General features: G+C 44.4%; 4 non-coding genes across 4 annotated transcripts; 1 reads left to right on the top strand and 3 right to left on the bottom strand.

The window, feature by feature from the left end:
* Positions 1 to 17924: 17924 nt before the first annotated feature.
* trnat-cgu (transfer RNA threonine (anticodon CGU)) lies at positions 17925 to 17997 on the bottom strand. Its single transcript has one exon. It is a non-coding gene; the product is annotated as a tRNA-Thr (tRNA).
* A 732-nt stretch (positions 17998 to 18729) lies between these two features.
* trnat-ugu (transfer RNA threonine (anticodon UGU)) lies at positions 18730 to 18802 on the bottom strand. Its single transcript has one exon. It is a non-coding gene; the product is annotated as a tRNA-Thr (tRNA).
* Positions 18803 to 23354: 4552 nt separating this feature from the next.
* On the top strand, positions 23355 to 23427 carry trnat-agu (transfer RNA threonine (anticodon AGU)). Its single transcript has one exon. It is a non-coding gene; the product is annotated as a tRNA-Thr (tRNA).
* A 4061-nt stretch (positions 23428 to 27488) lies between these two features.
* Positions 27489 to 27599, bottom strand: LOC133473084 (U5 spliceosomal RNA). The gene has a single exon (XR_009786961.1). It is a non-coding gene; the product is annotated as a U5 spliceosomal RNA (small nuclear RNA).
* Positions 27600 to 64629: the final 37030 nt, after the last annotated feature.

The following is a 64629-nucleotide window of genomic DNA, read 5'->3' as shown; positions in this document are numbered from 1 at the left end:
CAAATGCAGAAAACCTTGCTAAAACTGCAATGAGGCGCTGCCAGAGAAAATGTGTGTTGGATCTATCTCACCCAACACCTATAAAAAATAGACACACAGGAATGAAGACGCTGGATTCTTTTGCTCATGAGGAGGACGTATGGGAGATTGTTCAGATTACAACCTCCCATCACGCTCTAAACAATCTCTCCCGTCGCTCCTGTATTTATTTGAAATAGGGAGGTATGTAAGTTACAAGACATAACACACTAAGGGGAGGGTTTCAAGGTGAAGACATGAGACCAACACCCGGCCACGTCCTTGGTCAAGGCGCCCTTCTCTCTGATGATTCCTGCTGAGTCATCTTCTTGAAGGTGAGACATCTTCCTTTCTCTCACGGTCAGCAAGCAACCATCAAAATCGTCCATAATACTAATGCAAGCGAAGCAAATAAATGATAACTTCTACAATTTATTTAACATTTCCCTCCTGTTTATCATGTATTTGCACAAATTCTCATATCATTTTACATACACTTCATTTCGATTTTTAACTGTAGAATCATTTTTATGAAACAAATACATTTACATTTACAGAGTAAACTTGTCATACATGAATGTTGTAGTTTAAACATTGTAATCACCTGGATCAGGAAATAAATCAGGTAAAACAACATCATCATCATCATCGTCATTATCAACAACCAGTAAAGGATACATCTGCTCCATACGGTTATCCATGGGGGTAATTGCTGTGCTGATTAATCTACTGATTAAAGCCTGAATGCATGGGATACAACAACATCCACACAATGTCAGAATGGCTGCAATATTGGTGAAATTTGAGTTTTGTATTTACCAAAAACGTCCATCCAGCTGTCCCACAAGGAGTGTTGATTGAGGGTCCGTAGACCATCGATGGCTCCGGTCAAGCTGCCATCTGAAGCAGTATTGTTTGTTCTCCAAACATACCGCAAACACCTCCCTCTCTTGCGAGGAGAATGTCGACAGCTATGCGGTTTTGGAACGTCCTTGAGCTGCTCATGCACAGCTTCCAACCCACTCTGAGTCCAATTTCCTAATCTCTGTACATTGAAGTGGATATAGTTTATCCCATCAACATTTTTATTAATCGTAAACCACCAGCATATGAGGGACTCAATCCTCCTGCAACTTGGTCAGCTAATTTGTATTGATTAGGAACCACACGAGGAACACCTATGGCGTCGATGTATGTTGGATTATTTTGCCCCTGCCAGGATAAATCTCTTTTTTGTCTATGTTCTAGATTTGACAACGTTGGTGCTTTTTCCATTAAATGTTGAACAGGCATAGGGTATACAGTGGTCCTAATTTCTTGCCTTTACTAATCATGTTTATACAAGTAAAATTACTCGGTGCTACTAAAGTAGAAAACATTGGTTTGTGTTTGTCTGCTTTTGTTACAGGATATATAGGATCCCATGATTTACAGCTCTCAGTTGGTATCATTCAGGGTGGGACGTCCCATATACCACATAAACAAAACGAACACCATAGTAGCCAAAGTTGCTACGTAACAACCTATTGAATCTCATAACCAACGTGGGTGTGCCTTTCTGCTGAGTTCTCACTAAACGGGTTGGTGTCTTTTTTCTTCACTGACCAGCAAGCGTTTTCAGAATCTCCACATCTGCTCCCGCTCCGTTATCAGACTTTTGCTCACCTTCCCTATTTGAGTACTCAGCTGAAATGACTCTTTTACAGTGTGTTAAATGAACTCACGTGTTTCTTTCTGCTATTTTTTAGGGCTGTAAAGTGTCAATCTATCTGTGCCACCATCCCTCCGGTTGAGACATGTGACACACCATGGCTCAATATAGCAGCCCATTTGACTAGTTTTTTTTGGAAGTATTTGTTTCCCTTCTGTGCTAATGTAAATTTCATTTTGTAGTTTTGCACCTTGTTTTTCCCAAAAATTGCGTTCTTGTTGTGGAATACGCATATTGGCTATTGTTGGATCTATCTCACCCAACACCTATAAAAATGCAAAAAAGGAATGAAGACACTGGTTTCTTTTGCTCATGAGGAGGGCATATGGGAGATTGTTCAGATTACAGCCTCTCATCACGCTCTAAACAATCTCTCCCTTCGCTCCTGTATTTATTTGAAATAGGGAGCTTTCTGATTTACGAGACATAACATACTAAGCTTACAAGACACAACACACTAAGTGGAGGGTTTCAAGGTGAAGACATGAGACGAACACCTTCCATGTCCCCGGCCACGTCCCCGGCCACGTCCTTGGTCAAGGCGCCCTTCTATCGGATGATTCCTGCTGAGTCATCTTCTTGAAGGCGAGACATCTTCCTTTCTCAAAATCATCCATAATACGAATGCAAGCTTAGCAAATAAATGATAACTTCGACAATATATTTAACAGCTATCAGTATAGATTGTAACATCTTTATTTATCATTAGTTTGCATGCCTCGGTTAATGCTACTAATTCAGCAGCTTGTTCAGCCAATTCCTGACAATCATGTTGCGTGCCTTCATCAGGTAAGGGTATTAGTGTGGCTGGATTTAAGGTTGTGCATCGCTCAACAGTCAAATGTGGTTGTGACAGCAAGATGGCCATGCAAGATAAATGTCTTGCATGTGAAAAAAACGCCATATTCGTTTGCAATAGGAGAGCAGACACTGTATGTGGGACCTTAAGAGTTAATGAATGAAATAACACAATTGGGAACTGCTCTCCACTGCCATTGAGGCTGCCACAACTGCAGACACAATGCGGTAATGCACACGTCACGCTGTCCAATTTAGTCGAAAAATAAGCTATTGGTCTTAGCTTATCACCGTATTGTTGTGTAAGTACGGAGGTCATGTAATAGCTTTTACAATCTACCATTTGAATGAATGGTTTATCATAATTTGGAAGGGCCAGCGCAGTACTGGACACCAAATGTTGTTTAATGTCCCAGAAGGCCTTTTCTGCCTCTGTATTCCATTGAACAGGTGATGTCATTTTAAGGTTGTCTTCATACATTAATTTTGACAATGGTGCAACAATTTCTGCATAGTTTGGAATCCATGCTCTCCAATAATTTGTCAGACCTAAAAATTACATCATATGTTTATTCGTCTGTGGTTTAGGGGCTTTTAAGACTATAGCTTTTGTGTCTTCTCATTTAGTCTTTCCTCCTACACTTAATTATGGCCTAGATATTTGACTTGCCTTTTACACAATTGTAATTTATTTTTGCTAACTTTATGTCCCTCTTCTGCTAGATGATGCAGTAAGGCTAATGAATCTTTGATGCATGTCTCTCCATCTGGAGATGGCAGGAGAACATCATCTACATATAGTAAAATTGGCTCCCTCCTGGGGGAGTGAATTTAGACATGCTTGTTGTCATTACTTGTGAATAAATGGTTGGATTTTCACAGTAACCTTGTGGTAATCTAGTAAATGTATATTTTTTGCCCTCAAATTTGAATGCAAACCAAAATTGACTGTTCTTTTCTACTGGTACAGAAAAGAATGCATTACTTATGTCCACCACTGTGAACACAGTAGCGTCTGGTCTTAATGAATTTAACAATGTGTGTGGATCTGGTACGCATGCTGCTCTCTGTATGACTGCAGAATTTACTGCCTGTAAGTCTAAGTACCCTTCTCCAACCCACTGAAGGTGGGGCCTTTTATACAGGGAAAATGGGTTGATAAGGGCCCTGAGGATTGGCATCCTCATTCAAGCCGCTGTTTGCTTTAAAATAAGCGGTCATTCTAACCCTATACACTTCAAAAGGTTCTTCGTCTTTTTGTTTCATCCTACTAATTTCCGTGTAATTGGCCCTTTTGCGGAACCTGGCTGTGGTTCTTTCTATTAAAGCCCTAACTTGATGTTGTAATTCTCTGTCATTATGTGTAATTACAACACCATGGTGTTTTGGGTCCCAATCTCATCGGCAAAGGTGCCAATCAGGCCCCATTGCAGTCATCCAAATTTGTTGAGTTTCTGTTCCATTTAAATGATAGGACTGTCTAGGATTTTCCATTTCCTCAACAAACTGGACAATGTCTACTTTGTAGGGTGTGATACCGGCTACGGCCTTTTTCACATCGTCATTAGTCCAGGTCCTATAGACCAAAATAGTTTCTTTGTGGTCCTCTTGGAAGTTTGGATTTGCCACCTCAATCATTGGATATAAATCCATGTCTCCCTCGTCTGTGGTTATATTTGTTATTTTGGGAATGGGAGACAATGTTCCTCCCATAGTTTTAGACCAATTAATTTTTTACCCTCCTGATCGTAAAACTCGTTGAGGTTCTGACTCATGAGGTGGAGGAAGTTCATGAGGTGGCAAAAACGTGTACAAGTGTGCTGATGCCTTTGTTTCCTCATTCTTTTCACAATTCTTATGAACCATCTTTTTCTTGCTTTACTCTTACCACTGGTCCTGTCTCGTCATCTTCCTGTCTTTGAAACAACATATCTTTATCCCTACCTGTCTGCCTTTTCTGTTCACTTTCCTTCTTTCCTTCAAAGTCCTTCTTTTTCTTACTTCCTTTTTCTCTTTTGGACGCCATGTTTCGCCAGAAGAATAAGTCGTCATATCCCTCTTTTTCTATTTTTGATATATTATTTTTTTGTCGACATTTTATTTCGTCTCGAAGTTGAACCAATTTTTGCGAATTTAGCTGGCCAGCGAAACTGTATTTGGTTATCCACGTGTTTAAATGTTTTATATTGGAAGGGTTTTGGAGTTGAACATATTTCCAGTCTTTTCACGTTAAGCGTTGTTTTGGATCCGTTTTACTGTTATTTTTTTCCCATTTTGTGAATTTGGAAGTCAGTTTATTTGCAACTAGAGTGACCTAAATACTGACTTTATTCAAAATGACAGGGTGACAATGAATTTCTGGGTTTTGGTAATCCTCAAGCTTCTACCCACACGGGGTGGAGGATTCTTGCATCTGCTTCCAAACCCAGTTTTCACTTACACTCCTGTCTTATACATTCATACTTTTACACATTCACACGATACTAGTAACGTTTTTACAAACACACGGAAACACGGAATTTAAGTACGTACAGGACTCCGCCTTCCTCGCGGAATTTCTTGGACTCCGCCGTCCCTCTTTTACTTGCCAGTGACTCATATTACACAAGGTTTATTCTTCCGCAGACTTCTTTGTCGCGCAATTCACTCACTTTTTTATCCCATTTTTAAAATTTTGTTTTTAACTCACCAAAGTCGTCTTCAATACTGTGGATTGTCGTCAACCTTCAGATCCCAGTTGAGGAGAACGAAGACGAGTCCCGTAAAGTGTCTTACTTGTCGTGGCCACAGTCTCTTAACTGGAAGTCGGCTCCACAACTGGAATCCTCGGGTGTGTTGACATCCGTCTCGAAGGACCAATTTAATATTGGATCTATCTTACCCAACACCTATAAAAAATAGACACACAGGAATGAAGACGCTGGTTTCTTTTGCTCATGAGGAGGACGTATAGGAGATTGTTCAGATTACAGCCTCCCATCACCCTCTAAACAATCTCTCCCGTCGCTCCTGTATTTACTTGAAATAGGGAGGTATCTAAGTTACAAGACATAACATACTTAGCTAAAAGACACAACACACTAAGGGGAGGGTTTCAAGGTGAAGACATGAGACCAACACCCGACCACGTCCTTGGTCAAGGCGCCCTTCTCTGTGATGATTCCTGCTGAGTCATCTTCTTGAAGGCGAGACATCTTCCTTTCTCTCATGGTCAGCAAGCAACCATCAAAATCGTCCATAATACTAATGCAAGCTAAGCAAATAAATGATAACTTCTACAATTTATTTAACAATGTGTCAGAAAACCCCCCCCCAAAAAAACAGGCACTATCTGTCATGGCACCTCAGCTACTGTCGCAGGACCCAACGTGGACCACTTTGCTACTACAGCAGCAGACTAGAGGGGGAGTCAGAGGAGGTTTCAGCGGTCAGTCCCGTGGCCCGAACTCCATAAGATGCTTTGCATGTGGAAAAACTGGACACGTTGCACGTGTCTGTCGAGGCCCTGCTGAAGCACAGAATAACTACAGATGTTACGCCTGTGGACAAAAGGGACACACTGCCAACTGTTGTCCCAACCTGCTGCCCAGAGGACGTGGTGAAACAACAGGACGAGGCAGGGGAAATGTGTTCCTTTTTCTGCCCCTGTACCAGTGAACCTTGGTGATCAAGTATTTATGCATGAGGTCCTGATGCATCAGACTTGTCCTGTGAACCTACTTGGAAGAGACATTTTACAGAAATGTAATGTTGCCATTGTCTGTGCAGTATACGTACCTGACATTGTGTTTCCAGATGGAACCATGCTTCCGGCCAAAGGTACACATGTGCTGGCATGTGTCCAACAAAAAACTGTGACTCCTGTTGCTGACATCTATTGGGGACTGCTCGACACGTGTCAAATAAATAACAGCGTGCTGCAGGCATTTGCGGAGTGGAAGCCATGGGTTGTGTCCTTGTGGCCATTCCCGCCACCCCCTGACCCTCTACATTGTACCTTGTTCTATGATAGAGAACACGATTTGATTTATCAACAAGAATTTTTGAAAAACTATCAGACAGTCATGGTATTTTACCAACTGATAGAATGGTTGTGGGACGAAAAGGTGTTGCAGCAGTGGTTCACCTGACATCGAATTTATTGCCTTGGTTCAAAATGCCATTTTCTGCACCTCATATTGCTTTGGCACTTCCTAACTATAAACTACCATTTCATTTGGACATCTCTAACAAAATTCATCCTGCCGCTGCAGTTTTGTACCAACTATTATGGGGCGAAAGAAAGGTACTACTACACATGAATGTTTTGTTAGAACCAATAGTAGCACATGCACCTGAATGCGAGAGGTATGCAGCACGTGGTGCTTATACACCCGCTCTGCGTACACCACACACTTCACAACCGCTTTTCATCAACTCACGACTATTTACCTTTTCAAACTAGCGAAAAATGAAAATATTATCATTGTTAGAACAACCGCATATTCAGTTTACACCTGTCAATACTAACATGGCCGACGGTGTAACTGAAGGAATGCATTAGTGTGAGGAGAAGGCTAGAAAAGACAAAGCATGTCGTTCAGATTTATTGTCGGAACCGTTGAAGGGAGGGAGAAAGTTATTTACGGATGGTTGTTGTTATAGGAAAAACAATGGGGAACTAGTGGCTGGATGGGTTGTAATTGAACTAGTAGTGAACGAAAGGAGTCGTTGAACGTATGAATGCAACTTTAAAACAAAAATTGGCTAAATGCTGTGCACAGTCAAATACGTCGTGGTTGAGATCTCTCCCAATTGTGCTCATGTCCATCAGAGCGTCTGTAAATAGTACACACAAACTCAGCCCTTTCAAAATATACCATGGCTTTTTCTTTTCCTGGTCCAGTTTTGGCTCACCTTCTTCCTTGTCGCGCCTGTCTTACTTTGATCAATTAAGAGGTGTTCTGTCCAGCTTTGCTAGCATCTAGTCGGACGGTGATAATCCACCTGCATCTGTTTGGCTTCGAGTGATAAAGAGGAAGTGGTCTGAACCAAGGTGGACGGGATCGTTCACCGTGACTGCGAGGACTTCACACGCCTACCAACTTGAAGGAAAAGGGACTACCTGGTTCCACAGGTCACAATGTCGTGTTGCCAAACCACTTTGATTGTGTTATTAGTGTTGCATTTATTGCCTCAAGTTGCATTCGGCAAATGGGGAATTTAGTAGACCAACAATTCATGTAGTAGAAGAAAGGGTACCAAGCAAATGTGGAATACCATTCCAAATTACAATTAATCACAAGGAAGGAACAAACAATGCTTATGTTTTCGACTAATGCGAAGTGACTAACTGTGGAGGCTATAACAGCTCGTATAGAGGAACAGACATCTACTTATGTTTCGACCAGACGGTAGAGACCCGATGCGCGCAGAATTTGCCATATAGTCACACATGGTGTCAGACATGGGGACAAACCACCCATTTTAGCGGCAGGTGGACCCCACAAACAATGGTGGACAAAGGCATTAAGGGCCAGAAAAACCATAATGCAATAATGAATAGAATAAAATACCAAATAATGATTCAACAGGCAAAGAGCAGTAAACTTATCCAGTGATGCCATTGAAGGCTTAGCTGAACAATTGGCAAAGGCTTAGCTGAACAATTGGAAAATGGAAACACCTTGTAATTACATTTATAATTGCTACGTCCTTAACACACCCCGCCGCCTGTCCTCGCCTCTGCCTGCTGCACATCCCTTCCTCCATTGCCCGCCAACGCACCTAGGACCACCTCCATTACTTTCCCTAATAAGCTGTTCAATAATGAAATGACCGGAGTTCAGAGCACACAATCTAAAAACTTTGTTCTAGCTAATACATAACAAGTGATCAAAAGTGATGAATCAGATCATAATAATAATATATATATATCTATATCTTCCATCGCTATGCTATGGACACAAACTGGTGGAATTCTCTGTACAGTGAATTCCCGGATACCTTCCAGACCCACCTCCAATAGGTGAAACTGCAGTATTGAGAGACCATATAAACATTTATTTTCCACAGTTTTCCAGAGGTTTTAAACACATTCGAACTCATTTAAAAGCACTTAATCTTATTAAAAACCCTGTTGAAACACATTACGAATGTGTTTGAACACATAAATGAACAGTTGAAAAGTGCATATGCAACTGCGCTTTTCCTTTCCCACAGGCTAGGGCATTACATTAAGTAGTTCTACTGTAAAAACCCATAAAAATGATATAGCGGGGGGATCACAGTACATAAATTTTGCTTTTGATCCCACACGTAGACCCGTGCTCATCCATATCAGCACAGGACCAATGTGAAGATCCCGATCGAATCCCGGAACATCATTGGCCGCTGCTACGTGGGATTTGAAAATCGATCCTTACTCCAGCGAGGACGGAGGAGGCTGGTATTTCTGTGACAGCAGGCCTAGAAGTCACGAGATGTTCTGCTCCTGCCAGCAGGGCCTCTCCGCTACTTTTGACAAAGACTACCATTACTTCTTCTTTGGGGCTCCTGGAGCATACAACTGGAAAGGTGACCCTTATGAATACGTGATTGCTTGTTACATTTAATGCTGAGAGATCGATGTTAAGCATTAAATTTGACGGGACGTTACAGCAAACTCAGTCAAGGATAAAAGTTCAAAAAAATTCAGAATGTGGCGCGAGAATGCCTCGAGATGGGCATTTACGATGACGGGCCTTTCGAGGCAGGGGATGAAAATGAGAAGAACCTTGATCTCGTCCCCGCTCCTGCCAGCAGCTACCTCGGTGAAGCACTCACGCATCACTCTGTACTTAAGTCAAAATCCAGAAACTTAGAAGTACTCATTCAACTCCTGTACTTAAGTCAAAGTCAAAGAGTACAGACTATGAAAGTGTACTTCATTAAAAGGTCCAAATACATTTTGCCTGTCTTTGCACACAAAATAGTTGACCTCTTATTGGCTTACAGAGTGCTCATACTGAAAGGAAGCAAGTCGTCGAAAGTACAGATATCTTTTTGATCTGCTTCTTTTTTTTAAATGTAGGGAGTAAAAGTAAAATGTCGTCATGAACTAAATACTCAAGTAATATACAAATACCTGAAAAATCTACAAATTTCACTGCCATTGACTGCTTTAGATGTCTAATATCCATGTTAACTCAGAAGGCTGGCAGTGAATGACTTTTAAGTTCAGTCAACTCAAAGTCGTCAGAAAGATAAATAAATACCTGTTGTTTGAGAACTGCGAGGATATTGTGGTGGGAGCGCCTCAGTACATTAAGAAGGACAGCGAAATCTGAGGCTCTACGTATGTCGACGTCAACAAAGCCGGAAAATGGGACAAGGTCATCCCCACCAGGATAGACGGACAGAAGGACTCCATGTTTGGCCTGGCTGCGGAAAATCTGGGAGAGATCAACCAGGATGGTTACAATGGTGAGGCTTCTGATTCAAGAACTGGAAAAAATATGTTCCAGTGTTTGGAAAACCTGATGAATTCTACGGGCAATTTTTGAAGTCACATTTTGTGTATTTCTGTATATAGACGTTAACCACTGTTAATGAACAAATCTGATGTAAGAAAAAAAAAATTAAAAAAAAGTAGTGAACCTTATCTTGGATGATGAATAATAAGCACGGAATGTGCGGAGGAAATGTTCTGCTTGGGAGCTCAGTTGCTTAACTGAAATATTAAATGCAATTCACTTTTTGCTGTACAGTAAACCCATGACGCCCCTAAATGTGTATAGGAGTGCTTATAATAAGACTAAAAACCATCAATGTACGACAAACTAATGCAGCCCGATGGGGGGCATCAGCCAGAGCAAACTGTAGGCCGGTCCCAAGCCCGGATAAATGCAGAGGGTTGCGTCATGAAGGGCATCCGGCTTAAAACGCCAAACAAATATGGGCGTTCATCCAAAGAATTCCATACCGGATCGGTCGTGGCCCGGGTTAACAACGTCCGCCACCAGCTCCGTCAACCTGCAGGGCGCCGGTGGAAATTCAGCTACTGTAGGTCGAAGTCGAAGAAGAAGAGGTGGAAAGCGGGTTCTTCGGCAGAAAGAGAAGAGGAAAGCACAGAGCCTAGAACTGAATGTGGGGACTTTGAAGGTTGGGACTATGACAGGAAAATCTCGGGAGTTGGTTGACATGATGATGAGGAGAAAGGTTGATATATTGTGTGTCCAGGAGACCAGGTGGAAAGGCAGTAAGGCTAGAAGTTTATGGGCAGGGTTATTTAATTATTTTAACATGGTGTAGATAGGAAGAGAAATGGAGTCAGGGTTATTTTAAAAGAAGAGTTGGCTAAGAATGTCTTCGAGGTGAATAGCGTATCAGATCGAGTGATGAGGCTGAAACTTGAAATTGAGGGTGTTATGTATAATGTGATTAGTGGCTATGCCCCACAGGTAGGATGTGACATAGAGGTGAAAGAGAAATTCTGGAAGGAGGTAGATGAAGTAGTTATGAGCATCCCAGACAGAGAGAGAGACGCGATTGGTGCAGATTGTAATGGACATGTTTGTGAAGGAAATTGATGAAGAAGTGATGGGTAAGTACGGCATCCAGGTAAGGAACTTGGAGGGACAGATGGTGGTAGACTTTGCAAAAAGGATGCAAATGGCTGTAGTGAACACTTTTTTCCAGAAGAGGCAGGAACATAGGGTGACCTACAAGAGCGGAGGGAGAAGCTCGCAGGTGAAATACATCTTGTGCAGACAATGTAATCTGAAGGAGGTTAACGACTGTGAGGTAGTAGTCGGGGAGAGTGTGGCTCGACAGCATAGGATGGTGGTGTGTAAGGTGACTCTGGTGGTGGGAAGGAAGATTACAAAAGACAAAGGCAGAGCAGTGAACCATATGGTGGAAGCTGAGACAGGACGAGTGTTGTGCAGCTTTTTGGGAAGAGGTGAGACAGGCTCTCGGTAGACAGGAGGAGCTACCAGAAGACTGGACCACTGCAGCCAAGGTGATCAGAGAGGCAGGCAGGAGAGTAATTTGTGTATCTTCTGGCAGGAAAGGAGAGAAGGAGACTTGGTGGTGAAACCTCACAGTACAGAAAATCATACAAGGAAAAAGGTTAGCTAAGAAGTGGGACACTGAGAGGACCGAGGAGAGGCGAAAGGAATACATTGAGATGCGACATAGGGCAAAGGTAGAGGTAGCAAACGCCAAACAAGATGCAAATGATGACATGTGTGCCATGTTTGACACTAAAGAAGGAGAAAAGGATATCTACAGGTTGGCCAGACAGAGGAACAGAGATGAGAAGGATGTGCAGCAGGTTAGGGTGATTTAGGATAGAGATGTAAATGTGCTGAGTGCCAGTAGTGTGCTAGATAGATGGAAAGAATACTTCGAGGATTTGATGGATGAGGAAAATGAGAGAGAATGGAGAGTAGAAGAGGCAAGTGTGGTGGACCAGGAAGTGGCAATGATTAGTAAGGGGGAAGTTAGGAAGGCATTACAGAGGATGAAAAATGGAAAGGCAGTTGGTCCCAATTACATTCCTGTGGAAGTATGGAAGTCTTTGCCATGTCATAGTCGCCAGTTGTCATTGTGGTATGTCATTGTCCCTATCTGTTCCACGTCTTACTCACAGGTCATAGTTTGTTTCCGGTTTTAGATATTGAAGTGTTTCTTTGTTACTTTGGTTTGGTTGTTATCTGATGTGGGGCTTTGTGTAGTTTTGCTTTATCCAATATCCTTGTTTGCCCTTTTTGAAAGATGAAATAGTATTTTTTTGAGACTCCCGCACTCCTGCCTTGCCTCACTGCTTCCCTGCAATTGGGTCCACCATGTTCTTGCCTTGCGTTCTTCGCCTTAACCCAAACCACGAACGTGACAACAGGAGCCTATCCCAGCTGACTTCAGGCGAAAGGCGGACTACACCCTGAACTGGTCCCCAGTCAGTCGCAGGTTACATATAGACACGGACAACCATTCACACTCACATTCCTACCGTCACTGAGTGGGAACTGAACCCACGCTGCCCGCACCAAAGTCAGGCGAGTGTACCACTCCACCACCAGTGACTTAGTTGGGATGTTGTGTTAAACATCAATAAAAACAGAATACAATGATTTGCAAATGTTCGACCTATATTTAATTGAATACACTACAAAGACAAGATATTTAATTTTCAAACTGATAAACATGATTGTTTTTAGGAAATAATCATGAACTTAGAATTTTATGGCTGCAACACGTTCCAAAACAGCTGGGACAGGGTCATGTTTACCACTGATTTACATCACCTTTTCTTTTAACAACATTCAATAAACCGCACTCTTTTGCTAGGAAGCCACACTGTTGTAACACGTGTGGAATGTCTTGCTGAAATAAGCAGGGACGTCCATGAAAAAGACGTTGCTTGGATGGGAGCATATATTTCTCCAAAACCTGAATGTACCTTTCAGCATTAATGGTGCTTTCACAGATGTGTAAGTTACCCATGCCATTGGCACTAACACAGCCCCATACCATCAGAGATGCTGGCTTTCGAACTTTGCGTCCATAATAGTCCGGATGGTTCCTTTCCTCTGGCCCGGAGAACACGACGTCTACAATTTCCAAAAACAATTTTAAATGTGGACTCGTCGGAGCACAGAACACTTTTCCACTTTTCATCAATCCATCTTGGATGAGCTCGGGCCCAGAGAAGCCGGCGGCGTTTCTGGGTGTTGTTGAGAAATGGCTTTTGCTTTGCATAGTAGAATTTTAAGTTGCACTTACGGATGTCACGCCGAACTGTTGTACTGACATTGGTTTTCTGAAGTGTTCCTGAGCCCATGTGGTGATATCCTTCACACATTGATGTCGGTTTTTGATGCAATGCCGCCTGAGGGATTGAAGGTTACGGGCATTCAATGTTGATTTTTGGTCTTGCCGCTTCCATACAGTGATTTCTCCAGATTCTCTGAACCTTTTGATGATATTATGGACCGTAGATGACGAAATCCCTATATTCCTTGCAATTCTACGTTGAGGAACATTGTTCTTAAACTATTTTCTCAAGCACTTGTTCACAAAGAGGTGAACCTCGCCCCATCTTTGCTTGTGAATGACTGAACAATTCAGGGAAGCTCAATCATGGCACCCACCTGTTCCCAATTAGCCTGTTCACCTGTGGGATATTCCAAACAGGGTTTGATGAGCATTCCTCAACTTTCTCAGTCTTTTTTGCCACCTGTCCCAGCTTTTTTGGAATGTGTTGCATCCATAAAATTCTAAGTTAATGATTATTTGCTGCAAAACAATAAAGTTTATCACTTCGAACATTAAATATCTTGTGTTTGTAGTGTATGCAATGCAGCCCTATGGGGGGCACAAGTCAGTGCAAACTGTAGGCCGGTCCCAAGCCCGGATAAATGCAGAGGGTTGCGTCAGGAAGGGCATCCGGCTTAAAACCTTGCCAAACAAATATGAGCGTTCATCCAAAGAATTCCATACCGGATCGGTCGTGGCCCGGGTTAACAACGTCCGCCACCGGCGCCGTCAACCTGCAGGGCGCTGTTGGAAATCCAGCTACTGTGGGTCGAAGTCAAAGTCAAAGAAGAAGAAGAAGAAGAGGTGGAAAGCGGGTTCTTCGGCAGAAAGAGAAGAGGAAAACACAGAGCCTAGAACTTAATGTGGGGACTTTGAATGTTGGGACTATGACAGGAAAATCTCGGGAGTTGGTTGACATGATGATTAGGAGAAAGGTTGATATATTGTGTGTCCAGGAGACCAGGTGGAAAGGCAGTAAGGCTAGAAGTTTATGGGCAGGGTTTAAATTATTTTACCATGGTGTAGATAGGAAGAGAAATGGAGTCGGGGTTATTTTAAAAGAAGAGTTGGCTAAGAATGTCTTGGAGGTTAAAAGAGTATCAGATCGAGTGATGAGGCTGAAATTTGAAATTGAGGGTGTTATGTGTAATGTGATTAGTGGCTATGCCCCACAGGTAGGATGTGACCTAGAGGTGAAAGAGAAATTCTGGAAGGAGCTATGTTGACTGGTGCCAGCAGTGTGCTAGGTAGATGGAAAGAATACTTCGAGGAGTTGATGAATGAGGAAAATGATAGAGAAGGGAGAGTAGAAGAGGCAAGTGTGGTGGACCAGGAAGTGGCAATGATTAGTAAAGGGGAAGTTAGAAAGGCATTAAAGAGAATGAAAAATGGAAAGGCAGTTGGTCCTGATGACATTCCTGTGGAGGTATGGAAGCATCTAGGAGAGGTGGCTGTGGAGTTTTTGACCAGCTTGTTCAATAGAATTCTAGTGCGTGAGAAGATGCCTGAGGAATGGAGGAAAAGTGTACTGGTGCCCATTTTTAAGAACAAAGGTGATGTGCAGAGCTGTGGCAACTATAGAGGAATAAAGTTGATGAGCCACACAATGAAGTTATGGGAAAGAGTAGTGGAGGCTAGACTCAGGACAGAAGTGAGTATTTGCGAGCAACAGTATGGTTTCATGTCTAGAAAGAGTACCACAGATGCATTATTTGCCTTGAGGATGTTGATGGGAAAGTACAGAGAAGGTCAGAAGGAGCTACATTGTGTCTTTGTAGATCTAGAGAAAGCCTATGACAGAGTACCCAGAGAGGAACTGTGGTACTGCATGCGGAAGTCTGGAGTGGCAGAGAAGTATGTTAGAATAATACAGGACATGTACGAGGGCAGCAGAACAGCGGTGAGGTGTGCTGTCGGTGTGACAGAAGAATTTAAGGTGGACGTGGGACTGCATCAGGGATCAGCCCTGAGCCCCTTCCTTTTTGCAGTGGTGATGGATAGGCTGACAGATGAGGTTAGACTGGAATCCCCGTGGACCATGATGTTTGCAGATGACATTGTGATCTGCAGTGAAAGCAGGGAGCAGCTGGAGGAACAGTTAGAAAGATGGAGGCATGCACTGGAAAGAAGAGGAATGAAGATTAGCCGAAGTAAAACAGAATATATGTGCATGAATGAGAGGGATGGTGGGGGAAGAATGAGGCTACAGGGAGAAGAGATGGCAAGGGTAGAGGACTTTAAATACTTGGGGTCAACCGTCCAGAGCAATGGTGAGTGTGGTCAGGAAGTTAAGAAACGGGTCCAAGCAGGTTGGAACGGGTGGAGGAAGGTGTCAGGTGTGTTATGTGACAGAAGAGTCTCTGCTAGGATGAAGGGCAAAGTTTATAAAACAGTGGTGAGGCCAGCCATGATGTATGGATTAGAGACAGTGGCACTGAAGAGAAAACAGGAAGCAGAGCTGGAGGTGGCGGAAATGAAGATGTTGAGGTTCGCTCTCGGAGTGACCAGGTTGGATAAAATTAGAAATGAGCTCATCAGAGGGACAGCCAAGGTTCGATGTTTTGGAGACAAAGTTAGAGAGAGCAGACTTCAATGGTTTGGACACGTCCAGAGGAGAGAGAGTGAGTATATTGGTAGAAGGATGATGACGATGGAGCTGCCAGGCAAGAGAGCTAGAGGAAGACCAAAGAGAAGGTTGATGGATGTCGTGAGGGAAGACATGATGGCAGTTGGTGTTCGAGAGGAGGATGCAGGAGATAGGCTCTCATGGGAAAGGATGACGCGCTGTGGCGACCCCTAACGGGACAAGCCGAAAGGAAAAGAAGAAGAAGAAGAGAGGCTGTGATCTGAACAATCTCCCATACGCCCTCCTCATGAGAAAAAGAAACCAGCGTCTTCATTCCTTTTGTGTCTATTTTTTATAATGTTGGGTAAGATAAATCCAACAGGGGTGGAGTGGAATGTGCCACAAAGTTCCAATCCTTATAAGGCAAACAACAAATGTTACAACCTTCAGTAACAAACCAAGATAAATGACTTATACTTGCGAATATACATAATCTTTTCTGTTCCTCTCCCCAGGCTACGCCTGTCTAGATCTCACACCACCTTCTTTATTTATTTATTTTTTATTATCAGGCATTCTATCTTTATAAAAATATATCAGTTTCAAGGAATTTAAATGTCATAGCAAATAGAACAGGTGTGTTGCTAGCTTGTTAACCGAAGTGCTAATGGTATGTTAGCAAGGGATGAAAGCGTACCTGATAATTTTTGACACACTCAAAATCACCGCAGATAGCTGCATTCATACCTTGGCTCGCATTATGGATAAAAACTGAAACTATACTTCAGGGATCCATGAGAAGTGAACTCTCGACCCCTGGTTTACAAGACCAGATCTCTAACCACTGAGATTTGAGCCCATGATATTTAAGTTATTGGCGTTCTTTGTTTTTAAATGGGCACTGCTTAAATAGTTGTGTGTTTAAAGCTGCTTTTTTCTGTTTTGGGGAACAGACTTACTCTTGTTCACGCGTTGTTGAACTTTAGTTGGACCAGTGTTCATTTAGGGTCGAAAAAGGAGGCTCTTCCAAAGACAACTGCAGAACATCGCTTTTGTCTGTATTTTTGCTGCTTAGCAGACAACTTCCCATCAGGCCGCAGTGATAATTGAATTGATGACCCCTTTTTATAAGACCAGTGCTCGAAACGATGGGGTTTAATTGTTGTATCATGTTAGTATTTTGGTTAACGAGATAACAAAAGGGCAATGTAGGGCGATGTTAAAATTTTAGCTAAAAGCATTTTGTCCAGAAAATCCAGGGACAGTGCTTTGATTGGAGGAGACAAAACACATATCTGCTGGTTTTTGATGCATTCTTAGAATGACTGCATAATTTGCCAGCTTTTTTTTCTTGGTTAACACAACCGCTGTGCCACAATACCTGTAAGAGTGTACCCCTATCAGCCCTCCTTTCCACCAAATGGGACACCGTCTCGCCCTCGGGGTGGGCCGGGGACTGGCTGCATTGTGGGGTGTCTCGCTCTCCCGGGGATGGGGTGGCAGTTGGGGGTGGGGGGCCTGACGATGGGGTTGGCGTTGGGCCCCTGCGGCCTCCTTCGGGTGGCCGGTTTTCATGGTGCCTCGGTGAGGCCAGTGAACCATCCTGGGTTTGAAGGTCAACGTTGCACTTTTCTTTGCACTTTTGATTTACAAGACCAGTGTTCTTGCCAGCAATCTTGCCTTAGTATGTTAAGCAAAAAAAACACCACAGTATATAGGTTACCAAGTCAAGAATGGTTTGCGTAACCATACAATCTATATTTGGGTGGTAGGCCACAGTGAGGTTTGAACTCAGGACCTCTGGTTTACAAGACCAGTGATGTAGCCCCTGAGCTATGAGGCCTTCTGTTAGCAGTTTAGCTAAATGTTTTGATAATTTTGGTGTATGTTAAAATATGGCTTGACTTAAGTAGGACCAAGATGGCAATTTATTGTACAGAGATCGTGAGTACAGACTGAGGAGAAGAAGGTGGCTTTTCCAATGACACGTGCAGAGTATAGCCTTTGTCTATATTAGTCCTGGTTGACATAGCAGCTGTTTATCGTGCAAACAGGCCACAGTCAGATTTGAACTCACGATCGCTCGTTTACGAGACCAGTGCTCTAACCACTGAGCTATGAGGCCTTGCATGACTGAATAGTGTTAGTATTTTGGTACATGTGTTAACAAAAGCGGGGCAAGTGCTATGAAGGGTCATTTTACCATTTTAGCTTACAAGGTAAAACAGCATTTTTTTAAATGAAAATCCAAGGACATTTGATTGGAGGAGTTGGAAAATGGGTGGCACGGTGGACGATTGGTTAGAGCATCTGCCTCAGTTCTGAGGACCGAGGTTCAATCCCCGGCCCCACCTGTGTGGAGTTTGCATTTTCTCCCCGTGCCTGAGTGGGTTTTCTCAGGGCACTCCGGTTTCCTACCACATCCCAAAAACATGTATGGTAGGTTCATTGAAGACTCTAAATTCCCCGTAGGTGTTAATGTGGGTGCCAATGGTTGTTTGTTTATATGTGCCCTGCGATTCACTGGCAACCAGTTCAGGGTGTACCCGCCTTCTGCCCGATGATAGCTGGGATAGGGTCCAGCGCTCGCGACCCTTGTGAGGATAAGTGGTTCAGAAACGGAAAATTCTTTTGATGAATGCTCATATTTGTTTGGAAAAGCCGGATGCCCTTCCTGACACAACCCTCTGCATTTATCCAGGTTTGGGACCGCCCGATAGTTTGCACTGGCTGGTGCCCCCCATAGGGTTGTATTCGACTGAACATGATTGTAATTCTCACTAAATATCCATCAGAATACAAAGAAACCACAACTCAAGACTGGTTAGCACAAACATTAAATCTGTATCTGGGTGGTAGGCCTCAGTGAGAATTGAACTCACGACCCCTGGTTTACAAGACCAGTACTCTCACCCCTGAGCTATGAGGCCTTCTGTTAAAACTTCACCCCATGAACTAACACCTTATATTACAAAATGAATGCAGGAGCAAAGCTTGAAAATGTCTGTGATCAGCTTGTTAACCGTAGTGCTAATGGTATGTTAGCAAGGGATAAATGTGTACGTCAGGGCTTTTGACACGCTCAAAACGACTATACAGGATGCTGGTTTCCTACCTTTGCTAGCGTCATGTATAACAACTATGTAACTAGACTTGAGGTCTCAGTGACAATTGAACTCACGACCCCTGGTTTAGACCAGTGCTCGAGCCACTGAGCTATGAGGCCTTGCTTTCCAGGTTAGAGTTACCATTTTGGTTAACGACCTAACAACCACAGAGTGGGCAAAAGTGCATTGTCAGCTTGTGTAGAAAAACCATGGTTTCAAGGAATTTAATTGTCTTACTAACACACATTTACACGATATTGCACGAAATTCGATACCCAAAGTCCCGGATTAGCCGAATAAGTCTTGAAGTGAAATCACAATAGAATCAGAAAATAAAAATAAATAACGTAACGATAACACAACCATAACAACAATAAAACTAATGCTAAACCCCAGTTGTGAGTTTGCGCAAAGATGCAAATGCAGCAAAGCTATATGCAAACATTGCCAATAAAAGAAACAGGGGGCTGCCAAACCCCGCAATACTAAAGCACCGGAAATGGAGGGCGTTCCAAACCGTTAATAACTCTAAATTAATATGGGACTCAACACGTAAACCAAAAGGCATTCTTTGTGCACACTTAAATATACGAAGCATTTTAACGAAAAGTGATCAGGTCAATCACCTTCTCACTGACTCAAATATTGACTTCCTCTGCCTATCTGAGACATGGCTCCATGAATCTTCGCCCTCAGCAATACTATCTGTACCTGGTTATAAAATGTTTAGAAACGACAGACAGGGTTCTAAGGGAGGAGGTGTTATGATTTATGCCAAGGACACTTTTAATTGTAATGAAATACATGTTACAGATGAGAATGGATTAGAATTTCTTGGACTAACTGTTTCTTTGTCACAGCAAATGTCTTTTATTCTTGTAGTTATTTATAGGCCTCCCTCATCAAATGCCGCTTTCTATGAAAAGCTGGAAATGTTACTGAAACAACTCAATCTTGCAAAAGAGGTGATAATAATGGGTGACCTAAATGTTAATTGGGAAGTTAACAAAGTTAGGAAAAAATTGAAAAGGGTTATGGATGATATGGATATGACTCAGGTTATTAATGGCCCTACGAGAATTACAAACTCCACCCGAACTCAGATTGATCTAGCCTTTACTAATAGGCCAGAAAGGATCTTGAAGCCATACAATATGCTCACAGGATTGTCTGATCACAATCTTATAATGGTTTCAAGAAAATTAAATAAAAAGCGCTTCAAACCCTTGGCCACCACTGAATCCAATAGGATACCAAAACATGAACAACAAAATTTCCAAGATTCCATCCAAGAAGTAAACTGGGATGTATTACTCGCTGGTAAAAATTTAGATGAGGATTGTTCTAAATTTGCCAACAAAATACAAGAAATTATTATACAATTTACACGGATAATTAAACTAAAAGCTAGAAAGAATGGCCTGCCTTGGTTAAACACATTTATTCTGAAACTGATGAAAGAACGCGATCATTCCTTGAAGTTGTCGGTCAAATCAGGATACAATAGAGAGCACTTTATCTCACTGAGAAATAGGGTAGTGAAAGAAATAAGAAAATCTAAAGCTGACTTTTTCATTACTGCTCTGAATAGTGCGAAGGGAAATTCAAAAATAACCTGGAATTATTTTAAAAAACTATTGGGTGTTACACAAAATAACAAAACAAAACTAATGCAAATTCAATTAAATGGAAACATCCTGACGGAACCTCAAGTGATGGCTGATGCTTTTAACAACTACTTCATTGAATCTGTGTCAGAAATCTCTTCTAAGTTTGCAGTAAAACAAATGAAGGAATACCCTGCATTGTCTACAACGCAGTTCTTTACTATTACAAATATTACTGAGACCAAAGTTATCGATTTAATTCATTCACTCAAACCATCTAAGGCAAAGGATGTTTTTGGAATGGACACGAGCATGCTCAAAGATCTAGGTTCAACTCTTGCTCCTCCTATTGCCTCAATCATTAATCTTTCAATTTCATCTGGTCACTTTCCAAAGGCCTGGAAATCTGCTATTGTTACCCCTGTCTTTAAATCCGGTGACTCAACTTCTCTGAATAACTACCGACCTATAAGCATTCTTCCGGCCATTTCCAAAGTTGCAGAAAAATGGGTGTCAGAGCAGATTGTCCATTATTTAATCAGCAGCTCCCCCTCTCTCCACGCCATGCAGTTTGGTTTCAGATCCAAGCATTCCACTGAAATGGCTACATGCCTCTTCATTGAGAAAATAAAATCTTCTCTCGACAAGGGTGGAGTTGTAGGGGCGGTGTTCTTGGACCTCAGGAAAGCTTTTGATACAGTAAATCACTCTGTTCTTCTTACCAAGCTCTCAAAATTTTACTTCTCTCGCAAAGCTGTGAGCTGGATTGAATCATATCTGCATGACCGAACACAATCTGTATCAGTTAACAACTGCAGATCAGAGTCTCTTAGGCTAACCTCTGGAGTCCCTCAGGGATCAATATTGGGCCCCCTTTTATTTAGTCTTTATATCAACGATTTGCCCACTGTTTGCTCTGAAGCAGAGTGCGTAATGTATGCAGACGACACAGTTTTCTTTGTTCATGGTCGCTCCAAAGATACTGTTGCTGCTAAACTCACTAATACAATGTCCTGTGTCACAACTTGGTTGCAGGAGTGCTGTCTACAGCTAAACGTTTCTAAAACTGTAGGCATGTATTTCACTAAAACAAATAGAGTATTACCTGACCCCGACATACTTGTTAATGGAGAAAAAATGCAAATTGTCAGCCAATACAAATATCTTGGGTTAATAATAGATTCACAGCTTTCCTTTAAAGCCCATATTGACAAATTGTGTAAAAATATCAAATTAAACCTCGCAAATTTTCGTGCAATTCGGAATGAAATGTCAACTGAAGCTGCAAAAATTTACCTGCATTCGATGATTCTTAGTCACTTTAACTATTGCATAACCAGTTGGTCCCAGGCTGGTCAGAATGCAAAAAAACCATTGGAAGTTTTGTACAAACAAGTAATTAAAGTGATGGATAAAAAACCAAGGCACTATCATCACTGTGCAATTTTAAAAAAATACAGTCTTTTAAACTGGGACCGTCTTCACATATTTGCAGATTTAAATTTGATTTATAAAGTACTGCATGATTTGGCCCCAGCTCCTCTGGCTGAGTTCATCAGCCAAAGAAACAGCTCTGAGCGTGTCACTCGAGGCTCTGTCAGAGGTGACTGTCTCATTCCTCTGCGCAGGAGCACTTTCAGTAAGTCAGCCTGGTCAGTGAGGAGCGCTGGTGAGTGGAACTCAGTACCTGAGGAGGTTAAACTGCTTACAACATACAAGGCCTTCACAAAAAAACTGAAAATGTGGCTAGTTAACACCTATAGCTGCCAACACTAAAAGACAAGTATGTTATGTTGTCTTTTTGTTATGATCAAAAAAATTATGGTTTTATTCTCTCTTAATAGTATAGTTTGATTATGTATCCTGTATTATATTGTCTTGTAGATGTATTTTACTGCTTTTTTACATCATGGCCAGGGGACTACAGATGAAAACTAGCCTTCTGGCTAATTCTGGCTTTTTTAACCATGTGTACTTCATGTGTTTTATGAAATTGCATTGTCCCCTTTCAAAAATAAACTGAACTGAAAGGCTGAGGATGCAGCAGAAATACAAATCTATGAGGCTTGAATTGCACATTATATTTAAATGCTCATTTAGTTACTGGTTTACTATACCAGTGATCTAAGTACTTGTTGTCGAGGCTACCATTGGTATTTTGGTTAAAGCGCTAATTTCGTTGCCACCGCATAATATGTCCCAGATTAGCTCGTAGTGGCTAGTAGTAGGTGTGTGTTTAAAACGCCCTTTGCATTTGTCGCTTTTGAGGAATACAGTTACTCTTGTTCATGCATTGCTGAGCTTCAGTCGGACCAAAAAGGTAATTAATGGTACAGAGATTGTGAGTATCGACTGAGGAGAACAAGGTTGCGGTTCCAATGACAACTGCAGGGTGTAGTTATCGTGGTTCACTTAGTAAATAGCAGAGAATTGAACTTACGATCACTGGTTTACAAGACAAGTGCTCAAACCACTGAGGTATGAGGGCTGGGATCGTATGATAGCCAAAAGCAGGGTAAGAGCAATGGAGAGTTATGTTGGCGTGGCCTGTGTGGAGTTTGCATGTTCTCCCCGTGCCTGCATCGGTTTTCTCCCAGCACTCCGGTTTACTCCCACATCCCAAAAACATGCATGGTAGGTTAATTGACAACTCTAAATTGCCCATAGCATGTGTAAATATGTGTTGGTAGGACAATTAAATTCCTTAAAACCTTTCACAAGCTTACAATGCAGTTGCCCTGTGGTTGTTAGCTCGTTAAACAACGCAAGGCCTCATAGCTCAGTGGTTAGAGCACTGGTCTAGTAAACCAGGGGTTGTGAGTTCAATTCTAACTGAGTCCTGAAGTGTACAATACTTTAACCAAAATGCCAATGCCAGCCGCAGACAAAAGCGATGTTCTGCAGTTGTCTTTGGAAGATCCTCTTTCTTTGACCCAAAATGAACACTGGTCCAACTAAAGATCAACAACGCGTGAACAATAGTAAGTCTGTTCCCCAAAACAGAAAAATGCAGCTTTAAACACACAACTATTAAAGCAGTTCCCATTTAAAAACAAAGAACGGCAACAACTTAAATATCATTGGCTCAAATCTCACTGGTTAGAGATCTGGTCTTCACTTCTCATGGATCCCTGAAGTCTCGTTTCAGTTTTTATCCATAATGCGAGCCAAGGTATGAATGCAGCTATCTGCAGTGATTTTGAGTGTGTCAAAAATCATCAGGTACACTTTCATCCCTTGCTAACATACCATTAGCACTTCGGTTAACAAGCTAACAACACACCTGTTCCGGTCAGCATAAAATGCTAATTATCGGCCGATAACGATAACACCGATCAGATCGGCGTAAAGTCTACTTTTAAACAAAATAATTTGTTCTTTTCAATTTATATGAAAGTGGGTCACGACTTTGAAACATTAGCCACATGCAAGCTGAATGTACTCTTCTTCTTTTCCTTTCGGCTTGTCCCGTTAGGGGTCGCCACAGCGCGTCATCCTTTTCCATGAGAGCCTATCTCCTGCATCCTCCTCTCGAACACCAACTGCCATCATGTCTTCCCTCACGACATCCATCAACCTTCTCTTTGGTCTTCCTCTAGCTCTCTTGCCTGGCAGCTCCATCCTCATCATCCTTCTACCAATATACTCACTCTCTCTCCTCTGGACGTGTCCAAACCATTGAAGTCTGCTCTCTCTAACTTTGTCTCCAAAACATCGAACCTTGGCTGTCCCTCTGATTAGCTCATTTCTAATTTTATCCAACCTGGTCACTCCGAGAGCGAACCTCAACATCTTCATTTCCGCCACCTCCAGCTCTGCTTCCTGTTTTCTCTTCAGTGCCACTGTCTCTAATCCATACATCATGGCTGGCCTCACCACTGTTTTATAAACTTTGCCCTCCATCCTAGCAGAGACTCTTTTGTCACATAACACACCTGACACCTTCCTCCACCCGTTCCAACCTGCTTGGACCCGTTTCTTCACTTCCTGACCACACTCACCATTGCTCTGGACGGTTGACCCCAAGTATTTAAAGTCCTCTACCCTTGCCATCTCTTCTCCCTGTAGCCTAATTTTTCCCCCACCACCCCTCTCATTCATGCACATATATTCTGTTTTACTTCGGCTAATCTTCATTCCTCTGCTTTCCAGTGCATGCCTCCATCTTTCTAACTGTTCCTCCAGCTGCTCCCTGCTTTCACTGCAGATCACAATGTCATCTGCAAACATCATGGTCCACGGGGATTCCAGTCTAACCTCATCTGTCAGCCTATCCATCACCACTGCAAAAAGGAAGGGGCTCAGGGCTGATCCCTGATGCAGTCCCACGTCCACCTTAAATTCTTCTGTCACACCGACAGCACACCTCACCGCTGTTCTGCTGCCCTCGTACATGTCCTGTATTATTCTAACATACTTCTCTGCCACTCCAGACTTCCGCATGCAGTACCACAGTTCCTCTCTGGGTACTCTGTCATAGGCTTTCTCTAGATCTACAAAGACACAATGTAGCTCCTTCTGACCTTCTCTGTACTTTTCCATCAACATCCTCAAGGCAAATAATGCATCTGTGGTACTCTTTCTAGGCATGAAACCATACTGTTGCTCGCAAATACTCACTTCTGTCCTGAGTCTAGCCTCCACTACTCTTTCCCATAACTTCATTGTGTGGCTCATCAACTTTATTCCTCTATAGTTGCCACAGCTCTGCACATCACCTTTGTTCTTAAAAATGGGCACCAGTACACTTTTCCTCCATTCCTCAGGCATCTTCTCTCGCACTAGAATTCTATTGAACAAGCTGGTCAAAAACTCCACAGCCACCTCTCCTAGATGCTTCCATACCTCCACAGGAATGTCATCAGGACCAACTGCCTTTCCATTTTTCATTCTCTTTAATGCCTTTCTAACTTCCCCCTTACTAATCATTGCCACTTCCTGGTCCACCACACTTGCCTCTTCTACTCTCCCTTCTCTATCATTTTCCTCATTCATCAACTCCTCGAAGTATTCTTTCCATCTACCTAGCACACTGCTGGCACCAGTCAACATATTTCCATCTCTATCCTTAATCACCCTAACCTGGTGCACATCCTTCCCATCTCTATCCCTCTGTCTGGCCAGCCTGTATAGATCCTTTTCTCCTTCTTTAGTGTCCAACCTGCCATACATGTCATCATATGCCTCTTGTTTTGCCTTTGCCACCTCTACCTTTGCCCTGTGTCGCATCTCAATGTATTCCTTTCGCCTCTCCTCGGTCCTCTCAGTGTCCCGCTTCTTCTTAGCTAACCGTTTTCCTTGTATGATTTCCTGTACTGTGAGGTTCCACCACCAAGTCTCCTTCTCTCCTTTCCTGCCAGAAGATACACCAAGTACTCTCCTGCCTGCTTCTCTGATCACCTTGGCTGCAGTGGTCCAGTCTTCTGGAAGCTCTTCCCGTCCACCGAGAGCCTGTATCACCTCTTCCCGAAAAGCTGCACAACACTCGTCCTGTCTCAGCTTCCACCACATGGTTCTCTTCTCTGCCTTTGTCTTCCTAATTTTCCTCCCCACCATCAGAGTCATCTTACACACCACCATCCTATGCTGTCTAGCCACACTCTCCCCTACCACTACCTTACAGTTGGTAACCTCCTTCAGATTACATCGTCTGCACAAGATGTAATCCACCTGTGTGCTTCTACCTCCACTCTTGTAAGTCACCCTATGTTCGTGCCTCTTCTGGAAAAAAGTGTTCACTACAGCCATTTGCATCCTTGTTGCAAAGTCTACCACCATCTGTCCCTCCAAGTTCCTTTCCTGGATGCCGTACTTACCCATCACTTCTTCATCACCCCTATTACCTTCACCAACATGTCCATTACAATCTGCACCAATTACGACTCTCTCTCTGTCTGGGATGCTCAGAACTACATCATCTAGCTCCTTCCAGAATTTCTCTTTCACCTCTAGGTCACATCCTACCTGTGGGGCATAGCCACTAATCACATTACACATAACACCCTCAATTTCAAATTTTAGCCTCATCACTCGATCTGATACTCTTTTCACCTCCAAGACATTCTTAGCCAACTCTTCTTTTAAAATAACCCCGACTCCATTTATCTTCCCATCTACACCATGGTAAAATAATTTAAACCCTGCCCCTAAACTTCTAGCCTTACTGCCTTTCCACCTGGTCTCCTGGACACACAATATATCAACCTTTCTCCTAATCATCATGTCAACCAACTCCCGAGATTTTCCTGTCATAGTCCCAACATTCAAAGTCCCCACATTCAGTTCTAGGCTCTGTGTTTTCCTCTTCTCTTTCTGCCGAAGAACCCGCTTTCCACCTCTTCTTCTTCTTCTTTGACTTCGACTTCGACCCACAGTAGGCAAGCTGAATGTACTACTGAACTGAATTTACTGTTAGCCACGAGTGATTCGTTCGTTGAGCTAGTCATATCCCGCCACGAGTGACCCAGGCGGAATTTCACTGCGAACTTGTACGATGATTGATTCGTTGGCGCAAGGAACGACTTATTATGCAGTGGACGTACTCGTGAGTGATTGCAACCGTTCTTCCTTACGGGACAGCTTTCACGAGCATCCGTTTCGGCAAGCTAATGGCTAATGTTGGGCCAGTCAAGTACATGAAAACAAGCACACATATTTAAAATAAATGTAAATTCATAATACATGTATGCATACATACAGACAGACCGGTGTCTCTAATGCAATTATTAAAGCCTTTTAATTAATAACTACACAACTGCAATTAAGCTTACACAGCACTTCTCAAGCCACTCGAAGACACTTTACAGCAATGTATTAATGTGGAATGTATTAAATACAAAATAATGAGTGAAACAGGTTGATGTATATAGACAATAAATTACATTTTTCACAACAAGAGAAAGCCCCACTTTCACAGAGAACGAAACAAATTTAGATAGACTCTTGGTGTTCCTCCCCACAGAAATCTTTAGTAAAAGGCAAAAGATTTATAGGATTTGAAAAGAAACAAGAACGAACTGCTTTAGTCACAGCGAAGCAGACTATGTCATTGTCCGCCATGCCATTTTAACAGACGGTCTGAAATTCAAGCAATTGGACTTTTTTTTAAACACAAATAAAAAAATCCACCTACATTTGACATACTCCAATATTCTCATCCTGTCACACAAAAAGACATTGTAAACGTGTATAAATGCTCTGCTTTGTCGTTCTTTATCAAGATTGTGAACCGTTTTGACGCACTGCATTGTGGGAACGTGACACATTTCATGTCACCTGATTGATTGGTGTGTTCGGTTGAGTTTATGATTATTTAGACAATCTTGTGGGGGTGCACTGTTCTTGGAGATTGTTAAATATATTGTAGAAGTTATCATTTATTTGCTTAGCTTATTATGGACGATTTTGAGAAAGGGAGATGTCTCGCCTTCAAGAAGATGACTCAGCAGGAATCATCAGAGAGAAGGACGTGGCCGGGACGTGGCAGGTGTTGGTCCCATGTTTTCACCTTGAAATCCTATCCTTAGTGTGTTGTGTCTTGTAGCTTAGTACGTTATGTCTTGTAAACTTAGAAACCTCCCTATTTTCAAATAAATGCAGGAGCGATGGGAGAGATTGTTTAGAGCGTATTGAGAGGCTGTAATTTGAACAATCTCCCATACGCCCTCCTCATGAGAAAAAGAAACCAGCGTCTTCATTCCTTTTGTGTCTATTTTTTATAATGTTGGGTAAGATAAATCCAACATTAAATTAGTCCTTCGAGCCGGATGTCAACACACCCGAGGATTCCAGTTGTGGAGCCGACTTCCAGTTAAGAGACCGTGGCCACGGCAAGTAAGACCCTTTATGGGACTGGTCTTCGTTCTCCTCAACTGGGATCTGAAGGTTGACGACAATCCACAGGATTGAAGACGATTTTGGTGAGTTAAATTTTCAATTTTTTTTGAAAAAGGACGGCGGAGTCCGACAAATTCCGCGAGGACGGCGGAGTCCTGTACGTACTTAAATTCCGTGTTTAATAAACCCTGTGAATACTAGTCAATGGCGGGTAAAATAAAGAAACTAGGAAAGTTTCGTGGTGTCGTAGTTAAATTCCGTATAGGACGGCGGAGTCCTCTGACAAGCCAGTGTGAATGAAAACTGTTTGAATGAGAGTGTAAATGGGAAATGGGAAACCACTAGGTTTTTCATTCCATACCAAAACAGTGGGAAAGTAAACGGTGGACTTTTGTGGATGCAAAGGCAAGAATTCTCCACTCGAAAGAGTTGAAGTGAGAATTACCACAGAAAGTAAATTTGAATCACCGTCCTACTGAAAAGAAACAGTGTTCTAGACTACCCTAGGTAGTATTACACTGAACCAAATTCACAAAATGGGAAAAAATAACAGATGGGTAGATAAACATTGGATAAACCAAGCAACTGGCCCTCTGGAGGAATATGTTAATCATGCCCTCCATGCAGAAAGAGTGTTAGGACAAAAAAACATTTTTAGAGGATGCGGCAGAGGCCGTAGGAGAGTACGATATGGTGGAGGTCGAAATTATTATGATAATACCGTCTGTTGGTGCTGTGGAGACAAAGGCCACATTGCACGCGACCTGCCCTAAAAAAAATAAAAGAGAAATACGGACAAACTACCACATGACTAAGCCAGCCTGGTGGACATAAGTAATGCCTTCTTTTCTGTACCAGTAGAGAAGAACAGTCAATTTTGGTTTGCATTCACATTTGAGGAAAAAAAAAAAATATATATATATACATTTACTAGATTACCGCAAGGTTACTGTGAAAGTCCAACCATTTATTCAATGACAACACGCATGTCTAAATTCACTCCCCCAGGAGGGAGAGACATGCAAAGATTCATTGGCCTTACTGCATCATCTAGCAGAAGAGGGACATAAAGTGAAACAAAAATAAATTGCAATGGTGTAAAAGGCAAGTCAAATATCTAGGCCATAATTTAAGTGTTGGAGGAAGGACTATATTAGAAGACAGGAAAGCTATAGTCTTAAAAAATCCTAAACCGCAGACGAAGAAACATATAATAATCATTTTTAGGTCTGACAAATTATTGTAGTCATGGATTCCAAACTATGCAGAAATTGTTGCACCATTGTCAAAATTAATGTATGAAGACAACCTTAAAATGACATCACCTGTTTAATGGTGTACAGAGGCAGAAAAGGCCTTCTGTGACATTAAACAACATTTGGTGTCGAGTACTGCGCTGGGCCTTCCAAATTTAATGATAAAACATTCATTCAAATGGTAGATTGTCAAAGCTATTACATGACCTCCGTACTTACACAACAATACGGTGATAAGCTCAGACCATGGGCTTATTTTTTGACTAAATTGGACAGCGTGACGTGTGCATTACCACATTGTGTCAGAGCAGTTGTGGCAGCCTTGACGGCAGTAGAGAGCAGTTCCACAATTGTGTTATTTCATCCATTAACTCTTAAGGTCCCACATACAGTGTCTGCTCTCCTATTGCAAATGAATATGGGGTTTTTATCACCTGCAAGACATTTATCTTGCATGGCCATCTTGCTGTCACAACCACATTTGACTGTTGAGCGATGCACAACCTTAAATCCAGCCACACTAATACCCTTACTTGATGAAGGCACGCAGCATGATTGTCAGGAATTGGCTGAACAAGCTGCTGAATTAGTAGCATTAACCGAGGCATGCAAACTAATGATAAATAAAGATGGTACAATCTATACTGATAGCCAATATGAGTATTCCACAACAAGAACGCAATTATTGGGAAAAACAAAGTGCAAAACTACAAAATGAAATTTAAATTAGCACAGAGAAAAAAAAAAAAAAAAAAAAAAAAAAACTATTCAAATGGGCTGCTATATTGAGCCATGCTGTGTCACATGTCTCAACCGGAGGGATGGTGGCACAGATAGATTGACACTTTACAGCCCTAAAAAATAGCAGAAAGAAACACGTGGGTTCATTTAACACACTGTAAAAGAGTCATTTCAGCTGAGTACTCAAATAGGGAAGGTGAGCAAAAGTCTGATAACAGAGCGGGAGCAGATGTGTAGATTCTGAAAACGCTTGCTGGTCAGTGAAGAAAAAAGACACCAACCCTTTTAGTGAGAACTCAGCAGAAAGGCACACCCACATTGGTTACAAGATTCGATAAGTTGTTACGTAGCAACTTTGGCAACTATGGTGTTGGTTTTGTTTTTGTGGTACATGGGACGTCCCACCCTAAATGATACAACCAATTTTTTAGATAGAAAATCACCTACCAACTGGACCAATATGACGAACCCAATAATAAATTTTTTTTAATCATTAACTCATATCAAAAGGAGTACAGTTGATGATCAGAACTGTGGGCATGGCCTCCAAACGCGCCAAAACGGTTTAATATTTTGTGCCGCCCGAAATCAAGCTGCTTTAATCATAATTCCATATGTGGCTCTCACCAAAGATGCTCAAGAGAATGGGCAGAATTGGGGATTTGGATATGACTGGTATGCAACTATAGGTTTTGAATGGGAACACCTCATTGGTGAAACATGTTATGATTGATCCAGTTGGTCACAAAAAATAGCAAAAGAACATAGAAAGAAGTTTAACATAAGCAAAACGGCCCATAGTTTAATATTGAAATACAAATCAAGTCACCCAGTGTGTTTGATGGTGAGCTTGTGGGCCTATTCTGGCGGAAAAGATCCCCACTTCCAAGTAGCATTGTGTTATAGGAACCGTGTTAAACCAGAAATGCCATTGAAAACTTCAAAGAAAGGTGGACAAATTTTAATGGTTAACATAACTACTGATGATTGGTTCCTTGTTGTCACAGGAGTTTCAGGACAAAATAACAATTGGTTACTATTGGTGGAACAAGCAGCAAATGTAACGAGAAAAGATTGTGTAGTTTGCATGGGTCCCAGGCCTTTGTTGCGCATAGTTCCGGCACACTTATCACAAGATTGTATTATTCCATTAATGAACGCTACTGTACCAACTGAGAGGTGTAAATCATGGGATCCTATATATCCCGTAACAAAAGCAGATAAACACAAACCAATGTGTTCTACTTTAGTAGCACCAAATAATTTCACTTGTATAAACATGATTAGTAAAGGAAAAAAATTAGGACCACTGAACGACACACAGTGTAAAGTAACCTTAAAGGTCGGACCAAATTTTGTGCCAGTATCACGGAGCGACATCTGGTGGTGGTGCGGAGATGATAGACTGTTTGATAGATTACCTAAAGATATATCTGGATTGTGCGCTATTATCACTTTGACATTGCATGTGTCAGTATACCCTATACCTGTTCAAGATTTAATGGAAAGGGCACCAATGTTTTTGTCCAATCTAGAACATAGACAAAAAAGGGATTTATCCTGGGAGAGGCAAAATTATCCAACATAAAACATACATCGACGCCATAGGTGTTCCTCGTGGGGTTCCTAATCAAAACAAATTAGCTGTCCAAGATGCAGGAGGATTTGAATACTTCATATGCTGTTGGTGTACGATTAATAAAAATGTTGATGGGATAAACTATATCCACTTCAATGTACAGAGATTAGGAAATTGGACTCAGAGTGGGTTGGAAGCTGTGCACGAGCAGCTCAAGGACGTTCCAAAACCGCATAGCTGTCGACATGCTCCTCGCAAGAGAGGGGTCTTTGCGGTATGTTTGGAGAACAAACAATACTGCTTCAGATGGCATCTTGACCAGAGCCATCGATGGTGTACGGACCCTCAATCAAAACTCCTTGTGGGACAGCTGGACGGACGTTTTTGGTAAATACAAAACCCTAATTTCACCAATATTGATATCAATTGCTGTTTTTGCAGCCATTCTGACATTGTGTGGATGTGGATGTTATTGTAAGTTCATCCAGAAAACTTCCGAATGCAGCCCTATGGGGGGCACAAGTCAGTGCAAACGGTAGGCCGGTCCCAAGCCCGGATAAATGCAGAGGGTTGCGTCAGGAAGGGCATCCGGCTTAAAACCTTGCCAAACAAATATGAGCGTTCATCCAAAGAATTCCATACCGGATCGGTCGTGGCCCGGGTTAACAACGTCCGCCACCGGCGCCGTCAACCTGCAGGGCGCTGTTGGAAATTCAGCTACTGTGGGTCGAAGTCGAAGTCAAAGAAGAAGAAGAAGAAGAGGTGGAAAGCGGGTTCTTCGGCAGAAAGAGAAGAGGAAAACACAGAGCCTAGAACTGAATGTGGGGACTTTGAATGTTGGGACTATGACAGGAAAATCTCGGGAGTTGGTTGACATGATGATTAGGAGAAAGGTTGATATATTGTGTGTCCAGGAGACCAGGTGGAAAGGCAGTAAGGCTAGAAGTTTAGGGGCAGGGTTTAAATCATTTTACCATGGTGTAGATGGGAAGAGAAATGGAGTCGGGGTTATTTTAAAAGAAGAGTTGGCTAAGAATGTCTTGGAGGTGAAAAGAGTATCAGATCGAGTGATGAGGCTGAAATTTGAAATTGAGGGTGTTATGTGTAATGTGATTAGTGGCTATGCCCCACAGGTAGGATGTGACCTAGAGGTGAAAGAGAAATTCTGGAAGGAGCTAGATGATGTAGTTCTGAGCATCCCAGACAGAGAGAGAGTCGTAATTGATGCAGATTGTAATGGACATGTTGGTGAAGGTAATAGGGGTGATGAAGAAGTGATGGGTAAGTACGGCATCCAGGAAAGGAACTTGGAGGGACAGATGGTGGTAGACTTTGCAACAAGGATGCAAATGGCTGTAGTGAACACTTTTTTCCAGAAGAGGCACAAACATAGGGTGACCTACAAGAGCGGAGGTAGAAGCACACAGGTGGATTACATCTTGTGCAGACGATGTAATCTGAAGGAGGTTACCAACTGTAAGGTAGTGGTAGGGGAGAGTGTGGCTAGACAGCATAGGATGGTGGTGTGTAAGATGACTCTGGTGGTGGGGAGGAAAATTAGGAAGACAAAGGCAGAGAAGAGAACCATGTGGTGGAAGCTGAGACAGGACGAGTGTTGTGCAGCTTTTCGGGAAGAGGTGATACAGGCTCTCGGTGGACGGGAAGAGCTTCCAGAAGACTGGACCACTGCAGCCAAGGTGATCAGAGAAGCAGGCAGGAGAGTACTTGGTGTATCTTCTGGCAGGAAAGGAGAGAAGGAGACTTGGTGGTGGAACCTCACAGTACAGGAAATCGTACAAGGAAAACGGTTAGCTAAGAAGAAGTGGGACACTGAGAGGACCGAGGAGAGGCGAAAGGAATACATTGAGATGCGACACTGGGCAAAGGTAGAGGTGGCAAAGGCAAAACAAGAGGCATATGATGACATGTATGGCAGGTTGGACACTAAAGAAGGAGAAAAGGATCTATACAGGCTGGCCAGACAGAGGGATAGAGATGGGAAGGATGTGCAGCAGGTTAGGGTGATTAAGGATAGAGATGGAAATATGTTGACTGGTACCAGCAGTGTGCTAGGTAGATGGAAAGAATACTTTGAGGAGTTGATGAATGAGGAAAATGATAGAGAAGGGAGAGTAGAAGAGGCAAGTGTGGTGGACCAGGAAGTGGCAATGATTAGTAAGGGGGAAGTTAGAAAGGCATTAAAGAGAATGAAAAATGGAAAGGCAGTTGGTCCTGATGACATTCCTGTGGAGGTATGGAAGCATCTAGGAGAGGTGGCTGTGGGGTTTTTGACCAGCTTGTTCAATAGAATTCTAGTGCGTGAGAAGATGCCTGAGGAATGGAGGAAAAGTGTACTGGTGCCCATTTTTAAGAACAAAGGTGATGTGCAGAGCTGTGGCAACTATAGAGGAATAAAGTTGATGAGCCACACAATGAAGTTATGGGAAAGAGTAGTGGAGGCTAGACTCAGGACAGAAGTGAGTATTTGCGAGCTACAGTATGGTTTCATGCCTAGAAAGAGTACCACAGATGCATTATTTGCCTTGAGGATGTTGATGGAAAAGTACAGAGAAGGTCAGAAGGAGCTACATTGTGTCTTTGTAGATCTAGAGAAAGCCTATGACAGAGTACCCAGAGAGGAACTGTGGTACTGCATGCGGAAGTCTGGAGTGGCAGAGAAGTATGTTAGAATAATACAGGACATGTACGAGGGCAGCAGAACAGCGGTGAGGTGTGCTGTCGGTGTGACAGAAGAATTTAAGGTGGACGTGGGACTGCATCAGGGATCAGCCCTGAGCCCCTTCCTTTTTGCAGTGGTGATGGATAGGCTGACAGATGAGGTTAGACTGGAATCCCCGTGGACCATGATGTTTGCAGATGACATTGTGATCTGCAGTGAAAGCAGGGAGCAGCTGGAGGAAGAGTTAGAAAGATGGAGGCATGCACTGGAAAGAAGAGGAATGAAGATTAGCCGAAGTAAAACAGAATATATGTGCATGAATGAGAGGGGTGGTGGGGGAAGAATGAGGCTACAGGGAGAAGAGATGGCAAGGGTAGAGGACTTTAAATACTTGGGGTCAACCGTCCAGAGCAATGGTGAGTGTGGTCAGGAAGTGAAGAAACGGGTCCAAGCAGGTTGGAACGGGTGGAGGAAGGTGTCAGGTGTGTTATGTGACAGAAGAGTCTCTGCTAGGATGAAGGGCAAAGTTTATAAAACAGTGGTGAGGCCAGCCATGATGTATGGATTAGAGACAGTGGCACTGAAGAGAAAACAGGAAGCAGAGCTGGAGGTGGCGGAAATGAAGATGTTGAGGTTCGCTCTCGGAGTGACCAGGTTGGATAAAATTAGAAATGAGCTCATCAGAGGGACAGCCAAGGTTCGATGTTTTGGAGACAAAGTTAGAGAGAGCAGACTTCAATGGTTTGGACACGTCCAGAGGAGAGAGAGTGAGTATATTGGTAGAAGGATGATGAGGATGGAGCTGCCAGGCAAGAGAGCTAGAGGAAGACCAAAGAGAAGGTTGATGGATGTCGTGAGGGAAGACATGATGGCAGTTGGTGTTCGAGAGGAGGATGCAGGAGATAGGCTCTCATGGAAAAGGATGACGCGCTGTGGCGACCCCTAACGGGACAAGCCGAAAGGAAAAGAAGAAGAGTAGAATCAAAGTTAATGGGTTGCTGACGGGCCCTGTGAGGCTGGGGAGGTCGGTGAGACAGGGATGCCCTTTGTCCTCACTGCTTTACAGCCTTGTGGCGGAACCGCTGGCTGCCCTGCTCAAGCAGAATAATGGAATTAGGGGTATTCTGACACCAGCAAACAATGAAGTTAGAATTATTCAATATGCAGATGACACAAATTTGTTAGTCAGGGATGTAGAGAGTCTTAAAATGGCTCTCCATGAACTGAATGTTTACTGCCAGGCCTCTGGCGCAAAGATAAATACAAATAAGACGACTATGGCTGTGTTTGGTGCGTTGCAGGCTACTCCTAGCACCTGGGGTTTTCGTGAGGCCGAGAACAGCTACAAAGTTCTGGGAGTCTTGTTAGGTAAGCTTGCGGAGGTATGTAATAGGAAAACATGGGAGAACATTTTGAATAAAATAGAAAGTCAACTTAACGTATGGAGGTTGAGAAATCTAACCCTGAAAGGTAAAGTCCTAGTAATAAACGCTTTGTGTATTTCAAAGTTGGTACATGCCCTGACTGTTACTGATTTGCCTGGTGACATTTTGAGTAAGCTAAAGGTAATTTTCAGTCGTTTCATGTGGAAGAGAGAAAAGGGTCTGGTGAGTCATGCTACGCTGATAGGGGATCATGGAGCGGGTGGTTTGGGGTTGATCGACATAGACACGAAGAAGAAATCTTTAATCAGAATCAGAATCATCTTTATTTGCCAAGTATGTCCAAAACACACAAGGAATTTGTCTCCGGTAGTTGGAGCCGCTCTAGTACAACAGACAGTCAATTTACAGAACACTTTGGAGACATAAAGACATTGACAAAAAACAACAACAAACAACAATTGTGCAAAAAGATGCAGAGTCCTCAGTTCGAATGGCTAATATCGCAATAGTCCGGTGCAATGACCATTGTGCAAAGGGCACTGAGACTTCAAGGAGTGTATGCGGTTTAAAGTGACGAGTACTGCGATAATCTGGGACAATGGTTGTGCAAATGTTACAGATACTCCTCAATCAGTGTGCAAATGGAGCAGATGCTACTCTGGCATGAGTGGCCACTATATGCAAATAGTGCAGCACGGCGAGACAACTACAGTGAGTGCACGAGTAATACATAATACAGAAATGTGACAACGAACTCAAGTCAAAAAATTGCCAGCTTGTTGTAATGGAATTGTAAGTTAGCTGTTCAAGAAGTTGATTGCAAGAGGGAAGAAGCTGTTGGAATGTCTACTAGTTCTAGTTTGCATGGATCGGTAGCGCCTACCTGAGGGAAGGAGCTGGAAGAGCTGGTGACCAGGGTGGGGAGGGTCCGAGAGGATTTTGCACGCCCTTGTCTTAGTTCTGGCAGCGTGCAAGTCCTCAAGGGTGGGTAGGGGGGTACCGACAATCCTTTCAGCAGTTTTGATTGTCCGTTGCAGTCGGAGTTTGTCCTTTTTTGTAGCAGCACCAAACCAGACTGTGATGGAAGAACACAGGACTGATTCGATGACCGCTGTGTAGAACTGTCTCAGCAGCTCCGGTGGCAGGCCATGCTTTCTCAGAAGCCGCAGGAAGTACATCCTCTGCTGGGCCTTTTTGAGGACGGAGTTGATGTTGGTCGCCCACTTCAGGTCCTGGGAGATTGTAATTCCCAGGAACTTGAAGGTCTCGACGGTTGACACAAGGCAGCTGGACAGCGTGAGGGGCAGCTGTGGCGAAGGATGCCTCCTGAAGTCCACGATCATCTCTACAGTCTTGAGCGTGTTCAGCTCCAGGTTGTGTCGGCCGCACCACAGCTCCAGCCGCTCCGCTTCCTGTCGATATGCAGACTCGTCACCGTCCTTGATGAGGCCGATGACAGTGGTGTCATCTGCAAACTTCAGGAGTTTGACAGTCGGGTTCGCTGAGGTGCAGTCGTTCGTGTAGAGAGAGAAGAGCAGCGGAGAGAGGACACAACCTTGGGGCGCCCCAGTGCTGATGCTGCTGTTGTTGTTGTTGTTGTTGTTAGGCAATGTCGGGGGACACTGCCTCCAGCCATTCGCTCCAGATATTGAGTGCCTCTTTAGGGGATGTCAAGAGGTCTTTGTGTGTCCAGCCATCTGGGTAGAGGGCAGTCATAGCTGGACATTTCGTCAGGACGTGTTCTGCCGTCTCAGCGTCGCCCGTGCCGCATAGCCGACATTCTTCTGACTCCGTCAGCCCCATCTTCTTCCTCCAGTAGCGCAGCTCCGGATGGTGTCCGCATCGGAGGCGACTGATCATTACTTGTTCCTGCCGGTTCAAGTTTTGATCTCTGGGGAAGATCGTGTTGCCTTCGTTGTCAGCGTAGAGGTTCTTTTGTTTGTCGGCGTGGATGCGGTGGCTTCGTGTCGCTCGCCGGATGGCAGCTTTTGCTGTCGCGAAGTGTCGTGGTGCACCGCCTTGTTCCATGCCGCCTCCTGCAGCGGCTAGTTGGTCGGCTCTTTCATTGCCCGGGACACCGCAATGGCTTGGGACCCATAGAACTTCCACCGCCACTTGTTTATCTTCGAGGGTAGTCAGGAGTTCTCTGATTGAGGCCTCGGTGGTGGTTTTCAATTTGAACTCATGTTCCATGGTTTGCAGCCTCTGATGGGAGGAGAGGCTGTCTGTCACCAAGCGGATTGGGGTCCCTGGCTCACACCTTTCGGTGGCCATCTTTAGCGCCGCTTCGATCGCAATCATCTCAGCTTGGAAGGAGGAGGTCCAGCTTCCAGCTGGTAGGCTTTGCTCCCACGTTTCCCCTGATTCCCTGTGAATCATCAGGACTCCGGCACCTCCGGCAGTATTACCAGTTCGCGCCGAGCCGTCAGTGAAGCAGGTCAGTTGGAAGACGTCTGCATCTTTGTTGAGAGCGCTGACGGTGGCTGCGTAGTTGTCTTCGGGTTGCTGGTATCTGCCTTCAGCCGCTTTGGCAAAGGTCATGGCGGTGATCTCTTCCCATGGTGCTCTCAGTTGGGGAAAAGGGTCCTGGTCACCCTGTGCATTGACGAACACCGTCGCCCATCTGTCGCGTGCGTGGTCGCGCCAGTCGGTCTTCTTAGTTCGCCTTGTCGGGTGCCTCCCCGCCACCAGTCGTCGCGGGTTGTCGTCTGGAACGCGTAGAGACTTGTCGTATGCGTAGATTGCTAGCTGAGTGGCTCGTGTTTTGATAGACGGCAGATCACTCTCAATGAGGACTGCATCAGATGGCGTCGTCTTCAGAAGGCCAGTTATGGCTCGAGCAGCATATCTTTGCGAGGCTTCAAGTTTCTCCAGATTGGTGGGGGATATCCAGGGAATCCAGGCTGGGGCCGCGTATTCTGCTACCGTTCTGGCTGTGGCAATGTAGGTGTTCCGAAGGGTTGCCTTGTCATAGCCCCAGTCAGTGTGTGCTAGTTTGCGGATTGCCCGAGCTCTGGTCGCCATTTTGCGCGCGACTGTTTCGGTGTGTTTGATGAAGGTCAGTTCACGATCATAGGTGACTCCGAGGAACGTGGGTGTTGGATTGTGGTGCATCGGTTGTTGGAGGATGCTCAGCGTAGGCTGCCACTTCGCCTCGTGTGAGTTTGTGGAGAAGAAAGTACACTCACACTTGGATGCATTTAAGGTAAGTTTCCACCTCTTGCTCCACCCGACAATGGCATCTACCGCAGTTTGAAGTTGTTCTTGGGCAGTCTCCAGTTGCGGCGCTTGGGTGTAACATGCCACGTCATCTGCAAAGTGGCTGCTGTGTACGCCACTGGGCAGGGTCTTCGTGAGGTCATTCACGTATATCAAGAAGAGTATTGGCGAAATGACCGACCCTTGTGGTACCCCCTGGCGAAAGATCCCAATCTTACTTCTCTGTCCGCCGAATGTGACAAAGTTGACTCGGTTGGATAGCCAACTCTGCACCCACCTGACAACGGTGTGCGGTAGCCCCACTTGGATCATTTTCCAGAGTAGAGCATCCCGCCAAACCTTGTCGTATGCCTTGCTGAAATCGAACAGCGCCAGCATCGTTCTTTGCATCGGCTTGGCCTGGAAACCGTCGCTGATCGTTTGTGAAAGTCGTAGGAGTTGGTCTTCAGTGCTCCTTTGCGGCCGGAAACCGGATTGCTCTGGTGTCAGGAGCCCTTCTCTTTCCAGGTGGTAGATCAATCTGTTGGTCACCATACGTTCCATAACCTTTCCCATTGCTGAGGTTAGGCTGATTTGTCTGTACGATGACACGGCCTGCGGGTCTTTCCCCCGTTTGAGGATTGGTCGGATGTCCGCCGTTCTCCAGGCCTGCGGGGTGTTGGACTCTGACCACGACTTATTGAAGGTTTGGAGGAGAATGCTTGACGCTGTGGGTCCAAGATGGTGGAGGAATTTGGGGTGGATCTGGTCCGGGCCCGGTGATTTGGACGGATTCAGCATCGCTATTGCAGTGTGCAGTTCCTTCATCGTCAGGGCTGCGCTCAAGACATTTTCTGCAGTTGGCTTCCGGAGCTCGATGTTGGTTGCTCTTTTCGCCCATCTGTCTTCCTTTCGGATGTCGAGCTTGCTAGCGGCCTGGTACGCGGCTTTGAAGGCATTTGCTTTGCTCAGAGCCGAGATCCGGGGTTGCCCGTCAACCATAAGGATCTTGTCTTTCGACTCCCCCTGTCCCTCTTCCAGCTTTCGAAGTAGGCTCCACATGTCTGCTGTCCCCTTTGCCTCCAGGACTTTGCGTTTCCAGATTCCTAGTTTCCTTTCGCGTATTTTCACTGCGACATCGTTTTCGGCTTGGTGGTATTCATCAGCATGGAGATGCCGGTCTTGTTTCAGGGCGTCGCGGCGACGGATTGCTCCATCTACTTCGGCTCCCATCCATGGTCCACCGCCTTGTCCAACCTTCTTCAGGCCGATGTTAGCATACGCCGCCTCCAGGATGGCTGTTTCCAGCCGCTGTGCGTCTTGTTTGACAGTGGTGTGCTCGGGGTAGTTCTTTAGTTTCTCCTCAATTGCGTCTGTGAATCCTGTCCAGTTTGCTCCTTTCCAGTTCCACACTAGTCGGCCCTCTCGCACTCTGGCCGGCACTGAGTGAGTTACTGTCAGGAGGATGGGGAGGTGGTCGGAGGCAAGTGTCTCAAGGGTTGTCCAGGAGAAATGTTGTTGGCGCGCTTCAGGGACGATGGTGATGTCTGGGGCTGATTTGCTGCCGTTCCCAGGGTCCACCCTTGTGTGCCTGCCGTCATTGATCGGTACCCCGCCTGCGTCCAGGAGGCTTTCTGTGAGATTGCGACCTCTTTCGTCCTGGCGGGCATTAGTGTCCCAGAGCATATCATGGGCATTGAAGTCTCCCAGGAGGATCTCGTTCCCACCAAGCTCGATCTTCAGATCCGTGCACCCGTTTGCTTCATCCGGCCAAGCTGATGACTGGACTGGTGGCACGTAGACATTGGAGATTTTTAGGGCTGGGCCCTTTCCTGCAGGGATTTCAACCGTTAGTCCATCCGTTCCTGGGTTAAGGTCTCGCAAGGCCGTATCTCCGAGGCGGTACGGGATTTGGGTTCGGATGAATGTCACCACTCCTCCTCCCCTCTGTAACCCTTGGACCATTCGATCTCTGCGAATAGTGGTGTAGTTCCGCATTCTTGGGAGCTTATCCGTTGTCTTGAGCTTGCTTTCTTGGATGCAGCAGACATCGATCTTCTCTTTCTCAAGGAGCTGTTCAAGTTCATCCATCCGGCACAGCACTCCGTTGGCGTTCCATTGGAGGATGATTGTTTCTTCTTTCATCGGATCTTTCTGCTTGATGTTCGGCAGGGGTGTGTTCTGGGGTAGTCTTTCGCGGTTGCTCATCTCGGTTCTGCACTCCGCGCACCTCCAGTCTGTTCTCTGCCCAGCAGCCTCTCTTTCGCCTCTCGTGTTGCTCGTGCATTTTTTGTGGTAGGAGCTGTTGCACAAGGAGCATTGCAGCCGTGGGGCGTTCAGTCGGATCGCCTCGCCACAGTGCTTGCAGCGTGTTGAAGGGAGGGGTGGGTGTGCATTTTGCTGTTGGTGGTCTACAGCGTTGACATCCGTGTTTGGTGCACTCGTTGATGGCAGGCGGCAACTAGGACACTTCCATTGGTGGGTTCTTTTCCCACCCGAGCACTTGAGGTGGGCATCCTTTGTGCAGTTCACACAGGAGTTCCAGGGTGCTCGACTTCGAACTGTTCTGTTACAAATAGAGCATGTTCGTTTTGTTTGTTGGGTTGTTGTTTGTGGCGGGGTGTGTAGGGATTGTGTGGGTTGGGTTGTAGGTGGTGATGTGTTGTGACTTGGTGAGTGTTGTGAGTGCGGGAGAGGGAGTTGATGGGGTGGGGACAGTACTGTTGTTGCTGTGTCCGTTGTTACCGCCGCCGTGCAACAGGACCACGTTGATGTGCGGCCAGCTGCGGCGACTCTGTCTTTCCGATGTATGGTGGTACAGTCGTAGTGGTAGCGACTTCCGCAGTCTCTGCAGGTGGCTGCTTGGTAGTTTATGCGGATTGGCTTGTGACATCTGCGGCAGTCGTTGGTGTCGTCTGGTCTGCGGCAGTCTCGGCAGTAGAACCCGTCCGTCTCAGCTGCTGTCCTGGCTGCCTCCCTGGTGAGGCCGCTGCAGGTCTTTGTGAAGTGGGCCGCCCGTCGACATTCCTTGCAGACCAGGTGTCGGGTGGAAGTTGGGCGGTTGCAGCTGAAGCAGGGTGGTCCTGGGTTAGTCTCGACATCCCCGGCCCGGAGAAGGAGCAACCGAAGGGAGTAGGCGAGGTTCCTCCGGTTCGCCAAAAAGGCGTTGTGGCTGAAGGCAGCACCTTTCGGTACTGTATTGTCTCGTTTCGCAGGCGTCGTCGTACGGCGTCGCCCTCGCAACCCACCGCGAGAAGGTACGAGATTCGGGTTGCTGTTGATGCTGCGTGTGGATGAGGTGGCCTCCCCCAGCCTGACCTGCTGTGTCCTGCCCGTCAGAAAGCTGTAAATCCACTGGCAGATGGCAGGTGAGACGCTGAGCTGGAGAAGCTTGGATGAAAGGAGTTCAGGGATGATGGTGTTGAACGCTGAGCTGAAGTCCACGAACAGGATCCTCGCGTAGGTCCCTGCACTGTCGAGGTGTTCTAGGATGAAGTGCAGTCCCATGTTGACTGCATCATCCGCAGATCTGTTCGCTTGGTAGGCAAACTGCAGGGGGTCCAGCAGGGGACCTGTGACACTCTTGAGGTGGTCCAGCACAAGACGTTCAAAGGACTTCATGACCACAGATGTCAAAGCGACAGGCCTGTAGTCATTCAGACCCGAGATTGCAGGTTTCTTGGGGACTGGGATGATGGTGGAGCGTTTGAAGCAGGATGGAACTTCGCACATTTCCAGTGATCTGTTGAAGATCTGAGTGAAGACTGGCGCGAGCTGGTCCGCGCAGACTTTGAGGCAGGATGGAGACACGTGGTCCGGGCCTGCCGCTTTGTTAATCTTTTGTTTTTTGAAGATGCGTCTCACATCCTGTTCATGGATGGTTAACGCAGAGGTCAGAGGTGTGATTGTGGTCGCGGGTGCGGCCGGGTTGGTGTGTGGTGTGAAACTGTCCTTTTCAAATCTGCAGTAGAAGGTATTCAAGTCGTTGGCTAGTGTGCTATTGTTCTCAGCTTGGGGGGATCGTCGCTTGTAATTAGTCAGCGACTGGAATGCATGCCAGACTGATTTAGAGTCGTTTGCGCTAAACTGTTTTTCCAACTTTGCTGTATAGATCGTCTTTGCAATGTTAATTTCTTTGGTCAGCTGGTTTCTAGCTCGATTATACAGGGCCCTGTCCCCGCTCTGATATGCGTCCTCCTTAGCTTGGCGAAGCTGCTTAAGTTTAGCAGTGAACCACGGCTTATTGTTGTTGAATGTGCGAAATGATTTTGTTGGAACACAGACCTCTTCACAGAAACTGATATAGGATGTGACAGTGTCCGTATATTCATCCAGGCTGCCAGCTGAATTTTCAAAGACACTCCAGTCTGTGCAGTCTAAGCAGCTTTGAAGTTCCATCTTGGCTTCATTTGTCCACTTTTTGACTGTTTTCACTGTAGGCTTCGCACATTTAAGTTCTTGCCTGTACGTCGGTATTAAGTGAATTAAGCAGTGATCAGACGAGCCCAAGGCTGCACGAGGTATAGCACGGTATGCGTTTTTTTACCGTGGTGTAGCAGTGGTCTAAAGTATTATTTCCCCTGGTAGGACAGTCGATGTGCTGCTTGTATTTAGGGAGTTCGTGGTTGAGTTTAGCTTTGTTAAAGTCCCCGAGAATAATGAGGGGTGAGTCAGGGTGTTTTTTTTCAATTTCGTTGACTTGATCGGCAAGCGTTAGCAATGCGGCGTTCGTGTTAGCTTGAGGCGGAATATAGACGCCAGCGAGAATGAATGATGCGAACTCACGTGGGGAGTAGAATGGTTTACAGTTTACGAATAGCGACTCCAAATGCGGGCTGCAGTGTGTGCTGAGCACCGTGACGTCCGTACACCATTTTTCGTTGATATAGAGGCATATCCCGCCCCCCTTTGTTTTACCCGATGATTCCATGTCGCGGTCCGCTCGATGAATATGGAAACCGGGAAGCATAACAGCGCCATCGGGTACAGCGTTGCAAAGCCAGGTCTCCGTGAAGCACATGGCCGCGGAACGTCCGAAGTCTTTACTGGTCTTTAACAGAAGATGAAGCTCGTCCATTTTGTTGGGTAGGGAGCGTACATTCGCGAGGTGGATCGACGGGAACGCCAATCTGTGTCCTCTCTTGCGGAGTTTCACCTGAATGCCTGCTCGCTTCCCTCTGTGGCGACGCTTCCGTCTCCATGCGCCGAAAACCGCGGACGCCGCTCCGGTGAGTAACTCGGGGAAAAAACTGAGCGGATATTCGAAAGTTGGTGACAGAAAGTCCGGAGTAGACTCCTTGATGGTTAGCAGGTCTCCCCTTGTGTAAGTGAGTCGTGTAAGGTCTCCAAAGACGGACGGAAAACACAAAAGGCTCAAAATCATCAAGAAATGTTTGGACTTGTCCTTCACAGCCCCGTGGAAGGACTTTGTTATACCCACCCTGCGAGGGTTGGGGAATTATGGTGACTTTAACCTATGTCAAATGTTGCCGAGGTCATTGTTCCCCGCCCAAGATCCTTTTGAGAGGGAGGTTCTGGAGGCGTGGTGGTCGCTCAGGCCATGGGTGAGAGCAGAGACAAAGTCGCTGCAACAATTGCTGAAAATTCCGCTGAGGTTCAACCCCGATCTCATGGGCGGAGGACCAGGGAGTGGGGAGAGAATGTTCAGCGATACCTTTGAGAGGGCAGGAATAAGTACTATTGGGGATTTATTAGATGGGAGCGGGAACTATGACATTGTTGGGGTTCGGACTCTGTTCCGGTCGCGGGGAGTCCTCTTCCGCAGAGCGGGTGTTTTGCGCTTGGCTGGAAGAATCAGGGAATCCATACTACGGAATTGGGGGTCTTTTCTGGAGGGTTCATCCTCTGGAGGGGACCCGGGGGCGGATCGGGATGTAGGTTTTGTGCTGGTTGACGGGACAAGGTTTTTTGGTTTGTCGGAGTGTAGCACAAAACGACTTTACAGGGTTTTGATAGCCGGAGTGTTCCGGAGACCTGCAGCGGAACGCACATGGACACGGACATTCCCTGCACTGACCATTACATCCATCTGGGCCAACATGTTCAATTGGTACACCGCACCAAAGGTCAGTAATACTGACTTCAAATTACGACACAATCATACTCCCTTGCACAACACTCAATGCAATTTCTCCTAGCGTTTATGGCAGAGACTGTATGGTGTGTAAAGAGGCACCCGAGGACTACGAACATCTTGTCCTCGGGTGCAGAGCCGTCCGTGAGTTCCGTTCTAGGTTGGAGGATCTCCTCGCAAGGAGGCTGGGCCTGAGGCTTCCCCCGCCGGTGGCACGTCAGGCTGGTGATCATAATGTCGGGTTTTTCCTTTTTGGTTTCGTCTCATCATCTTTCTCGTCATCAGTATCATTGCAGGCCATCAATAGACCAGCCATCCGGTTACTTCTGGCCATTGCTCGTCACACGGTCATCGTCACGAGGAATATCTACTTGCATGACAAGGGCACCGGCGATCATTGGGCGATCTTCAAGGCTCAAGTTGAATCCCACTTTACTCTCCTACATGCCTGCTCTGCCAGCCGTTTTGTGGACTGTATCGCAAAAAACAATGGCCTTGTGAGAGTTTCACAGACTGGTCGTTTGATTACATGTACATATTGTAAATAATGAATTTTTTTATAATTTAAAAAAAAAAAAAAAAAAAAAAAGAAAGCCCGATCTTGTCTGATCTCGGAAGCTAAGCAGGGGCGGGCCTTGTTAGTACTTGGATGGGAGACCGCCTGGGAATACCAGGTGATGTAAGCTTTTTCACTTTAGATTCTCGTGGAATCGTTTTCTTATCGGTGGTTGACCTAAATTATAATGCAGTCATTCTCTCTCTTATGACTTACCATCTCTTTATTAGGAGACAGAATCTTCACGTACCTTCTTTAAAAATCCCGTATCTCCTTTTCCGACAGTAAAAAAAATAAATAATCTATACACACATATATCTACATATATATATCTACATATATAGATATATATATTAGTATCACGTGACACGTCACGATTTTATCACATCGGTGCTTTTAATTACCTCGAGGCTAAGGATACGAAGGTATCCATCCATCCATTTTCTGTGCCGCTTCTCCTCACTAGGGTCGCGGGCGTGCTGGAGCCTATCCCAGCTGTCATCGGGCAGGAGGCAGGGTACACCCTGAACTGGTTGCCAGCCAATCGCAGAGGATACGAAGGTATGGATCTTTAAATGATACGTAATTATTGCACATTATTGTGTGGACCTCAAAGCCACGGTTTATGAACCCGAACCACTTCCGAGGAATACATGACAGTCGAGTGAATGGGAGTATTAGAAGGAGTAGATTAGATAGAGTAAATTCAATCAGAATCAGCAGAATAAAAATCAGAATCTATATTTGCCGAGTATGTCAGAAACATACAAGGAATTTGTCTCCGGTACTTGGAGCCCCTCTCGTGCGACAACGGATAGCCATTTGACAGAAAATACTTTGGAGACATAATCACATGAGACCAAAGTACAGAGAATCACTGAGCAATGAAAGGTTAGCGGTAATGTGGTCATGTCAATGCACATTTTGTGTTATTTTTTATTTTTTTACAATTGTGCAAATGATGCAGAGTCCTCTAGCAATTTAGAGCAATTTGTAATGACTGATCGAGCAATAATCTGGTACAGTGTGTCAAGTGGGCGGCCGAGCCACATGAAGCATGGATGGAATGGAACAAAGATAGTAATTGGCTTATGTAGCTGGGATCATATGGTTGAGCTTAGCCCCAGTTTGCAATTTTTAGTTTAACCACCAAGGGTCGCCAAACCAAATTGTGATCATGATTAGGTGTCAGGCCCAGTTTGCAATCCCTGGTTTAACCACCAGAGGTCGCCAAACCAAGGTAGAATTATGAGTCGCCAGTTCAAGCAAAGATGTTAAATGTCCTAAACCTATTAAACCCCGTATTATGGTAAGCAAAAACATACTAAAGTCAACCACTTATAACCATTGTTTGATTTTATATCCTGGAGATGATTTTGATGTTCTCTTTGATGTTATAAACTTGGATGTACAATTAGGAATCATTGATAAAATGTACATCAGGCCTGGATAGGCTATTATTTACTATTCTTACTTTTGATATACTAAAGGAATAATGCTTTGTAACGGCTTTTGTGTATGAACTGTAACCTGTGTGGAGTTGTCTCTCTCAGACAAAAATAACACATGATATATCACATAAGGATGATTGAACCTGTTGAATGCATGAGAGAATTGTATTCACATGGAAGTATATACCTTTATTTGGATTTTACAATATACTCATGTACTGCTGAATTGCTTAGAACTTAACATGATGTGATGAAATGTATTGGTTGAAATCAAGACATATGAAATATGCTTGGAAATGGATATATTTACCAAAAAGAAGCCTATTTTGAGTGAGCAAATAAGAGGTCAGGTCAGGATAACACTGACGCCACTTTGAGGGAAAAACAGGTGCTTCCTGCTCAGGTCAAAATAAGGACACGCTGAGAGTAAAAATAGGAGGTCAGGTCAGGACAACGCTGATGTCATTATATTTTAGAAAAAGGGAGTTTCTAGGAAAACCAAGGTTTTAAAAGCCTCATACGAGGGAGGAGCGGGGCTTCCTATCCTGACCAGGACGGGGAGACACACGCTCTTTTCTTTCGCAATACTAAGGGGCATGCTGGCCGGAGGGATTTATCAAGCTACTTGGATAGTGACTCATTTTTGAATATTCCTCCTTAATTGGGTAAGACAACAATATTATTATAATAAGGTAACTAATAGAATCGCTATTGGTATCGCGTGAAAAAGGGGAAGAGAGCTAGTCAGTTGTCCAGGTTTCTTATATTCGAAATTATCTTATTATTAATTGGCATCACGGCTCTGTAGGACTAGATCACTCCTTAAGGCTCACTCAAAAGGCAATACTTGTTTTATGATATATTATTTTTAACTACTTCTATTTCTTTCTATTTTTTGTTATTATTATTATTATTGATTTTTTATATTATAAACCCTTTCTGTCATATTATCATTTTAACCTTAAGTAATCACTGAAATAAATACCTTGCTTTAATTCTATTCTATCTTTGTCATTCTTATAAGGAGAAGTTATCTCATTCTTAACACTCAACCTCTTATAAGTGATAGAACGTCGACGATACCAATAACATCTGGTAGTAACACCATCCTAAAATTTAACTCATTTACATACTTCGGCTTAACAATAAAACAAATCCGTACGGTTCTAACAAGGACTGTTAAATTTACTAGGTCTTTAACAAATGCAATCGATTTATTTAGGGATGAAACTGCTGTAAAAACGGAGTATTTACTATATTACCCTTTCACTCGGTGTGGTTACTCATCAAGGGGTGATAAGTGAAGGCAGACCGGATTGGCTCTGTAAAACTAAAGGCAGTAAGCACACCTAGGCGAATTCATCTCTACACCGGCTTAACAGCTCCTCATCTCCTTGCTCATACGGCGTTGGAGCCGGTAAAGGAAAAAGGGGGGAGTTTGACCCTTTAAACGGAGAGTCGGTCAGGACATTTCTCCCGATTAGTCCTGCGGATAAGCGAAATCTGACGTGGATGGTTCCTGTGGCTCTTTTTCCGGGGAATCTTTCTTTCCTGCAGGCTGTCGTTGCCTACCCTTCTTGATTCTGCCAGGTGTCCAGTCTTCATCATCATTTAATTCGTACTCATTTCTCACCACTTTTCTTACTCCCTCATGTCTAAGGATGAAGCCCCAGTGGGCAGACTGGTCTTCACCCTTTTTTGATCCATCCGTATAGAGAATCCATTCATATGGTTTTTCTACTTTTATCTCTGGTTTTACTCGTTTCTTTGACGAGGGGTTTATTGGTCCTATTTCCAAATCAGGGTCTAGTAGGATATCCTCCCATCTCCCCCATCTCACATTGGTTGCTTTAGTGCTCTCTATGGTGTCTTTCCTCAAGAAGCGATGAACTTGGCTCTGTGTGATGACCTTGATTCCTTGTCCCTGGGCTAAATCCTTCAACGTTCCCCAGTACCTGGCTAGGACTGCCAGTTCCCTTTCTTCCCGGGGAAACTTCTTTTCCACACCGCTCAGGGTATAGGTCCATAAGGTCACCAAGCCAGCTCCTTCGTTACTAACGCTCACCATAGCTGAGTCCTCATCGCACTCCACTTTTGCAATCAATCTTGTATCCAAACTTCTTGGTTCTAGTTGTACAGCACTTCTCACTGCTTTCTCTTGGTCTTTTGCTGACCAATCCCAGCTTTTAGACTTTCCTTCTTCAGGATTCTTTCTCAGACGGGCATATAGGGGTTTTGCATATTTTTGATAATAGGGGACATGATCCCGGACATAGTTACATAGTCCGAGTATCCTCTGTAATTCTCTCTCGGACGTTGGTGGTACGATTTGTTCAATTTTCTGTCTATAAGCGTCCGAAAGTCCCAAGTCATCTGATATCTGGAATCCTAAGTAGTCCACTTGGAATCTAGCAAATTGGCACTTCTTTAAATTGAGTTTCAGTCCCGCCGCTGTCACTCTCCGAACTACGATTTGCAAGATATCCAAATGTTCCTCTTCTGTATCATTTGCAATGAATACGTCATCTATATAAATTGTGACTGGTAGTCCCTCCAAAACATCCATAACCGCTGATTGAAACACATTTGGGGAATTTTTGTATCCTTGGGGTAATCTCTGCCATACATACGATTTCCCTTTATGTGTGAATGCCGTCTTTCCTTGCGATGCTTTGGCAATCCTCAAGGAGAAAAATCCATTAGCTAGATCGATACATGTCTTATATTTTTTCACTCTCAGCGTTTTTAAGGACGCCTGGGGGTTTATGAGGCTTGCTCGGTTAGCCACCGTCCGGCGGTTCAAAGCTTTAAAGTTGATAACTGGCCTCCATCCTCCTCCTACCGATTCTGGCTTTTTGACAGCCTGAATGGGGCTGTTTGTTATTGGATTTGGTTCTTCACGAATTATCCCAAGCGCCAATAGTTCTTTTACTATCATTGCCATTTCAGCCACGGCTCCCGGGTTAAGAGGGTACTGTCTCACCGCCGGGTGCACTCCTCCACTTATGGTGTGTAGGTATTTTGGTCCTAGGTCTCCACAATCATTTTTAAAATGGGCTACGGAGGCCTCTTCCATTATTTCATTTAACTTCTTTTTCCCCTCTGGCGACAAATCGCTACTTTGAATTTGTTGGGCCTTTACTGTCGAAATATCCACTGGTTTATACCACTCGTATTCTGAGGTTATCTTGGTCGGTCCAACCCTTACTGTTGCCAATTTCAACTTCTTCCATTGTTTTAACGCAGTTTGGCGTTTTTTCCTAGGCTTATTCAGCCCCTCTAAATCTCGTAATGTCAATAGGTTATAAGGTCCCAAAATCCACACAATTCCTTTCCAAATTCCAACTGGCATTTCCGTAATAGAACCATCAGCTACTTTTACTCTTAGGTGTCCAATTTTTCTCAAGGCCTCACGAGTCATTGACACCTCGGCCCCGGTGTCCACCAAATAGGGTACTCCTTCCATTTTTGTGTAGATCTCGTCTCCTATCCGATAGACTCCTTCCAGGGTGACCCGTGCCTCGGTTTCCATCATTTTCTGGGCCCTCCTGAGGCGGCAGCTTTGCGAGCCTCAAGATGGGCCTTTCTTTCTTCGGGTGTCATTTTGAGAAATTCCTCTCTCGGTATATATGCTCCAAGTTCCTTCTTTTTCGCCGTTTGTGGTTGTCCTGCTTGGGGCGTTGGTTTCTGACTTTCATTTGTTCTTTGGGAAGACTGCGTCGCCCTCTGGGTTGACTGTTGGTTATTCCCGCGCGAGCGGTAGTCAGTTGGTGCCGCTTTCCTCTTCTCGCTGTAGAATTTAGTCAGTCGATCCCATTGCTTAATGGAAGCTTCAATTTTTTGCGCTGTGCTGTCTGGTGCCATCTTCACAAAAGTAGCTTCGTTTCCCATTTCTTTTACAATCATTCGCAGCGATTTAACATATCTGCTTGGAGCTATGACTTGACTTGTTTTATGCCACACATTCAATAGCGTGACTCCTTGCTTGAGCTGCTCCCTGGCTCTCATTATATGGGCTTCTTCGTCTTCATCTTCTCCGTCCACCCATCTCTCATAGACCTGTTGTGATGTTTCATTAGGTCCAATGGGGTTGGCAATTATATATTGCAGCCATATTTTCTTGGCTATTTCCCCTCCAGGAGCGTCTCTGACCATAGGCCACATCTCAATTAAATAATCTTTAGCTGTTTCTTTCTGATTTTTTGACCGGACCAATTCTTTCAAAGCCCTAAATTCTTGCATGTCTCTATCGGTGCTACTTGGCTGATACATGGAGTTAGGTCCAACCGCTGTCATTCCTAGCGGTATTCCGTACTGAGAGGGCTGGTTTGCAGGGTTGACAGGGGGCTGCCATCGCCCCGGCGTCCATTTCCAAGTCCTCTTCAGCTCTTAATTCCATTTGTGCTCTTTGGTACACCGCTTGTTTAAGTTTTCTGAGTAACATATCATACATTACTGTCACAAAGCCTTCTCTGAAGTTCTTGGTGAATTCCATATGTCCTACCAACGTATGATACGTGGGAGTTTGCAAAATATTTGCTGCTTCTCCATAGGTGATTTTTACCTTTAAAATCATGTCTTCATCCATTTTCTCTAGCCAAACAAATGGATATGGATATTCTTTTTGTCCCGCTTCTGGTATGAAAGTCTTTCTCCCATCCTGAGTTTGGACAATTCCTAGTTGTAGGTCTCTGGCAAGCCTCTCTGAGGCTTTGTATATATTATATACTGGTTGTGGGTTTTTCTTTCCTTTATTTGTTGGTCTTGTGACTACCTTAGGAGGTCGGTCCTCAGGGTCCTTAGGCGCTGCGTCCGAAGTCAGTGATTCGAAATCCTCCTCCCTTACCTCAGCCTCAGGTTCGGCTCTGAGAGGTATACACACCCAGTCTTCCTCCTTTTGGTTACCCTCGTTTCCACTCTCTCCTTCGGGCACCACCGTATGTTCAACTAGTTCTCTTACTTCTCCAGGTGATCTCCTCGGGTTTCCCCTTGGTACAGGTAAAGGTGTCGGTGGAGGCAGTGCTCGATAGGAGTCACTTATCGATCTGGGAGTAGAGGTGGTGGGACTGAAAGTCACTACACCTCTCCCAGATATGAGCTTTGTTAGCTCATATGATGATTCCGTCCTTTTTTGATCCATCCGTATAGAGAATCCATTCATATGGTTTTTCTACTTTTATCTCTGGTTTTACTCGTTTCTTTGACGAGGGGTTTATTGGTCCTATTTCCAAATCAGGGTCTAGTAGGATATCCTCCCATCTCCCCCATCTCACATTGGTTGCTTTAGTGCTCTCTATGGTGTCTTTCCTCAAGAAGCGATGAACTTGGCTCTGTGTGATGACCTTGATTCCTTGTCCCTGGGCTAAATCCTTCAACGTTCCCCAGTACCTGGCTAGGACTGCCAGTTCCCTTTCTTCCCGGGGAAACTTCTTTTCCACACCGCTCAGGGTATAGGTCCATAAGGTCACCAAGCCAGCTCCTTCGTTACTAACGCTCACCATAGCTGAGTCCTCATCGCACTCCACTTTTGCAATCAATCTTGTATCCAAACTTCTTGGTTCTAGTTGTACAGCACTTCTCACTGCTTTCTTTAATTCTTCTATGTTCTCTTGGTCTTTTGCTGACCAATCCCAGCTTTTAGACTTTCCTTCTTCAGGATTCTTTCTCAGACGGGCATATAGGGGTTTTGCATATTTTTGATAATAGGGGACATGATCCCGGACATAGTTACATAGTCTGAGTATCCTCTGTAATTCTCTCTCGGACGTTGGTGGTACGATTTGTTCAATTTTCTGTCTATAAGCGTCCGAAAGTCCCAAGTCATCTGATATCTGGAATCCTAAGTAGTCCACTTGGAATCTAGCAAATTGGCACTTCTTTAAATTGAGTTTCAGTCCCGCCGCTGTCACTCTCCGAACTACGATTTGCAAGATATCCAAATGTTCCTCTTCTGTATCATTTGCAATGAATACGTCATCTATATAAATTGTGACTGGTAGTCCCTCCAAAACATCCATAACCGCTGATTGAAACACATTTGGGGAATTTTTGTATCCTTGGGGTAATCTCTGCCATACATACGATTTCCCTTTATGTGTGAATGCCGTCTTTCCTTGCGATGCTTTGGCAATCCTCAAGGAGAAAAATCCATTAGCTAGATCGATACATGTCTTATATTTTTTCACTCTCAGCGTTTTTAAGGACGCCTGGGGGTTTATGAGGCTTGCTCGGTTAGCCACCGTCCGGCGGTTCAAAGCTTTAAAGTTGATAACTGGCCTCCATCCCCCTCCTACCGATTCTGGCTTTTTGACAGCCTGAATGGGGCTGTTTGTTATTGGATTTGGTTCTTCACGAATTATCCCAAGCGCCAATAGTTCTTTTACTATCATTGCCATTTCAGCCACGGCTCCCGGGTTAAGAGGGTACTGTCTCACCGCCGGGTGCACTCCTCCACTTATGGTGTGTAGGTATTTTGGTCCTAGGTCTCCACAATCATTTTTAAAATGGGCTACGGAGGCCTCTTCCATTATTTCATTTAACTTCTTTTTCCCCTCTGGCGACAAATCGCTACTTTGAATTTGTTGGGCCTTTACTGTCGAAATATCCACTGGTTTATACCACTCGTATTCTGAGGTTATCTTGGTCGGTCCAACCCTTACTGTTGCCAATTTCAACTTCTTCCATTGTTTTAACGCAGTTTGGCGTTTTTTCCTAGGCTTATTCAGCCCCTCTAAATCTTGTAATGTCAATAGGTTATAAGGTCCCAAAATCCACACAATTCCTTTCCAAATTCCAACTGGCATTTCCGTAATAGAACCATCAGCTACTTTTACTCTTAGGTGTCCAATTTTTCTCAAGGCCTCACGAGTCATTGACACCTCGGCCCCGGTGTCCACCAAATAGGGTACTCCTTCCATTTTTGTGTAGATCTCGTCTCCTATCCGATAGACTCCTTCCAGGGTGACCCGTGCCTCGGTTTCCATCATTTTCTGGGCCCTCCTGAGGCGGCAGCTTTGCGAGCCTCAAGATGGGCCTTTCTTTCTTCGGGTGTCATTTTGAGAAATTCCTCTCTCGGTATATATGCTCCAAGTTCCTTCTTTTTCGCCGTTTGTGGTTGTCCTGCTTGGGGCGTTGGTTTCTGACTTTCATTTGTTCTTTGGGAAGACTGCGTCGCCCTCTGGGTTGACTGTTGGTTATTCCCGCGCGAGCGGTAGTCAGTTGGTGCCGCTTTCCTCTTCTCGCTGTAGAATTTAGTCAGTCGATCCCATTGCTTAATGGAAGCTTCAATTTTTTGCGCTGTGCTGTCTGGTGCCATCTTCACAAAAGTAGCTTCGTTTCCCATTTCTTTTACAATCATTCGCAGCGATTTAACATATCTGCTTGGAGCTATGACTTGACTTGTTTTATGCCACACATTCAATAGCGTGACTCCTTGCTTGAGCTGCTCCCTGGCTCTCATTATATGGGCTTCTTCGTCTTCATCTTCTCCGTCCACCCATCTCTCATAGACCTGTTGTGATGTTTCATTAGGTCCAATGGGGTTGGCAATTATATATTGCAGCCATATTTTCTTGGCTATTTCCCCTCCAGGAGCGTCTCTGACCATAGGCCACATCTCAATTAAATAATCTTTAGCTGTTTCTTTCTGATTTTTTGACCGGACCAATTCTTTCAAAGCCCTAAATTCTTGCATGTCTCTATCGGTGCTACTTGGCTGATACATGGAGTTAGGTCCAACCGCTGTCATTCCTAGCGGTATTCCGTACTGAGAGGGCTGGTTTGCAGGGTTGACAGGGGGCTGCCATCGCCCCGGCGTCCATTTCCAAGTCCTCTTCAGCTCTTAATTCCATTTGTGCTCTTTGGTACACCGCTTGTTTAAGTTTTCTGAGTAACATATCATACATTACTGTCACGAAGCCTTCTCTGAAGTTCTTGGTGAATTCCATATGTCCTACCAACGTATGATACGTGGGAGTTTGCAAAATATTTGCTGCTTCTCCATAGGTGATTTTTACCTTTAAAATCATGTCTTCATCCATTTTCTCTAGCCAAACAAATGGATATGGATATTCTTTTTGTCCCGCTTCTGGTATGAAAGTCTTTCTCCCATCCTGAGTTTGGACAATTCCTAGTTGTAGGTCTCTGGCAAGCCTCTCTGAGGCTTTGTATATATTATATACTGGTTGTGGGTTTTTCTTTCCTTTATTTGTTGGTCTTGTGACTACCTTAGGAGGTCGGTCCTCAGGGTCCTTAGGCGCTGCGTCCGAAGTCAGTGATTCGAAATCCTCCTCCCTTACCTCAGCCTCAGGTTCGGCTCTGAGAGGTATACACACCCAGTCTTCCTCCTTTTGGTTACCCTCGTTTCCACTCTCTCCTTCGGGCACCACCGTATGTTCAACTAGTTCTCTTACTTCTCCAGGTGATCTCCTCGGGTTTCCCCTTGGTACAGGTAAAGGTGTCGGTGGAGGCAGTGCTCGATAGGAGTCACTTATCGATCTGGGAGTAGAGGTGGTGGGACTGAAAGTCACTACACCTCTCCCAGATATGAGCTTTGTTAGCTCATATGAGGATTCCGTCCTTTTTTGATCCATCCGTATAGAGAATCCATTCATATGGTTTTTCTACTTTTATCTCTGGTTTTACTCGTTTCTTTGACGAGGGGTTTATTGGTCCTATTTCCAAATCAGGGTCTAGTAGGATATCCTCCCATCTCCCCCATCTCACATTGGTTGCTTTAGTGCTCTCTATGGTGTCTTTCCTCAAGAAGCGATGAACTTGGCTCTGTGTGATGATCTTGATTCCTTGTCCCTGGGCTAAATCCTTCAACGTTCCCCAGTACCTGGCTAGGACTGCCAGTTCCCTTTCTTCCCGGGGAAACTTCTTTTCCACACCGCTCAGGGTATAGGTCCATAAGGTCACCAAGCCAGCTCCTTCGTTACTAACGCTCACCATAGCTGAGTCCTCATCGCACTCCACTTTTGCAATCAATCTTGTATCCAAACTTCTTGGTTCTAGTTGTACAGCACTTCTCACTGCTTTCTTTAATTCTTCTATGTTCTCTTGGTCTTTTGCTGACCAATCCCAGCTTTTAGACTTTCCTTCTTCAGGATTCTTTCTCAGACGGGCATATAGGGGTTTTGCATATTTTTGATAATAGGGGACATGATCCCGGACATAGTTACATAGTCTGAGTATCCTCTGTAATTCTCTCTCGGACGTTGGTGGTACGATTTGTTCAATTTTCTGTCTATAAGCGTCCGAAAGTCCCAAGTCATCTGATATCTGGAATCCTAAGTAGTCCACTTGGAATCTAGCAAATTGGCACTTCTTTAAATTGAGTTTCAGTCCCGCCGCTGTCACTCTCCGAACTACGATTTGCAAGATATCCAAATGTTCCTCTTCTGTATCATTTGCAATGAATACGTCATCTATATAAATTGTGACTGGTAGTCCCTCCAAAACATCCATAACCGCTGATTGAAACACATTTGGGGAATTTTTGTATCCTTGGGGTAATCTCTGCCATACATACGATTTCCCTTTATGTGTGAATGCCGTCTTTCCTTGCGATGCTTTGGCAATCCTCAAGGAGAAAAATCCATTAGCTAGATCGATACATGTCTTATATTTTTTCACTCTCAGCGTTTTTAAGGACGCCTGGGGGTTTATGAGGCTTGCTCGGTTAGCCACCGTCCGGCGGTTCAAAGCTTTAAAGTTGATAACTGGCCTCCATCCCCCTCCTACCGATTCTGGCTTTTTGACAGCCTGAATGGGGCTGTTTGTTATTGGATTTGGTTCTTCACGAATTATCCCAAGCGCCAATAGTTCTTTTACTATCATTGCCATTTCAGCCATGGCTCCCGCGTTAAGAGGGTACTGTCTCACCGCCGGGTGCACTCCTCCACTCAGTTGTGATGTTTCATTAGGTCCAATGGGGTTGGCAATTATATATTGCAGCCATATTTTCTTGGCTATTTCCCCTCCAGGAGCGTCTCTGACCATAGGCCACATCTCAATTAAATAATCTTTAGCTATTTCTTTCTATTTTTTGTTATTATTATTATTATTGATTTTTTATATTATAGACCCTTTCTGTCATATTATCATTTTAACCTTAAGTAATCACTGAAATAAATATCTTGCTTTAAATCTATTCTATCTTTGTCATTCTTATAATGAGAAGTTATATCATTTTTAACACTCAACCTTTTATATGTGATTGAACGTCGACGATACCAATAACATCGGGTAGTAACACCATCCCAAAAATTAACTCATTTATATTACTTCGGCTTAACAATAAAACAAATCCGTACGGTTCTAACAAGGATTGTTAAACTTACTAGGTCTTTAACAAATGCAATCGATTTTTAGAGATGAAACTGCTGTAAAAACGGAGTATTTACGATATTACCCTTTCACTCGGTGTGGTTACTCATCAAGGGGTGATACGTGAAGGCAGACCGGATTGGCTCTGTAAAACTAAAGGCAGTTAGCACACCTAGGCGAATTCATCTGGACACCGGCTTAATAGCTCCTCATCTCCTTGCTCATACGGCGTTAGAGCCGGTAAAGGAAAAAGGGGGGAGTTTGACCCTTTAAACGGAGAGTCGGTCAGGACATTTCTCCCGATTAGTCCTGCGGATAAGCGAAATCTGACATGTGGCGCCCAACGTGGGGCTAGAATCGATTTCTACGGAAAATCGGGATCGATAATAGCCCAAAAAGAACCCGGGTAGTTGTTTCCTAAAGTATTGGGCACAAAGCTTGGGAAACGATACTCGCAGACAAAATTTCATGTCAGACGACCTTGAGCGGGCACGAAAGTAGTATCTTTGAAGAATAGTGATTCTTGAAAAAGAACTCTTAGGTACGGGTCTAGAGTGTACTCGTAGCGAAGGAGATAGCACTGTTTCGTGTCTGAGAAACGACAACCAGCCCCCCTCAGAAATCTCACACTCTAGAGTGAGTGTGAGAACCCATTCAAAGTGAATGGACATGATCGGTGACCTGCTGCTCTGGTCGGCCGTAAAGCTACTGATAGCGAGTTTATTAGAGCGTGCTGCGAGGCGCTCCAGAGAGGGAGGGGCTGAGTTGAGGGGTGGAATAAGCAACCGGTTAAGGAAAACCAGGGCTTATGGTTAAACTGTATTCAACCAACTAACCAAGAAAAAGAGACTAAACCAGGACACTGGTTAGCGACAGTACTAGTCTTTCGGTAACTACCTAGTGGTGAACTAGAATATGAGCCTAAACTATGCTTTAGGGTATTTAGGCTTCCCCTGGTGGTTGCGGATACCCATCGTTTGTGTAGGTTACTTTAGATTTCCATTTTTGACTCATTTCCCTTATTTCCTATTGTCCTACTGCGGAGTACCCCTTAACATTTATCGCCCTTTTTCCATAATAGGAGACACTTTAACTCAGTTAGTTGACTTTGGTATTCCCTTGCCGAAGTCCCCATTCCCCTTGCCTTTCCTTTTGGCCATGTTGACAAGATTTTGATTTTTCTACCAACAAGGATTACTTTGGTTTTTCTTCGAAAGTGGACTAATTTTGATTTTTCTACCAACAAGGATTACTTTTGTTTTTCGTCGGAAGTGGATTAATTTTGATTTTTCTACCAACAAGGATTACTTTGGTTTTTCTTCGGAAGTGGATTAATTTTGATTTTTCTACCAACAAGGATTACTTTGGTTTTTCTTCGAAAGCGGATTAATTTTAATTTTTCTACCAACAAGGATTACTTTGGTTTTTCTTCGAAAGTGGACTAATTTTGATTGTTCTACCAAAAAGGATTACTTTGGTTTTTCTTCGAAAGCGGATTAATTTTGATTTTTCTATCAACAAGGATTACTTTGGTTTTTCTTCGAAGGAGGATTAAATTTTAATTTTCCTTTTCTTCAAATGAGACTGGATTTCAACTAAACCACACATTAACAGGGTGGGTCCCTGAACGCAGTGAGTAACCATCCCATCGTTTAAGAAAGGAATGTTAGTTAGTGAGGACAGGTGAAACGCTCACGGCTAATTATTCTGAGTGTGTAGAGGCGACGCTAAAAAAGCGGAGCTGAGTAACCAGGAGCTGTAGTACGAGCCCATGACCCTATGCGCTACTGGGGGGTATCGGAAATAGGCAGCTCCACTCCTACAACAGAAGCGGGCTACGGCCAAGTTAATACGCTGAACAAGAAGCGGGCCACGGCCAAGTTAATACGCTGAACAAGAAGCGGGCTACTGGCAGAGTAATACGCTAAACAGTAGCGGGCCACGGCCAAGTAATACGCTAAGAAGAAAGATGTTTATGAATGCGGGAGAAGATGAGCCCCCGGGCCCCTCAGAAGGAAGAGCGGCAGTGGTGGAATCGGAGACCCGACCTCTAGGACAACATGAAATACCCATAAGACTCGTGCTATATAATGGGGGCTTAGAAGAATGGCCGCCCGGAGTAAGGAGGATGGTAGAAACGGAAAATCCATCCATACAAACCTTAGAACTCCCGACAACGGTGAAGAAAGCCGTCAAAGGACAAGGCCAGTTCAAGGCAGAGAAGCCTGAAGGAACTGGAGTGATGACAATAATAGTAGACCACCCTGGAGAAGACTACACTCGAAGGGATGCTCCCCTATGGTTGGAGTGGTGGATAAGGATGATGGAAAAATACAATGTGGTTGAATTGGTTAGCACTTGCGTTGGGTTGGACCCCATAGTAAAAATGCTGGCGAATACAACAGAAATAAAATGTAAACTGGTGGACGGTGAAAGGGCAAGGGCAGTGTCCAGATATCATGAACACCAATGTTACATTCAGAGAATAAAGATGCTTGCGGAAACCAAGAAAGCGCCAGGTCTTAACGCCCTAAGCGAGGAAGACTCATCAGATGTGGATCTAGACATGGTCGTTATTCCTAGAGCAGAAGAAAACCAAGAGGAAACTACCGCTCTCGTGGTGCAACATCACGCAGCATTTGTTGAACAGAAAGCCCTCCTAGATCAACTGGAAGACTTCATACCTGGGACTGCTGATAAGCTGCTCTCACTATCTGCCGACGTGATATACTTAGCCCATAAGCTGGGAAAGTTGGAAGAGGACCAACGGAGGAAGGAATAATTGTCTGACTGGAAGTCATGGACCTAACAGGTATTCGAGTTACATGGGCTCGCTCCAGACCAAGGGCGGGAGAAGAGATCAACGGTGAGACACCAAGCGGAGAAATGGGAAGGGGAGATCTTCAAACAAAAGACACCCCGCATTACGATACTCCTAAGCCGCTATATGTTACTCTTAAACCGCATTATGATACTCCTAAACCACATTATGATACTCCACAACTGAGTGCGTCGAGGAGACCCTTGCTACAACATCAAAAGGAAGGACCAGAAGTTCATGCATATCGCAACTTAGAACGGGTGATAGAAACAAAGGGAAATGTATACGAGATACCAACAGGAAGGGAATCGGAAGAAACTCTATACGAAGCACCCGAAATAGGTATAGATTGGGACCCAGTCAGTCGAGATGAAATACCCCGTTATAGCATACCACGGGCGTTCTGGCTAAAACATAAAAGAAGAATGAAGAGTATTGGGATCTTGGTATGCAGCTGTATCATCATGTTGGCCATGGTGATGTTACTGACAAACCTCAAAACACGGATTGAAATCACACCGCAAAACCCTTTGGACTTGGTTACTGTCCAACACGGAACAACCAAGATAGTTAATCAGACTTCCTGGAAAATACGTCAAGTAAGAACAGTGGAGGAATGGAAACAGAATAATAGATCTAACTCAAGCATGGGACAAGATACCAGTGACGGCTGTAATAGGTATACCAAGAATGGTTCAGAGCCCTTGGGAACAAAGAAGGGAGGAAAAGACATAAAAACATGGCTGAAGAACTGCACTGGATACCCGGCGAAGTCCAAGAAGACATGTTCCACACATGTCGTTAAAGAGGCACGATGGACTGGAGGGAGCCCTACTATCAGGTTGACGGTGCTATGCTTGAAACAGAGTGAGTCGAGACTGGTTAGGAAAAATTGGCTCCAAATAGGCCACGGTGAACCTACGTGGTACACCGACGAACACTGCGCAGGCCTGCCTGACGAAACGGGAGGATACTGGATAACCAAGACAGCCAAAAAAGATATGGTTTTCCCAGCGAGACCCTTGAATCATACTTGTACCACTATACGCCCGAGATGGGAACCATGCTGGAGCTGTTTAACATTCACCTGTGAGAACCAATCATCTACGAACAACGATAGTCAAAGAACCTCCACTGTGGAACCAGCAACGGAGGTAACTTTGCTACCTTCTGATGTACCATCATCTACTAACGGTTGTGGTCAGAAACCTCTAGCCGCTGAACCATCAGAAGAGGCACCGCCACCTTCGGAGACGGAGACGGAGACGGTCAGGAGCTACCGGACATCGAACCAACAAGGGAGGCACTGCCGCCTTCTGATAACGGAAACAGTGAGCAGCCTTTGGCCACTGAACCAGCAGAGGCGACCACGCCACCTGCGGAAGAAGAGGACAGTCAGGTATCCTTAGCCGTGAACCTAGCTAAGGTAACCCCGCCACCATCCAGTAACGATGACAGTCAGAGAACCCTAGCTGTTGATCCAGTGGAGGAAATCCCTCCACCACCCGGTAACGATGGCAATGGGTTGTCCCTGGCTGTTGTTCCAAGAAAGAATACAACGCCATCTCATAAAAACAGAGCGGCAATCAAGAAAGATAACAGGCCTCCGAGGAAGCGACGCTCCACGGAAGATAAATTTAAAGAATGCCAGCAGAGGTTGATGCAAGGAACTCCTTCTCTACATCCTTGTCTATGGAATACTGGTAAAAAATGTGACCTGCGCAACAGTTTCCATGTATTGACCTATAGGGGAATGTATCTTCAGGATGATAGCAATTTTGCACCTACTTTTGTAAACCTGCTTCGCCAGTCTGTGGGTTTCCTACAATATCAAGGAACCGAAGTGGCCTACGAACCCTGGCTGAATAAATCCTTGACATGGATAAGACCAATACGTGCGTCCGGATGGATTTCTAAAAGGACGGAATCATCATATGAGCTAACAAAGCGAGCAACGCGATGGTATTATCAACGACTTCCAGACCCAACAGATTTGCTCACCGTGCCTGACGGCGATTTCCACAAACTGGATCAATGTGTGGTTTTAAAAATATTTGACCAACTTCATGGACAAGAATGGACACAGGGAACCTCACCTCGATGTCCTTTAGAAGAAGAAATAGGAGCTCTTTCTACCAAGTGGATTTACAATTGTACAGGCCTGAAAAGGAACGACACGGTCAAAGGGATTCTGCAAGCATGGAAAGAATACCACAAGAGGGACGAAACTAAGACTTGGTGGGGTTTCAACCAGAAAGAGTTACAACAGTTCGTGATTCCCTGCTTAAACACATCAAAAAGTTATTGGGTTAAGTACCAGTATTTGGCAACAGTGTACTCGAAAGAACAAGATCTTTGGCCTGATTATTCAAGAATGAATGGTGGGGGAGTTGATCTTTATGCCAACCCCAGACCCTGGAAAATGACTTGTAATGAACGGAAAAATAATTGTACAATACAATTGGCGAGACAACCGTGCGATAGTGTACTAAGGTTTAAAGAGTACTGTAAGGATAAAGATCTAGATAAAGATTATGCTAGTGTAGAAGGAGCAGTATGGATTAAGAATAGTCAAAAGCAGTGGATAAGACATGAGGCAGTAAACAGACAATATTGTACGCGTTGGGAGAAAGACTATGGTCTACAAGAAACAAGTAACCCAGGTAACACCCAGAACTATATTCCGTACAAACCTAACCCTGAAATACAGATTCTTGAGCGACATGCGTTCAGGAAGAGCTTATGTGAAGGGAAAGAAGTGACAGGGTTCGAATGGGTAGGCTTTAATAAGATATATGGCCAAGGAACAAGCCAGGCACCTTATGAGCATTGGCTATCGTGTGGCCATGGCGACAGACAACATGAGTGTAAATGGTATGAGAGAATAGGGAAGGTTCTGGGGGAGAATGTCAAAGAAGTCGGAGTAGCTCTTGTTACAACTGCGGTAGAGATTGTGAAAGAAAGCCTAGATATAGGTTCTTGGCTAATAGACCTTACCAAAGAAATAGGATGGTGGCTACTGTTGGGACTTGCAATAATACTTGCGGCAGCGATAACAGTAGCGATCATCAAAAGAAGATTAAACGGACAACCCATGCCTTGGCAATACAAAAAGATGGAAAAGCCTCCAAAAAGAAACGTAGTTGAGAAGGTCTACATGCAGCTGCGCAAGACAGGGGCGGGGCCAAAGCAGAAGTGTCTGACGGTCAACAATGAAGAAACCAAGGAGGGGGCGGAGCCTGTGCGAGTATAAATGCTGGTGCGCAGCACTGTCTCCCTCATTTCCAACTTCGCGGTGGAAGAATAAACTTCGAGCCATGGCGTGTTCTTCAGCTAATAATGATACTTATGATAGACCAGGCGCAATGCAAGATGTGAGTAATGAACTTCAATATTGGATGATTCTAGCGATTTGGATAATCTATTGCTGTTCCGGCCGATGGTATTTGCACCAAGTAACTCGGCTCATCATTTGTGCCATTGCCATAGTTAAAGTTTTGATTTTGAGATTTGTGTATTGTACTTATACTCTAGGACTCGGCATGTTCATTGTGTATATGCATGGCCGAATAGTGATTGATTATAAAACACCCAAAGGCATTATACAGACATTTTTGTTAGTAGGATGGATAGTCTTAGATGTAACTTCAATGAAAGCCTTTGAAGTAATTTATGGAGCGGTGGTGTTGGAGGGTGTACTGGCGATAGCCATGGCCTTATATGTGATGAACCTAGTCATGAGTTTGCAAAAGAATAAAAGTAAGAGAATATGGATTTGGCGCTTGGCTAAATTAATAGTATGGGGAACCATTTGGGGTATTATCTCCCTTCTTCTTTGGATGCGCTTAATTGACCAATTAGTTGTGATTGCATGGTTCTTCACATATTCCGCCTTCTTCACCCTCCCACCTCGGAACTCTGCTGCTCGGCAAGTGAGATCCCCCTCACTGTCTCGCAGATTGAGTGTGCGCTCTCTTGATAGGTACAACACGGATATTAGCCGACCTCCAAGTCAGGTTACTTTTGTAAGAGACTTTGTGAGGGACTTTGTGCTGCCTAGGATCCCCTGTTAGTTGATGATTTTGAGTTGACTATGTGTTTGTTTACAGAATATAAA

The sequence above is a fragment of the Phyllopteryx taeniolatus genome, unplaced genomic scaffold, assembly GCF_024500385.1.
Source record: "Phyllopteryx taeniolatus isolate TA_2022b unplaced genomic scaffold, UOR_Ptae_1.2 contig_103, whole genome shotgun sequence".
Taxonomy (NCBI): domain Eukaryota; kingdom Metazoa; phylum Chordata; class Actinopteri; order Syngnathiformes; family Syngnathidae; genus Phyllopteryx; species Phyllopteryx taeniolatus.
The sequence above is the reverse complement of the archived record's forward strand: the minus strand, read 5'-3'. Positions and strand labels throughout refer to the sequence as shown.